The sequence below is a fragment of the Dipteris shenzhenensis genome, chromosome 12 (assembly GCF_047967505.1).
Source record: "Dipteris shenzhenensis isolate YYH24624 ecotype China chromosome 12, Dip_SZ_1.0, whole genome shotgun sequence".
Taxonomy (NCBI): Eukaryota; Viridiplantae; Streptophyta; class Polypodiopsida; order Gleicheniales; family Dipteridaceae; genus Dipteris; species Dipteris shenzhenensis.
Window position 1 is genome coordinate 48,833,566 of NC_141607.1, and position 72,089 is coordinate 48,905,654.

General features: G+C 42.1%; 2 protein-coding genes across 5 annotated transcripts; one reads left to right on the forward strand and one right to left on the reverse strand.

Moving 5' to 3' along the window:
* Positions 1 to 15,877: 15,877 nt before the first annotated feature.
* Positions 15,878 to 34,565, forward strand: LOC147896332 (uncharacterized). Its single transcript, XM_087382871.1, has 5 exons — positions 15,878 to 16,325; positions 16,737 to 16,864; positions 25,400 to 25,512; positions 33,649 to 33,840; positions 34,032 to 34,565. Exons 1-5 carry the CDS (start codon positions 15,991 to 15,993, stop codon positions 34,059 to 34,061), a joined length of 798 nt encoding a protein of 265 aa, XP_087238997.1. The 5' UTR covers positions 15,878 to 15,990; the 3' UTR covers positions 34,062 to 34,565.
* A 30,353-nt stretch (positions 34,566 to 64,918) lies between these two features.
* On the reverse strand, positions 64,919 to 69,570 carry LOC147896333 (uncharacterized). 4 transcript variants are annotated; one of them, XM_087382487.1, is made up of 8 exons: positions 68,871 to 69,570; positions 68,421 to 68,551; positions 67,203 to 68,337; positions 66,939 to 67,040; positions 66,793 to 66,858; positions 66,622 to 66,687; positions 66,134 to 66,490; positions 64,919 to 65,904 (listed from the first exon to the last, which is right to left on the reverse strand). In XM_087382487.1, the coding sequence occupies exons 2-8, from the start codon at positions 68,546 to 68,548 to the stop codon at positions 65,809 to 65,811; spliced, it is 1,950 nt and encodes a 649-aa protein (XP_087238613.1). In that variant the 5' UTR covers positions 68,549 to 68,551; positions 68,871 to 69,570; the 3' UTR covers positions 64,919 to 65,808. The 4 variants fall into 4 exon arrangements, with proteins under 4 accessions (XP_087238613.1, XP_087238612.1, XP_087238611.1 ...); XM_087382486.1 differs by having other exon boundaries at positions 68,421 to 68,766; XM_087382485.1 differs by having other exon boundaries at positions 68,641 to 69,570.
* Positions 69,571 to 72,089: the final 2,519 nt, after the last annotated feature.

Genomic DNA, 72,089 nt, shown 5'->3' on the forward strand with positions numbered 1-72,089 from the left:
CGTTACGGTTAGAATGACTATGTGCAATCAAAAGGTTGGTTAGGATCCAAGAATATTCTATTAGTAGGTGAGTATGATCTAATTAATGCTTTTGGGACATGGTCAAGTGGGTTTATGTCACATCTGGCCTTGGAATGGCCCATGAGCAAATTTTTCATGCTCTTTTCATAATGCACTATTTTAGTTCTTTTAGAGGACTCAAAGTGAAGTCAAACCTAGGGCTCTTGAGGCATAACATTTTGGTAGATTAAATGCCCAACCTTCCCCTTTCGAAAAACCCTATGGATGTGCAAAGTGCAATTGATAAAATAAGATTAGGTGGAGGGTGACTTGGGTAAGAGAGAGACTAAAACTGGAGAGAGAAAGACCACACTTTTTAAGGTCCCCCCACTTTGTGGAGGGACTCAAAAGGTCCCCCCACTTGGTGTAGAGACTCAAAAGGTCCCCCCAGTTTGTGAAAGGACTCATGAGGTTCCCCCACTTTTTGTAGGGACTCATGAGGCTCCCCCACTTTGTGTAGAAATCTAAGAGCCCCTCCCTCCAAAAGTTGAGGGACTATTGTTCAAAAGGTCTCCAACAAAAGAGGTCCCATCCTGGAGGTACCTATGGATTGTGTAGAGACGAACATGTATAGATAGGGTAAAGATCTCAATGGAATGAAGCTCCGACTCTTTGGAGTTTAGCGTTCAAGTTCATTATTGTGTTCATGTGATTGATCTCTTTTGGGTCCATGCTCCCTCAACACTATTGTGTGATAGCATGCTCAAACCTTGCAATCTCTCATCCTCCTCCCTTCTCCTCCTCTTCCTCCCTCCTCCTCCTCCTCCTCCTCTCGACCCTTCTCCTCCTCCCTCCTCCTCTTTCCTCCTCCTTCCTCCCCCTCCTGTAGCCTTCTCCTCCACCCTTCTCCTTCTCTGTCCACCTCCTTTTTCCTCCCTTGATGCTCTTTCTCAATCCTTTACCCCTTGAAGTCGTGAAGGAGACTAGCTCTCCACTCTTGAACTCTGGACTCCTCTTGAACCTTGCAACCCTCGAGTTAGCCCTCTCAACCCTATCCCCCTTCTAAACCCTACAATCCCCTTCTAAACCCTTGAACTCTCGTGGAGGCAAGAGCCTCCACCCATCATTGTGATCCAGCCCTCTTTCTCACCTACGCGAGTATCGGAAGGGATTTCCACCCTTCAACCTACACATCTCACTAGAATACGACTCGAGGACCTATGCTATACTTGTGAACACCTATGCTACAACGAGCAACAACACAACTTTAGGTGACCAATACCCTTGGACTTGGACATGGGAGAGACAGTGACAACATTTTGATGCCGTTGTCAGGGAGGTTAGCGCCTGAAGCAAAAGGGGAGCACATGTTTGCATGTGTGAAAAAGAACCCTCTTTGAAAAACCATTCTAGACACATCCCTCAAGGCAAAGGAGTGAAAAAATGCTTCAGATTAGTGCAAAAGGATGAGATTTACATTCCAAACAATGTTGACATACATAAGCACATTAATGCACTAATCACAAAAAATTAAACCTTAAACCTTGCCACTTCCTATAATAGTACTCCCCCCCCGCTTGTCCGCCCCTCCTCGCTTTGCAAGCCACTTCCATCTCTCCTCGATCTCCAAGTTCCATATTTTGTGTCTACCTCCATTTTCTGTCCTCCACCTTTCGAACACTATCTCCACCATGACCTCCTCCACATTCCTTCCACCCCACCCCTCCTTCACCACCTCCATCTCCACCTCCTATCATCTCTACCCTGCCACCTCCACTTTTCCATCATCCATCTCCTTCACCTCCCACTCAGAATCTCCACCACCACCACCACCACCACCCCTTTTATAATCAAGCTCCCCCCCCTCCATGTCCATCTCCACCACCTTCATCTCTCTTCCCATCATCCTCCTCCCCACCACTTTCACTTTTTTTGCCCATTTTGCCCCTCCACCATTACTTTTTTGTCAAAACTCCCCCACCTCCCATCTCCATCACCTCCATCTCCACCACTCAAAGCAATCCCCCTACCTCTCTCCACCCCCTTCCTCTCCACCTCTACTATCTCTCTACCGCTCTCTATATCTCCTTCCTCTCTCCACCCCACCATCCCCCTATCTCTCTCCATCCCCTTTCTCCCACCATCTCTCTACCTCTCACTACACCCCCTTCCTCTCTCCACCCGACCATCCCCCTATATCTCTCCACCCCACCATCCCCTAATCTCTCTCCACCCCACCATCCCCCTTCATCTCTCTACACCTTCTTTCTCTCTCCACCCTCCATCCCCCTATCTCTTTGAATGTTTTTTTGTGCTTGTGCCTTTGAAATTATTCGTTTTCGAAGGCAATCTTTGAGATATCAGTGCAGACATGGTTGATAGTCAAGGGACTTGGTGTAAATAGGCGCATTCTCAATCCACAATAGTCCGTGATCGTGTTGGCTCCCTCTGATTTGGAAGTCAATCATGAAGACGAAGTCAATAATTTTGCCCAAAATTTGGCATCTTGCTTAAGGAGGCGCTTCATTTCCTGGAGCTTGTGAACATAGTATCTTGCAATTTTCACCGGGTTGCTATGGACAAGTGTGCGTAGAGTGCCCATAGGCATGTGTAGAGTTTGTTCGGTAAATGATGATTCAAGAAAGAAACCAATGGCTTCCAGCTCTTTTTAGCGGCTGAGATAGTTTAAAAAAACATTGGGGGACCTATTGCAAAGAGGTTTTTCTTGAGCTTATGTTTGTAGTTTGAGGAGGTGCGAAGGAACACAAAGTCTCTGAAGCCAATGCGTGAACGCAAAAGCTGCTCGACATTTGTGTCTTGTTCTGTATCCTTTGCATGTATTCTTTGGCCTCGCAGTTTCCCCTTCCGCATGCGAACCCAAGATGATGACAGCACCTGTGCAACTAGTACATTCATTGTTTTGAAGAATAAGTTCTCTATTGACAGTGCAAACTGCCTGTCCTTGTTTGCGAGCTCCCATCGTGCAATGTCCTAGCAAGATATGCAATCGAGCAACTTGTTCTGTCATGGGTAGCCATAGAAAAGCATAGGGAATGCGAGCTCCTCGCAATGTTTGTCCTTGAAAATGCTCATTGGATTGAAGCCCTTAGATGGAGCGATGTTTATTGTCTTGTCCTCAAAGTCCACCACTTGTGTCATGTAAATGTTGTGGACAAGAGTGTCCCTTTGAGTGTCATCTTCTTGCTTTGCGAGAAGACCTTCATCAGGTGGATCTACGCTAACTTAAATGTGGTTGGCCCATTGTTTGTTCAATGTCACATTGTATTCTTTGTATAATGGTGTCTCTAGCAATTCACTAAGTGCTCTAAGAGTGAGGGTGGGCCGTACCATGCCACTCATGTAACTGTGAGCAATTGTGCTTCAATGCAAACATTGCAATTGAACTCTCACTAAGGAAGTCTGGCAAGATGCGTTGCACTCTATCGATGTCAACAAAGACATTGACAATCGCACCATGAAGACCACACTACCCTTCCTAGGTCAACTCGTGTATTTGAGCGAAGGGAATTCTGATTGCAACCAAACGTGCTTCCAAAACATTGAGCATGCTTGTGTATTGTTGGTGTGTGGACAATGACATGTTTTTGGAGGCATACTTCGGCACTTTGCCTTTGCGAATTTGATTATGGCATAGCTTGCATAAAAGGCTCCAAGAGACGATCTCATGTTGAAACATGAATTCATTTGCTACTACAGAAGTGCGGTGCATGTTTGTCTTGAACCCTAGAACGTTGTAACAAACGCAAGGGAGTGAAGGCATGTCTTGAATGCTCTTTAGAAACTTCTTGATGGCTTTAGATTGGGTTCCATTAGTTTCTTCTGCATTAGGGTGGATAGAAGGAATTCCTTATGGCAATGAAGGCATTGCAATGGCTTGTGAACTGGTGCCCCGGGAGAGCATGCCAAGAGTCAAAGCTTTCCTTCTTTTGTAGGTTTTCACTACAACAACTTGTATTGAGTGAGTGCATGCAGGGAAGAAGTCCATGTAGCGCGTGGCAATGTCTTTGGTAGTTGCATCAAAGACAACAATGTGCTCTCATGGTCTTCACCCCATTGAACATAAGGACGTTATAGGTGTGTATCATATTTAGCATTTTTTGCTTTTGAAGCATTGTATTTCATGAGGAGCTTGCCTTCGAAGCCGAACCTATGCGTGATAGCATCAATGATTTGGCTAATGCAAAGTAGAGGCAAAGCATTCCCACCCCCTATGAATTTGCCATGTGTAGTCACTAAGGCTTTATGCTCTACTGCTACGTCTTGTCCCCTGCTAGAATTTACCTCGTTCGCATCCGAAGGTTGCTCCAGTTCATTGCAAGCTATCCTTTTGGCAAATGATGCTTTGCTTGCTACAATACTTCATGCAACATGCTAATTAACGAAGATATTCTTTGAAATATGAAGGGTGCACAATTCGATAGAAAATTTAATTCCTTTTGGAGAGCATTTCTTCCAATTGCAACTGGTTATAATTGTTAATGGTTTGTTGCCTAGAGCTTTTTGCTTGTCTCATAGTTCGAGCATAGTTCAATGTAACTTTTTTAACGTCACAAAATACACATGAAAAGAAAGCAACAATAAAAAATAATACAAAATGCATTTCAAGCATCTACTTTAGCAAAATTTGCAATAAGAAATCGGTCACTTTGCAAAATTTTGTGGCTTTAGAGGCCATAGGCTATTTCTACCATGATTTTAAAAAAATCTAACGCTCATCACAAGTACAGTGTTTATGCCATTTGCCACTACAAAAAATTGGACCAATGTGTTGAGAAACCGTCTCAACATCATGTGCTTGATATTGTGCATAGCACTAACACATAGAGTGCTAAAGGATTAGATGTCCTAACCCTAAAAGGGTTTGTATATATATTCTACATTTTCAACTAAATCTAGTGTACAGTTAGTCATTTGTGGTGTGCTCTCCAATTGTGCCCTCTCTCCTCATCTCCACTCTTCTCCTCTCCACTCTTCATATTTTGTCATAAATGTCAGAGCATGGTTCTGCCTTCCGCTAAGGCGCCATCCTTCTTGAGAGAGTGTGAGAGATTGAGTGTTCCATTCACTTTTGTAGAGTGATAGAAAATTTCCTTCATCGAGAGATCTTTCCATCCATTAGAGAAACAAATTCCATTGTGAAAGAGAGTCCATTGTTTGAAAGATTTTAGATCATTCATCTTTGAGAGGTAATATATATTACGTACAAATTTCTTAACACCTAATATTTCACATCAATCACGGGCATAGGCACAAGGATTATCCTCCCAGCCAACCTCGATGGTAGCAAGCTAATGAGAAGATTACGTTACGTGAAAGCTCCTGCTTGCCAAATCCCAACGAGCCCCAATTCTCTAGATGGGGATCTAGTATGCCACATGTCTTCATTCTAGGGTCCCTCCTAAATTTACCCCTCTCTTGGGATATCATTGAAACCATTTGCCCGTTGGCACATTTCATGCATTTAGGCTCCTTAGCCTTAGATCCACCTAGTCTAGTGCCATGTTACCCTCACCAAGGACCTTGACCTTGATTCCTTTTTGATCATTTACATGAAGCCCAAACAAATATAATACAAACATTGATCCTTGAAAGGAAAATGTCGACTGACCCCTTCAAGGTCATGTTACCTCAACTTGAGCATAATATTCCTTCCCTACGAGAGACTTCTTTCACATTGTATGTGAAAGAAATCCATTGAGGAAGAAAGATCTATTCCATGGGAGAGAGAATTCTTTGGGAGAGATTTCCTCTCTATGAGAGAAAGAAAGATATAGAACTTCTTTCAGATCTATGTGTGACTAAGGTGACCTAAGGACTTTACAACACTTACGACTTTGCAAGCTATCAACTTCATCCAGCACTCAGCCACCTCCTTAAGCTCGACGGCCAGCGACCTCAAAGCTCATCAACCGCCTCTAACAACGTAGGCTCCTTTCCTCCACGGGCAACACAAGGCGTTGGCAAACTCCTATTTACGGCAGCCTGCACCAGAGTCCACTGAGACCACCATCTCTCCCTCTCCGTAGCAGCATCTATGGCTTTTGCAACTACCTTAACCTCTAAGAGCCACCTTCTTGGGAGCAGTCTCAAAGCCCCACCCAAGCGAGTGTCCAGGCAAAATCAACCAATCAGGATTCATGCCTGGGATTGAACCTGGGACCCCTTGGTTGTGCAAGGCTGACAACTGTACCACACAGTAGACTCCTTAATTGTGTAAAAAGAAGAGAATTTATTATTTATCGTAGACTCGTCGGCCCTCTTGTGAAAGAGATGACGGATGGCCTCATTAAAGCAAAGCGGACACACATTTTGGGGGCGTTCGCATTTGAGGGAGGGTGTGAACTCTAAAGCCTCCCATGGTAGGAAGTGGATTTGAAAAAGTGTAAGGAGAGGAGTGGTAGTGCTAACAAGTTGAATTCATTCATGAGGCCTACCGTTTAGGTAAATGTATGTTTGTGTAAATAAGTGAGTGGTCTGACTAGTAGATGAAGTTAGTTCCTGAGAGAGTATGTTGTTCCGGTTTGTTTGTGCATATGTGGTCTATAATTGAACCATGAAGTGTCATATGTATTTTTGTTGTGAATGTATGTAGCTATTTAGTTTTACTATTAAAGTTGTTATAGTTAATGTTGAAGTCTCCTATGATTGTTGTTGGTGTGTTAGGTTGTATGGTTGAAAGAATTTTATGTAGGGAATAGAAAAGTGTAGAAGTGGATGATGAAGGAGAATTGTATACATTTATGAGTGCGAAATTGCCCATGTTTTCGCTTTTGAAGGTAGTTAGCAAGCATTTGCAACCTTTGTTTTGTATGTATAATTCGTTTTGCAATTGCATTTCTTTTTTGTAACATGTAGCAATCCCTACGTCATTTGATTTTTGTAGACATGTGAAGTTAGGTAATGATAGTATGTTGAATTTGCTATGCAATTCTTGAAAACAAATTATTGTGGCACTTAATAGACTTTTGTCATGTAATATATCTTGTGAATGTGAGTTTAGGGCCCTTGTGTTAAGTGATTGTATTGTTTTTTGTTCTTTTTTATGGTTGGAGAAGTGTATTTGGTGTGCAACCCATTGTCCTTCATTTTGCAAGCGTTGAATTTTATTGACAACATTGCTATCTGCTTTGATATGCTTTTCCTCTATTTGATTTAGGAGGAATAGGTTGTTTGGGTTACGTATATGTGAGAGTGCTGTGTACACTAGGCCATGAGCTTTGATGGATGAAGGATCAAATGCAAGGGAATCCATGATCAATCTTGGTGAACGATGGATTGTTTGAGCAGCACAACAGGTTGTATTGGGAATTTGGTATGAGAAATCATGTTCAAGTAGCTTTTCCCTATTTGGAAGTGTGTGTAGAATAGGTGAGGTATATTTTGTCTTGCATTGGTTTTCTGAGGAATTGTTTGTTTATGTATGTTATGTCATCCAAATTATGTTGCCCACTCCTGATTTTGTTTAGCACTTCAATGTACTTAGTATTTGTTTGGCGCATTGGTATGGTCAGCTCGTACAGTAAAACATTTTCTTTCCAATATGATGTCACCATTGATGTGTTAGTCGATTGTTGCATAAAAATCCATGAATCTTTTGTTGGGCTTGCTTGGCATAGATCTCCACATAAGATAACATCAATTCCACCAAATGGCTAGAGGTGGTCATGTTTAATTTCACGAAGGCGCATGTCAGCGGGCACTAATGTGCTGTAGCCTATAAAGAAACCTCGTAAAAAACTAGTTGAACATCCCTATATTGTTGCGATAGGTCTTGCAATGTTTCTACTGATAGGCTTGTAGAGTGAGATGCCATGAGGGGCAAGCGAAGAGTTGCATGGATGGTTGTCTCGCCAATGTTGAATCCTTCTTTACCACCAGTATATGCGAGCATTAGTACTTTCGAAAGGTCTATATCATGGGTTTGTTTGTGCGAATAATGTCTTAACAATGATTGAACAATTGCCATGAGCATGAATGCTTTGCTTGTTCCTACATTTCCTGTTAAGAAGAGATGGATTTTAGTATATAGATTGATTCTTTTTTTCAACATGAAATCTTCAAGGATCAAACATTGTTCGTTGTTTAGTTTTCTTAAGTGAATGTAGTATTCATTGTTTGGTGTCAAGTTAAAAGTCAATAACGATGTATTATATACTTGATTTTGTTTTTTTAGTTTGGGCATGTCAATTCCAATGTCATATTTATCCATGTTATGAAGCTTGGATTGGCTAGTAGAAGCATTAGAAGTGGAATGTGATTTGTAGGTAATTGTGGAAATTTAAGTTTATTGTATTTTTCTTTGTTTTTGTTTATTATTTGTTTCTTTTCTTTGTATTTGTCATGCGATGTAGGAGTGTCTTCATTAAGTGAGGGTTCGATTTCGTGATATGGAAGTACATTGTTCTGTATAGTAGTTTTCAGCATCGTTGGATTCACTATAACTATTAAATCTAATTATTTTAGGTTTTTTCCTTTGTTTTGTTTTACTAGGCGTTATTGTATATTCACTTGCAAAAGTTGCCAAACAACTGCCATGAATGCTCAAACGTTTTAAATATTTGTTAATAATGTTGTCAAAAAATATGTTTGTGTCCTTCGGATGTAGTAGTCGAAGTTGTTCTTGGCGTTTTAAGAGCAATGTTCTTTTGTCTGGAGGGTTTGTGTTAATGTATTGGAAATTCTTGGATGAAGTTGATAGTGGGGTAATGAGAGACACAAGTAAATAGCTTGCTCGGAGCTTATGTGTTGTGTATTTAGAATTGCATCACCAACTCGTCGAATGCATTCATTTGATGCATTATTCGATTCTACACTTTGTGTTAGTGGTGCTTTGACAACCTCAGTGCTCTCTTTATTAATTTTTATCATGTAAGATGTGCAATATGCTGCAGCCCCATGTGGGTCTCGTATGAATTGCATATCGGTATTTTCTTCCCAAAGCGCTGACAATGTTGGATTGAAATTATTTGTGTATATGTCTTTTGGTTCTCTTTTTAGGATTAGTGTCGGTTGTGAAATAGACGCTTGTAGTGTTGAAATGTACTCTTGTTCAGATAATCCAAGTTTTTCTAAGAAAGTATTATAGTCTAATAACAACGTTGTATCTTTCAACAACAGTAAGTTAATTGATTTCATGTTCTTTTTTAGAATTTTGTCAACTATTTATTCTTGCAATGGTAAAATCACTTGGGTCTTTTTCATAGGAAATGGAGGAAATCCAAATCTATATTTTTTTGTTTGCTTGAAGCATGTTTTTCTATGTCTATGAGTTTGCATTTCTTTTTGTGCAAAGGGAAACAAAGAAATGTTTGTGCAAATGTATTTGTCTACAAAAGCTTCGATCTCAGAATTTGTGGATACACAAAAAATGGGTGCTCTATCAATGCAAAGAAGTCCATGATCATGTTGGCTTCCTCTACTTTGGAATTCAATTATGAAGAAGAAGTCATACACTTTTCCCAAAATAGTGTCATCTTTTCAAAATAGTGTCTTGAGGGCTTGAAATTTGTGGACGTAATATTGGGCAATTGTAAGAGGGTCTGCTCGAATCAACAAAAGATATCACGTTCACCTTAAGATGCTTGTTTTCCTTAGGCCTTTTGTTTAGCATTTAAGGATACTTTACCAATGGTTCCCACAATTTCTCAGCAGAAGTCAATGTGATGAAGAATGAAGGTGCCCCTAATTGCCGTAACATTGCAAAAAGGTTTTTCTTGAGGTAGTACTTGTAATCAGCTAATGTCCAAAGATGAGAGAAGTCACGATACCCTATGTTAGATTGCAAGAGTTTTTCAATGTTTGTATCCAAAAGTGCATCCTTTACTTGTAGAGTTCTTCTGTTTGTTTGTGCCTTTCGCATACGAACCCAAGATGATGAAAATACTTGTTGCACTAGGATTTTCATTGTTTTGAAGAAGAGATTTTCTATGCATAGTGAAAATTGTCGATCAATGTTTGTTAACTCCCAAGTAGCAATGACCTGATAGGAAGTACGTTTTAGAATATTGTAAGTTCGAGGACTACCAAAGAACAATTTTGGGAATGCAAGTTCTTCACAGTGTTTGTCTTTGAAGATGCTTAATGGGGAGTATCCTTCGGAAGGAGCAATTGCAATAGTTTGGTTTTCAAAATCAACAACTTGTTGAGTTGTGTATATTCCATGAACTAAAGTATCGGTTTGAAGGTCTTCATCAATTGACTCATTGTAGTCGTCATCTTTGTTTTGATTGCGTAAGTCTTCCTCTTGAAAAGCCTTGACATGTTGCTCCCAAAGGGTATTTATGGACACATTGTATTGCTTATACAAAGGTGTTTGCAATAGTTCTTTTGGAGTGAGCATTGTGAATGTAGGGCAAACAATCCCACTCATGTAGTTGTGTTTAAATGCAAGCTTTCTTTTGATTGCAATTGCAACTATGTCGTTCTCATTGAGGAACTTGGGCAACACTTGTTGTGCTATGTCAACATCCACAAATACATTTATGACACTACCATGTAGACCAAATTAACCCTCGTAGGTCAACTCTCAAATTTGGGCAAATGGTATTCTAATAGAGACTAAGCGTGCTTCAATGTCATTAAGATTTGTTGTGTAAGATGTTTTTGCAAGCATCTTCATGTTTTTAGAACATAGCAATGGTACTTTTTTATTGTTGATGTCTTTATAGCACATGGAACAAAGAGAATTATGTGATGAGTGGGAATTGGATATATTAATACCATTGCTTTGGAGAAATACATTCATTTTATCCTTTACTTTTCGCAATTTGGATTTGAATTTCAATGATCCACAAAAAACACATGGGTGGCTTGGAGTATCTAAGATTTTATGTGCACATTGTTGTTGGTGAGTTATTTGATTTCATTTTCATTTGCGTTGACAAGTTCAAGCAATGGTACTTGGGGTTGGTATTGGTATTTTGGTTGGAATAGTAGTACATGAAAAGACAAATCTTCTCATTTTGTATATTTTGTTGAGAGTTGCTTGTATTGAATATATTTTTTCCAAATCATTGCTATGAAGTAACAATGCTATATCTTTTACACATAGTGTTGGATTTTGTTGAACAAGTTTTTGTAGAAGGTCCTCATCTTTGTTCATCCATACACTGTATCTATGTTTTTTGTTGAGATGACTTAGTGGAACAATTGTGGAAATGTCGTTTGCCTCATCTAAAAGTAAGGCTTTGGTAAGTGCTTGTTTTGCTTTGCCTATTGTAATTTTCTTGCTCAACTTCATCCCATCGTAGCATACCAAAGTGAACGATGTTCCAAAGATTGCATGAAAGCATTGAAGGATATCTACTATGAGTGCACGAGAAGTTGAAGAGTTCTACCAACTTTGAAGACCTTCCAAAATATCCATATTATGCTACTAATAATTGTTGAACACCAAAATAATCCAACAATTGAAGACATAAATGGTGCAAGTGTTGTCATATCATTGAATAATTTTGTAACACAAAAGTGGGGCAAATGTATCATACAAGAAAGTCATACATCATGCATTTGCTTGAAATGCAATAGCAAAGCCAGAACTGTTCACAATAAAGTTTCCACTAGGTTTCAAAGTCTTAAGCTTGCTTCGAGTCATCATGAGATTTTGATCATAAAGTTCTACAAAGGGAACTCCTAGGGAAAGCACAATGTCAACATAGGGCCCATGAATATGCACAGGAACTTGTTCTCCACCACGCTAAACAATTTCTGCTATCATTGAAGAGATTTATGCAATTGTCTGGGCACTCTTACAAGTAAAGCAGTAGAGTCGAAGAAGATCTCGACTGATGCAAACTCCTTCGCACACCTCGCAAATATATTCAAGTAAATCTGTGTTGATGTTGGTGAAGTCAAGACTGCCAAATACCTGTAGTAGAGGAAGACAAGATTAGTAAAATTAAAAAACAAATTAAATGATATTCAAATGTTCTTACATGTGTTCCATAGCCAATACGTGCCACTTGGCTAGCAAATGCTTCCTTAAGGTCATCTTTGGTTGGCCCTTCAGGAACCTCTGCCAAGATGATGAAATCAAAAGACACAAATTGTTCCCTTTACCTTTAAGAATGATACGTTCTTCAAGATGTACATAACCACTCCTTCTTCATTAAACTCTTGCACAAGTTGAGTGAGAGTGGATTTTCTTTCCTTCACAAAAGACAACTGTATTCCAAATTTTAGAATTTCAACTTTGAGTGAGAGTGAAATGCCTTACAAAGAAATTAATAATAAAAGCACCCAAAAACAATTTCAACTTACACCAACTCTGCTGGCTTCATCCCTTGGCCCATCTGCAACTATGATTTGGTCAGCCATTCCCTCATCACTTGCAACTTTGATAATAACTATTGCAAGTGTTCTCATGATGTTAGAGATTGACAATTTCCCAAAGTCGATCATCTTAGCGGCCCAAGGAACATATGTGCGAAGGGAGTGATCAGGCTCTAAGCGAAGATTTCCTTCAAAAGGTTCTCCTCTAATGATACAAGTGGTAGCATCAACAAGTAGAGAGAACTTTGAAGTCCCAGGTCCTCTTGCCACAACAGTTGCACGTTCTATTCTATAAAACTCACCAATTTGCAAGAAGTTGACAAATTGGTGAATGTATGTAGAGGGTATGAGCAATGTCACTGTATGGGAACAAAATGTGTCTATTATGTCCCCTTTCAAGAATGTGGGGTACTTTGGATTCATGACCTTGTATGTGCCATATTTGCAAAGTGGTTTTCCCTCAAATACAAACCTATATGGGGCACAATTAGATAGTTGAGTAATGCCTAGAGACACCAAAGAATTATTACCCCCCACAAAGTTTTCTTTCGATGGCACAATGGCTTTTGCAATACATGGGATGTTATGTGGTAATGCATTGTATGAATTTACTTCATCATTTTCTTCCTTGGATGCAAGTTGCTTGCTTGCTACTGCAAATGCAAGAATAAGACAAAGTAAGTGCTAATATTCTACTTACATTGAAAAGTTATGCAATTCAAAATTTGCCACATTACTTGTATGTGTAAACTAATGCGTTTTGACTTCACACTTCAGCAAGACCAACAATACTTTCTTAATTGCATATTGATGTTAATACAAATGATCTAAAACTAATTTTTTGTATCATCAAGCAACTCTAGGATGCAAATCTAATTTTAAATATTTTTTAAAATAAAAAACTAACTTCAAATGCACAATCTTCTCAACAATACATAATGAGTTAAAAATCATTAAATGAAAGAGAGTTTCTAGTCCATTGATTGTTCAATAAGAATCAATGTTGATAACTTCACATGCTCCTTTTTTTGTTGGGGCATTCTTTTCCACAGAACGGCTCACATGTAAAGGCTTGCTTGCATGTTGTACATGAGAGGTAATAGTTGACTTAAAATTTACTCCGGATTCTCTGGTATAAGCTTTTTCACTGAATATAACAAAACAAAAAGGAAAACTAATTACATATTGCCATTTCCAAGAAAACTATATAAATTAAAATCGGATGCTACCTTGGGCATAAGTCTCTTGGGCCACCTCTTGGAATGAATTCTTCAACGAGCGTCATGGATTCTTCTTAATTGGAGAATTCTTCAAGAGATTTTCTTTAGGGGGTCTACTTGGAGATGCAAGGAGAAATGCATTTGGTTTAGGACTAGGTGGGGATGATGTTTTTTCCACATAGGAGCATGCCAAGATGGCAATTCCGACTGCAAAAGATAATTGTTAATTAAAAAAAAGGTTAATATTTATATTCAGCAAAGTTAGTGAAAGGAGTATTTTTTAATTATTGTCTACTTGGCGTTCCATTGCAAAAAAAGGACACGTTTAAAAGTAATCACATTAAACTGAAAATTGTATTGTCTGATTAACTGTCTGATTAAACTATATTAAAAGTAATCACATAAAACTGAAAATTGTATTGTCTGATTAAACTATATTAAAGTTAATCACATTAAACTAAAAATTGTATTGTCTGATTTCTACTTCCCACTGGTTATATCCACCATACAAATAGAACGCAAGTAATTGAAACCATCTGCAAATTAATTCATTTCATTACACGTTGCAATAGGAGCTACCAGCCCACCAACAATCGCGAATTACAGAAAGACAAATCAGTTCGATGCTTTAAACACCTAGTTAGTCAAATCAACAACAACGTGGGAAGGTGGGATGTGGAAGAATGAAACGTTGGTGGTGAGGCAATGGTGTGCAAGTAGTTGAAGAAAAGGCGAGTGAAGAAACTACTTGTCTCGATTAATACACTACACATCTGGAAGCCCGATAGATAGCATTGGCACCCGTGGTCTCTCTACACGATGCATGCAGCACGACTGCAAGCAGCAAGACAGACGATGTCGGTTGAAGTGGTGGAAGAAATGAAAACGGTGGACAGAAAAGGTGAAGGACAAGAGTCACTATTTTGAGAGGAGTTCATGTAGAAGTAGAGCATAAGACATGCGATGGATGGCGGCAGGGAAGGAGAAGTCTGAGATGAAACACCAATGGTCATTGAAGTGCTGCTAGGAATGAAGGCCTTGGAGGAGAATGGCGAACAGGTAGAAGCGTAGCTACACCTACACAATAGATGGACAGAATAGAAAAAGACAGGACTATGGTGGGAGATTGTTCTCGTCTCAACTAGAAACCACATGTTCACAAGTTGAACAATAAAATTCACACCGCAACTGTTGATTATTGTTGCAGAGCTATAGACAGAGGCAGAAATAACATTTTGAACTTACCTATATCTTCAATTGCCTTCGGCCCCTTTTCTTCGTTGATCGTTCGCTCCAAGGTAACTTTACCAACAATTGGGGTCGCAGGAGAGTCCATTATCTCAGGACAAGCCTTCGCAAGACCTGCATGACTGCGCACGATTAGTGACCTTCAAAGAGCCGTAAAGAAAGAAGGACATTCACAGAGAGGACATCACAAGCAAAACACCTTTGACGAAGGCTCCAGTGTTAGTTTCCATATACTCAACCGACGCATCCATGGAAGATACTAGGAATGATTGAGGCAAGCAAAAGCAAAGTCCAATATTCCTTGGTATGAATGCTCTACTTAAATAGCCAAACCATAGATTAGGGAAGAACGGATACCGAAAAGAGATGTCAACTCTCATCTTCTATGCCAAATATTCACCAATAAATAGCATATCTAGTTCAACAATGAGAGACAAGAATTCTGCCCTTTGGTCCTGACTACCGCTACTCAAGCAATAATTTCATCTTCACTCTTTTTGTTTGGCTAGGTTTGGCTCTGTCGTAGTTTGCGTTTGATGGCACAGCCTTGCAGTTGCACACTCCAATTGACTTGATGGCAACTAGGTGTAACTCTACGCAGGGAATTTGCTCCATCGAATCCTGCAAACGACGCTCGCATAATGCATGTAGAATTAAGACATGCAAAGCCAAAACACGAATCAAATGCAAACTAATAACTGAATGCAACATGGACACACAGCAACGTGGAATGCAACTCACCATCAATCATTTTCATAACAATTCTAATTCAAAATAAATAGAATTTCTGCTTTGAGGCTACCTAAAGGGAGGGCCAAAAAACATGTGTGATTATACATACACAAGTACTCAACCTGTGCTAAAGATGCATGACCATCCTCAACCACTCAAGTGGATCTTTGATTCTTAAATTTTTGCTAAGTCTTAACCCATGGCTCTGAGACCTTCCATCTCCTCCATGCCATTGACCTTCTATCTCCTCCTTGCCCCTAAAGCTGCCTCTTGTCCTCTCCTTTATTTTTTGGTGTGCTTGGTTAATAAGTTAAAGAAAGATAAAGATAAAACATAAAACATCTCGTCGAGGATGTCCACAATAAATTGATAAATGAAGGTTGGTCTCCAAGAGTAAATTGATAAATGAAGGTTGGCTTGGAGCTTTGCACTTATCGGTTGAGTGTGTGTTTGGCAAAGGCGAGAATAGAAAAGAATAGAGAGAGAGAGAGGAAGAGAGATGGTAGTAAACCATGTGTCCTCGATTGCTTTGCCCAGGCCACCTCTTCACTCTTCCATCTCTTCATCTTCCTCTAAAAGCCTCCGTTTTGCCTCTACCACAGCTTCTCGTAACTCTTTCTCTTTGCACAGCCACCGCTTTTTGAGAGTCCGTGCTGGCCCTGACCTTGACCCCCCCTTAGCTCACAAGTCTTCTGGCCTCCACAATCCTCCCTTTCGCCGCCCTGCTTCCGCTCCAGACCCCTCTTTGCAGACTGTCTTCGTCGAAGATGCAGGAGTTTCCGTCGAAGGAGTTGCTAAGGTCCACAGGAACGCCCCGGATGGCCCCGCTTGGGGGTAAATAGTTTTCTTTTCTTCTACATTTAAATTGGTTATGACGGGTACAACGTGAAAATGTTTGCACTGCTGTTAGCATGTCTTCATTTGTAGCCGTACCAAGCTCCTCACAATTCTTTGCTTTGTTCACCGAAACTGGAGATATGGCTATCGTCGTACTATTTGGAACACGGACATTTGCTCAGACTAAGGATTGTTGAGTAAACATTTTTCCGTATTGTCCCTTTTCAGCCTCCACATTAGGCACTTAGGTTGACTTACTGAATTTCATGAAGCAGCATCGCTGATGTAACACTAAGATGGAACGTTGTGATAAAAGTTGGAAACTTTGCTTGTTGATTATTTGGATTATAGTTTTATCGGTCTGTCTTTTTAATGTAAAAATAATGTTTGGCATCGCTGTGGCTCCAGTCGCATTGCTTTGCTAGCAGGCGGGGACATTATAGTTCTACTGGTATTTGCTGCAATTGGACGAATGAGTCACGGAATGGCAGTGCTTGATTGGGATGCGCTCCGTACTGCAGATCCCTTTATAGCAGGTAGGCTACGTTATTACTCGCTAATCTGGACTTGAATGGTTTAGGAAAGCAGGCATCTAGATGAAATACTGATATTCTTCACGTGTCCTTGGCTGTTTTGGTCTCTTTCTTCTCAGATAGCTCTGGGTTATGTAGAAAGTTCTGGCTGCATTTAAGACGTTATCAGAAACATCTTTGTGTAGTGTCGGGTATAATATGTTTGAAATTTAGTGCACGGTGTGTAATGACTTTTTGCTCCTGCACATTCACATGCACACGCTCATGCAATCGTGAGCAATTCTTTCTAAGTGAGGTGAATTCTAAAAATGACTTTTAGGTTGCTTAAGGTAATGACTTTTAGGTTGCTTAAGGTTTGGCAATTGGTGAGGACAGCATGTGCTACATTGTCAAGCTTTGTTCCCTTGTGTACTGTCTTTTACATGCACATGGAGAGAGAGAGAGAGAGAGAGAGAGAGACTGAAGGGTCTATGAGAATGAAGAAAATAATGAGAAAACTAAGAGGTGGAGCCACTAAGGTGGATATCCATACCCAAGATTGATATTTGAGGCCATGAAACAAAGGAGAGTTCGGGTATCGAGATACCCCGGATGTTTCTACGGAAGGATGTGTGCAGCAATTCATATCAGGCCACAAGAGGCCATGGAAGATCACTATTGAGTGGCCAGTTGGTCATTTTCCCACCTATATGTTGGGTCCTTTGTACGTTTTTTGGTGGACCAGGGCTATTGGGCGACGAACTGAAATTGTATTTTGATGTAGAAGTACTCTTTGAATGTGTGTGCGCCACGTGGCCCCTCATGGAAGTAGCCATGATTGATCTGAGCTTTGTTCTGGGGCTCGATTGAGGTCCCACTTGGAACCTTGGTGTCTTACTAGAGATACACACCTATGAGTATGCTGAGCAGTCAAGCATATGGGCGGTTGGCTAGGCTGATCGTTCTGCACTAGATCACATGAGAGAGTAGACACAAAGAACAAGGAGTATGCTTTCTAGACTTCCAAAAGTCCTTTGACTTCGTAATGGATACTCGCATCGGGAGGCTTTGTGATGATGTGGAGTTTGATGAGGATGTGAAGACTCTTGTGTGCAAGTCATGTTTGGGTGAACCCACATTGCCAAGAGGAGATCGAGAAGCGGCCTCATATTTGGCACCTTGAGGTTCAATATTTAGAAGGGACCACCTTGGATCTAGGAAGCATAGTGGACAGTGATCCATCATGCTCAATGATAGAGGAGATTGAGGCATCCATCCTAGGGGCGTAGAGAACGGGCCCATGACAGGCTTTAAGAAATCCTTAGTTGAAACCTTCCCTCAAAAAGGACAGCAGAGACACTCTCATTTCTTTCCCTCTCCCCCTCTCTCAACAGAGACACTAGGACCCAGGACAATAGTCGGGCTGGACCCCCCCGAAGGATTTAATTACTTGAGAGAAGATGAAGTACATAGTTCAGCGTAGAGTTGTTCATACATGAAAATCCAAAATGTGAATGAATGAATCATTACATGAGCTCTCAGGCTCCCTTTCTTGGCAACAAGCCACTTGTCAATTTCTACATTACTTTCCTAATTACATGCCTACTAAGGGCAACTCTGGAGTCTTCGAAGCACTTGGTCACGCGAACCGCCTCCCAGACTCTGATTAGGCTCCCGTAGCGCTTAGGAAAATAACTCTTCCTAGTACCTGCAACAATTAATTAAAGCGCACCACCATGGCACCCATTAATTGTTAGCACTTTGCATGCAAATAACACACTGTGGACTAATTCTAGTCACGGTGGGCGTCCCCACTGAACACATGTGCACACATAACAAATATAAAAATATATATTTATATTTATTCTTTGGTTGACCGGAGTCAACACTCTTGATTATAATTAAGAGGCTTTGACCAAGGGTGGAGGCGCCTCAATTATAGTCAAGTCTCTCTAACCAAAGTTGGCACAACTCTCCAATCGAAGTTGGCACATCTTGGTTAACCGTAGTTAACCCTCTTGGCAATAAACCAAGTCTTGTTGACCGAAGTCAACACTCTCTGACCGTAGTCAGCTCTGTGGTTCTCTGGTTAACCGTAGTTAACCCTCTTGGTAATATACCAAGTCTTCCCGACCGAAGTCAGGTTTACTTGACTAGAGTCAAGTATCTTTGACTGTAGTCAATTCTCTGACCATTGAAAGAACTCTTTGACCATAATTAACATATATGAAAACTCTTTAATTATGATCAAATAAATGGTCAACTAGGATATTTACATGATGGTGACATACCCTCGGCTTCTATTCAGTTGACCTCAACTGAAAAGCTTCCTTGTAAACATCCAAAAGCTGTGGATGATTGGACAACATGTCTTCATCCATCCACTTGGCATCTAATGCCGTATAATTCTTGAATTTTACAAGATACCTGTAAAACTCCTTGCCCTGAGGAGCTTTGCGTGCAGTATGGTACACAATCTGTTCTGGCTGAAGGACCTCCTCCAGCTCATCCACTTCTGGTGGATCCTCTGATACGGGCTCTATAGGCTCTGGCCCCTGGAATTTCTTTAGAAGACTCACATGGAATGCATTGTGAATCCTCCAATGCTCTGGCAATGTTACCCTGTATGCAGCCTCATTTATTCTTTCTGTAACCCTGAAAGGGCCCTAGTACCTGGGAGATAACTTTGCATACACTTTCTGTTTGCCTTTAAACTTACGGAGCCTAGCTTTCTCAAACTTTAAAAGTACCCAATCCCCTTTCTTAAGATCTAACTGTCTCCTATGCTTATTTGCAGCTCTTTTATGCTTCTCTTGAGGCCTTTCAATTGCTGTTCGGACTTGGCTATAAGCTGTCTGGAGGTCTCTTACAAACTGATCAGCTACAAATATTTCATCCTTGGTCCTCAGGATAGGTGGCAGAATCACCTTCTCGTAAATGATAAAGGGGGCTTTCCCTGTAGAGCTGTGTACTGTATTATTATAAGCAAACTCTACCAATGGTAGGTACTTTTCCCAGTCTGAACCTTGGTCACCCACGTAGCATTTCAACATATCCAATGCTGTAGAATTTGTTACTTCACTTTGACCATCGGTCTGGGGATGGAAAGAAGAAGAAAAATTCAAATTCGTCCTCATGTTATCAAATAAAGCTCTCCAGAATAGACTGGTCATTCTGGGATCTCGATCACTGACAATGGACTTAGGCATACCATGGTGCTTAAAGATCTGTGCCATGAAAAGCTTAGCCATATGATCTGCCTTTATGGTTTTGCAAACCGGAATGAAATGAGCTTGCTTGCTGAATCTATCAATGATATCCCATCATTCCTTGACTTTGATCTTGGCAAATCCATTGTAATACTTTCCCACGGTGCCTGAGGCACGGGAAGAGGCATAAGTAGGCCAGGTGCCTTCCGTCTATCATACTTCACTTTCTGACATGAAGGCATTCTGTAACAAACTGATGTATATCTTTCCGCATCCCTGGCCAAAAGAAATACCTCTCTAGTGCTAGAGTTGTTGCTGTAATTCCTCTATGTCCAGCATAGGGAGGTGCATGGCATTCCTCCAAAATCTTTTTCCTCATCTCCTGGGTGATGCATAGGCAATCATCTTTCATTAGATACCCATCTTTCAGGGAATAGTGACTGGTGGATTGCCCCTCTTGCATTTGCTGTAAAATCTCACCAAAATCTGCATCATTAGGATATTGCTCCCTCATGCCTTCCAGGTCCTGATGATAAGCAATAGTCACATTATTGACCTGGGGTCTTCGGGACAAGGCATCTGCCACTCTGTTCCGAACTCCTGGGGTATGGACAATATGAAAATGATACATTGACAGCATGTTTGCCCATTTCATATGCTTCTCGGAAAGCTTGGTTTGAGTCAAAAAGTATCTCAGACTTTGGTGATCTGTTTTAACAGTAAAATCTGCACCCAAAAGATAGTGCTTCCATTTATGGATGGCATGAATTACAGCCAATAACTCTTTCTCATAGATTCCTAGATATCTCTCTGCATCTGGGAGTCTCCTGCTCTCATAAGCCACTACATGACCATTCTGATGCAATGCAGCCCCAACACATTCCCCATAAGCATCACAATCCACATCAAATGGTCGATACAAATTTGGAACGATTAAGATTGGCTCTGTAGTTAGCCTCTCCTTGAGTGTGGTGAAAGCTGTCTTTTGAGGAATTCCCCATCTGAAAGCTGCATTTTTCTTAGTAAGATCGTGGAGTGGAGCGGCTATATCCGCAAAATGCCTGATAAACCTTCTGTAGTAAGAACACATGCCTAGGAAACTTCGAACTTCATGCACAGTTTTCAGCTCTGGCCATTCCTGAATGGCATGGATCTTTGCTGGATCCATTTGTATCCCATTCTTGGATATTATATGCCCTAGATAATGGATTTCTTCCAAGAAGAATTCACTGTTCTTGCTGTTTGCATAGAGCTGATGATTTCTCAGCTCTTGAAACACTATAGCAAGATGTTCCTTGTGCTCTTCTTCAGACTTCGAAAAAACAATTATGTCATCGAAGAAGGTACCAGTGAACTATCTGTAGGGTCGGAAGATACGATCCATCATCCTATTGAAGGTAGCTGGGGCATTTGTTAATCCAAAAGGCATCACCAGATATTCATACAACCCAAAAGTAGTGCGGAACGTTGCCTTGTGCACATCCTGAGGCTGTATCCTCACTTGGTGATAGCCACTCTTTAAGTCTATCCTGCTGAAAACTGAAGCTCCATTTAACTGATCCAGCACATCATCAATGCGCGGAATTGGGAATGTGTTTTTGATGGTCATTTTGTTCAGTGCGCGGTAATCAACGCACATACGGAATGAACCGTCTTTCTTTTGTACTAGCAGTACAGGGGAACAAAAAGGAGAAGAAGTGGGTTGAATCAACCCTTTGGACAACTAGTCCTGCACATGAGTCATAATCTCTTCTCGCTGAGTTGCACTAACTCTGTATGGGGGCCTATTGGGTGGCTCGCTTCCAAGAATAAGTTATATGCCATGATCCTCAGGTCTCTCAGGGGGTAGCTCCCTTGGCAAAGCGTCAGAAAAAAATCTTTAAAATTTTCAATAAACTCAAATTTATTCTGATCTGCCTCACTTGTTTCAGCATACATTTCCACATCTCTCTCTTTTACCAAAATCATGTAAGCTGAAACTGCAGACTGTATTGTTTTTCCAACAGAACTATTTGATACAATGGGAATAGTTTCCCCTCTATTCCTAGCAACCACACGATATTCTTTGCCCCTATGTACAAACTCCAACACTCTTTCAGGAAGAGTCAACTTCATTGCCTTGCGATGAAACCAAGGCATACCCAAGACTACATCATGATGTTTCAGTGGAGAAATGAAGAAGTCTTCCTGATCCACATAACTCTGTATATGAAGACGGAGCTTCCCTATCAAGGGAGTGATTGGCATAGGGTTTCCACAGAACATCTGATTGGCATACAAAGCCCTGCCCAACTCCTCTGTCTTTATTCCCAGCCTCAGGGCCAGGTCCTCTGATATGAAATTATCAGTAGCCCCTGGATTAAATAAAATTAGCGCTTGCTGGTCTCTAACTTTGCCCCATGATAGCAGCAATTCTCGTTCTTCTGGGTTTGAAACATGACCCAGTATGTCAGGAATTCCTGCTCCCATTGGCTTTTGCGGTTCCTGTGGCTTCTCTGCCTCTTTTCCCTTCGAAGTTGAAGACTTTTCCGGGCATTGGGCAGCCACATGCCCCTCTTTCCCACACTTAAAGCATTTCCCATCTTTGCGAAACTCAGCTATCTGTTCAGGAGTGAATGGGGATTTGCCTTTATAAGTCTTTGAAAACTGAGTACCCCTCGGCTTCTGAGGTTGAAACCCTTTCTTTTCAACCTTGGGGTACTCTTTCTTTTCTGATTTTGAAAAATCAGTTTTCTTTCTTTCAGCACGTCTTGCATGCAAGGATAGTATTGTAGATGGATCTTGTAACGGCACAAGACTAGCTACTGAAGCTGAATGCATAAGGTCTTGAATGTTCTTTGCCCCCAAAGCATTGACTATTGCCTGGATTCTTGGACTGAGACCTGCTCTGTACTTTCTCATTTGGGTTCCTTTGGAGATCTTTTTGAAAGGTGCAACCTGTAAATAAGCATCCCAAAACTTTTGGTTGTACACATCCACTGTATCTCCTGCATCCATATGCAAACTGTCCCAATCTTGAAGAACATGATCTCTAAACTGTTTATGCATAAATTGCTGGTAGAAGGCTTTCTTGAAGTCCTTCCACTTGTTTGGGGCTGACCCATCTGTGGTCTGTGCACTCCACAATGCACTAGCTGTCGCTGTCAAGTGTAAACTGACCATTTCTGTACCAAATGCAGCATCAAACTGCGTGATGAACTGCAATGCTTTGTCTGTATGACCATATTGTCCATTGTAGGTCATAAACTTGACAGATTTACCTCCCTCTTTGAATTCCCTGGTCTCTCTTGAAGACTTACTCTTCCTAGACTTCTTGTGTTTCCTTCTTTTCCTTGATGGTTTATCTGATAAAGAAGAAGATACAGAAGTCGAGCTCAAGGTAGACGGTGATGGACTGGGAGATCGGTGATGATGCCTCGATCTCTTCCTGCTATGAGACCGTCCCCTATGAGATCTCTCTTTCTCTGGCTGTACACGAGAGTGTGCCTCTGGCATTGGCACATCATATGCTGCATTAGGCATAGCTTCTGCTTGAAACAAATGCTGAGCTCTTGGATCCCTTCTGAGATTTTCCATCTCCTGCATACGAGTGTGTACCATCTGTTCAAATTCTTGCTGAGTTTGTTGCACACTTCTTTGTCTTTGATGTGCATCCCTATCTTGTGAATCCCTCTGGATAGGTGATTGGGTCATTTTCTTACAACTCGTCTGAGAGATCTGCAAGTTTCTCACACACACTGTGCATGCAACTGATGCACGCAACCTTTGCTTTTCAAAGAGAAAAGTTACCTCAACAAGAGGTGTCTTGCATTCACAATCTATGCCAGTATTGGGCTGTCAACTCAAGGCATATACCCACAAAGTTGCCAAGGCATCAATAACTATATTGCCCCTTTTCTGGCTGTTGCAAAAAGCACTCAGAATGCATCTGACTCAGAAGCTGTCAGCAACGTTATCTTCTATCGGGTAAAAGGCGCACAGTTCCAGGTAAGCTTAGTCCTTCTAGTGTCCACCCTATAAATAGGGGAGGGTTTTGGTGTTAGAAAACCGGAATGTAGGGTTCTTGCTTAGAGCCAACAGAACTCACGCAGTGGAAGATGAGCCCTGGAGATCACAAGAGAGAGAATAGAACACAACTCATTGCTTGTGCATGTAGAGAGAACACTCAAGATATGGAGAGAGTACACACAGATGTACAGCCAAACAAAATCTCATAGATTGAGTAATATCCAAGTACAAAATAACCAGAAACTTGTGACAGCAAACAAACGCTGAGGTAAGCCGCCAAGAATAGGTACTGTTTGCTGATGCTTCTGCTGTAGAGCTCTCCTAGATTACCACATGTCCACTATGGACTTCACTGGCTGCTCTAGATAGATCCGCTCTGCTCTTCCTTTGCCCCATGATCCGGCTCTTCTTTTCTGGGTAGATCTGCCCCTTCGTGTGCTGCTTGGAACATCCAAGACTTGAGAACTCCTTGTGCTGCAATCAGCCTCTTCTCTGCATGCACCAGATGGCTGTAAAGTGTTGTGAATCCGCATCACTATGCAATTTGAATTTCACATCCTTAGTATGTATTAAAAAATAAAAATGAAATTAAAACCTGAAGCCCGTACAGGAAGTAGAGAAATCAAAGCAAGTAGAATGAGTAGGGATGTGAGGTTCATGTTGCATGTAGATAGATTAGCTCTTAGAATGGTCCCCTAGATGGGAACCTTGGTGGAGGATAACACCCCCTTCTATGGACCAACGTATATACCAACCCAATAACAGTGACAAGACATTGTTTCCATCATATGCAATAGCTTTCAGGTAGGAACCTAGTTGCTTGGATAGTTGTTTAGTAATATGGATGCTGTGTTTCAAAAGTGTGCATTCCTTTGGGATTATGTGAGCTGGTTTTCATTTTGCCTGCCAAATATCTCTGCAGACACAGAGATTTTCTGCTTAAGATACTTTTGTCTCTCCCATACATCATGTAGGGTAGATCTCCCTCTTGCAAAATGCCATATTCACCCTTGGAGATGGCATTTCCTTTAACATCATAGCCCGAAGTAGCATGCCGTGTGTGTGTGTATGTGAGAGAGAGAGAGAGAGAGAGAGAGAGAGAGAGAGAGAGAGAGAGAGAGAGAGAGAATCTCCTTCACAAAATCGAGACCTTTTAACTTGAGTGGCATTCTTTTGATTCATGTGCCTCTTGCACTAGGCTTTCATTACAGGGTGGCTGAGAGAGAGAGAGAGAGAGAGAGAGAGAGAGAGAGAGAGAGAATCTCCTTACAAAATTGAGACCTTTTAACTTGACTGGCATTCTTTTGATTCATGTGCCTCTTGCACTTGGCTTTAATTACAGGGTGGCTTTTAGGAGCATATTTGTTGGGTGGTTATGGGCCAGACGGACAAGGCGTGAATGGTTTGTCAAGTGCTGTACTTGCTGCTGTGAGAGCTTGGGCTGTGGGCATCCCTGTGAGTATTTTACCTTTTGATAATAAGGTGCTCAGACTTTTTAAATTGCTTGAATGCCTGTTTTGCATATGGGGCTGGTTGATGAATGCCGAGTTAAGTTCTTAATTGTGTATTCCATTTTTGATTGTTTTATGAAATAGGAACCATCTGGTCCAAAAATTCAAAACTTGGAAATTGATCCTATAAAGTGGTCTCATTGTTGAGCTTTCTGCCAAAATTCAGTCAAAAATCCCAGTGGTCTTTGGAAAAACTGGTTAGAATATAGTCCTATTTGTGTCAGCTGGTGTATCCCCGTTTTCTGTCTACCCTCTCCTTTTTGCCTAGTCAGGCTTCTCTTTTAAAATTTTTTTGGGATATTTAAAACAAGATCTGCGTTGACGAGATTTTACTTGTTCATTATTGGACCATTATGAAAACTTGCACATTGTTTTCCAGTTGCAGGTAAAAGTGGCAGAAGGCCCATAAATCTTTGTTTTTTTGTAACTTGTTTTAAAGGAACTGATGCACATAGGTGAAGATTTTAGGATCGATTATGATACCATCCTCATTTGTTACAAAATTTAATCCTGTTCAAAGTTTTACGCAAGCATAATTGCATACTGATCACATTCCGTACGTATGGCACCCCCTAGACCTGATGGAAAGTACAGTGTGTCGTACAGCACTTCAGATCCAAAAACCTGCAGAGAGCCCCACAAAAAAGGAAGTGCCGTGCCACAAGCTGCCTTCTCTTCCACACACCAGGCAGCTTGTGCTTACACACCGCTCCATCTTCGGTCTGCCTGTTCCATCCTTTGGAGCCTCATGTCCAAGTGCTTCTTCCAAGCTGTCCTGTTACCTCAACTCTCTTCCACCCAGCCATGCTGCCCCCTCTTCTATAGTTGAGATCCACTATAGGGACACTTCACACGGGAGGTGCAATGTGGTGATGATGTAAGACCTCCTTTTAGTAATGAGATGAATTCTATTTTGCCTATGTGTTGGTTTACGTCTTTTGGGTCTATACATTTCACCCTTTTTATGAATTCAGGTTGCAACTTCTGATATTTGTAAAAAGTATGGCTAAGCTGGGATCACATCCTTGCATTTAAGAAGAATATTTGGAATATGATGCCAAAGTGCTGAAATCAGGAATCATAAAAGAAATGGGCTATTTTGGAGCACAATACTAAGCTGCTGCCAGCAATAGATCGAGGCCAGAAATAGGGTGATTGAGTTGCAGGTTCAGTGGCAAGTTGCTGTAAGAAAAGTCCTAAGGTTCCTTGCCGAAAGCAGGCACAGATGTAACTGGCATTGGCTGTGGTCTGTGAGTTAGATGTGGGAAATTGTTTAATTATTATGGACTGCTTTCCAGCATGCTAATTTCTTATCTGAACATTTGTTAGCACTGCCTTCCAGGCAGCAAAAGTGTCCCACACACTTTCTTGCCAAGTGTCCCCCTTCCATTTTGGTTTAATCTCTCTCTCTCTCTCTCTCACACACACACACACACACACACCCACACACCCCCACCCACACACCCACACATAGTTTGCAAATATTCGGACTTTCCTATGCATGGGCTTCCATCACAGGTGATGCAAATTAATCATCCAATCATCTTGACAATTGTTTTTCTTTGATAGAACCAATTTGAAGGCAGTGCTCACGAGTACTGATACTCACTTTTTATTACTCTTGTATGGATTCTGCAGTATTGGTCATAGACAGTGTATAAACATCAAAGGCATGTCGGAGAAGAGCTGTGTATAAACCTTGACGACTTTTTTCATATGAAAAAGACTTCTATTAAGTATGAACAAAACCGCAAGAGCAAGCTCAAGGTGGAAATACATCATGCAAGGCATGAGAATAAATAGCCTAAAGAGACAAATAAAAAGCTCCTCAAAGCGAATTGGAAAAATCCACGTTTGAGGCTGAAAGTGCTGCTTCACCCTGCTGTGATCTCTGAGAAAAAGGGGGAGCCACTCCATTCTGTTAGCGTAATAGCCCTCTTGGCCGAAGCTGCCCGGGAGAAGCCTTGCATACTCATCCAAATGGCTATCATATGTACCATATCTGTCCAAATATCGGCCAAAGTGTGAGAAGGGTGGACCTGGGTTACATCCAAGGCCTCTATGCAACTTGCTTTCCAATGTGCCACACTGAAATAGTTGTCAATGTTTCCCAAGAAGACTCCATAGAGACATGCACGAGCTTAAAGGGGGAAAATGGAAACCCATCGAGAGAGCAAGACTCTAAGTGTCGAAGGAATCCAAGAAAAGTCATGTATCTCATAAAAGACCGGAGTTCCGAAAGAGAGCCAGGCCACTGTGTTGGGGTAAAGGCACATTGCCACCCTTTAAAATGTTATGACACCTATGACTGTCTTAAGACAGTCATAGGGTGAATCCCTAATCCTAATAAAACTCTTGAGTTTGTGGTGTGGCTCAACACATTTTCACACCCACACTTCTTGTGTCTCCCTCTCTCTGTCTCCATTGTTCCACTCACTCTCCCTTTCCCTCACAAGTGGTATCAGAGCCTCTACCTCTCCCTCTCATTTCCGGTCTACCCCTCCCTCTACCCCTTTCTCTCCCCTCGGGCCTCGTGCCCTCTGGCAGCGGTGTGCGAGCGGGGGCGCGCGCAGCGAGCGGGAGCAGCCGCGCGCGGGCAGCTATAGCTGCAGCAGCAGCTAGCGGCTGCTAGCTGCTACCCGCCTAACGGTGGCCGCAGCCTATCAAGTGGGCGCAGCCAGCGCGCGCAGCGCGTAGCACCGGCCGCGTGCAGCCCGTCGACCGGCTGCAAGGCAACAGTCGCGACAGGTACGGCCATCCGTACCGGCTGTACGGATGCCGTACAGGCAGCTGTGCCGTACCAACTGTACGGACGTGGCTGTACGGACGTTGCGACAGGCAGGTACAGGTTGAAATTTTTTTTGGGGATTCGTGCCCTCGCAGGTACAGGGTACAGCAGGTACCCTGCGCAGGTACAGCAGGCACATTTTTTTTTTGGGGGAAGAAGGAAAAGAGAGAGCACTCTGCTCTGCATGCCTAGAATTTTTCAGTTCTAAAACTGTGTGTTTGAGGTACAGCAAGTACACTCGTGTCCCTCGTGCTTGAGGTGACTAGTGCCACTGTGTGTGGTGGTTGCACAGTTATTTTGTTTTGGGCAGGTCAGATGCCTTAATTTGCAAGGGGCTTTTATGCTTTTGCTGAGTGCAAATCTCAGTTTTCGGGTGACAATTTCAAAGGGCTTTTGCCTGGAAGTGTATGCAGTGTATGCCTTGAGGCAGTGTGGAGCCAGGGTGCCCACATTGGTCTTGTTTTCCGCAGTGTATCAGTGATATTTCTTTGCAGGTCACATTTTGTGTACAGCACTTAGAAAATCTCAGTTGAGCCACGCTTGGCCAGGGCGCATCGAGTTTACTCGGTCCCTAACTGTCCATCGTTGACAGTGCTCAAAAGATTTTCTCTTCAGTGTTTGTACGTTGGGATCTGTGTTGTTACTGTGTACACAGGGCCGTTTATGCATTACTTTGTCAGGTGAAAGTGCCAGGAGAGCGCTGTATTTTGTATGCTACCTCAGTGTTGAGGTGTTTTTCACTTGGTACAGGTGTCAAATCAAGAGGCTTTTGCCCAGATTTTGCTTGTGAGCACTTGAGTTACTGTTTGAGAACTTCAGATGCCTTTTATCCCCTTGGCAGAAGGGTGATTGTTTGGGATTTGTCCCATACTTTGCTGCAGGTTTGTGACAGGCTGAGGTGTTTGGAGCCTTTTTCAGTGGACAAAACAGTGTATGACAAGTGGTTTATGCATATAAAATCAGTGCAATACCTCATCTGAGGTGGGAGAAGTGTCCAGGACAGCAGTGTTTTGTGCTTCGTCAGATGATGATGCATTGATAAAGCACTTGTGGAACAGCTGCAGCATTCTGAAGTTACTGTTTTATGCCTCTTTGAGCACGGTATAGTGTGTCAGAAGGTACAGTGACTGGAGGGAAAATTTTCTGTTTTGCTGCAGATTTTTTGACATTAAAAAACAGCACTATTGTGAGTGCTCCTGGCTCTTGATAGAGCAGGTTTTCTGAGAAATCAGAATTTTATTTAGTCATTTTTTGACTTACAGGGAGTCAGGCACTTTCCTTATCTGATATGACATCAGGGGGAAGTGAATCTTCAATACCGAACATAAAGAAATTGGAAGGGGCACACAATTATGCATTATGGGCAGAACAGTGTTTGAATGTGCTTCTGCTAAAGAAGATTTCTAAGCCCATAAGGGTGAAGGGTGTCAAGCCATCTGGGATGGCAGATGATGAGTGGGAGGAGCTTGATTTGTCCGCAAGGGCTGCTATCATGCTTACTTTCACTGATTCTCTTGTGTTCAATGTTCAGGCTGAAAAGACCTCTTATGGCCTATGGCAGAGGCTAGAAGAGTTGTATGCCCAAAAGAGCTCAGCTAGTAAGGTTTATTGGTTGAAGAAGCTTGTCGACTTTCGCATGAAGGAAGGTACAGCTATGACCTCACACTTGAGTGAGTTCAATGCCATCTTTACACAGCTTATTGCACAGGGATTGAATCTTGATGAGGAGTTCAAGGCTACTTTCTTGTTGTGTACCCTCCCTGAGAGTTGGGACACTTTCAAGACCACTTTGTCAAATTCAAATGTCACTCTTATGTATGCTGATGTGGAGAGCTCTCTCCTTATGGAGGACATGAGCAGGAAGAATAATATGGGCAGCAAGTCTTCCAATGCTTTGCAGGTACAGGAAAGAGGTAGGACTCAGCAGAAGGGGAGATCTGCTGGCAAGTCCAAATCCCGCAGTCAGTCCCGTGGCAAAAAGGATATTGAATGCTTTTACTGTGGCAAGAAGGGACATGTGAAAGTGCTTCAAGTTTATACGGGATGAGAAAGCCAAGAAGGCTGAGACAAAGGATGCAGGCAGTGGGTAAAGGCACATTGCCACCCTTTAAAATGTTATGACACCTATGACTGTCTTAAGACAATCATAGGGTGAATCCCTAATCCTAATAAAACTCTTGAGTTTGTGGTGTGGCTCAACACATTTTTACACACCCACACTTCTTGTGTCTCCCTCTCTCTGTCTCCATTGTTCCACTCACTCTCCCTTTCCCTCACACACTGAGCCCCAAGTCGTAAGGAAGGGGAAGGTAACAAAGTTGCTCAAAATCCTAGCCAAGATCTCACAATGTTCCAAATCCTACTCAATGTGTTCACACACGCATAAATTAATCCTGGCACAGATCTGATTATGTAGATACAGAGCCTTGCAACCAAAGCATGTATAAATACGTTTAAGAATACCAAAAGCTGAGTACAAAAGGGACCTTACAACCTACACCACATGGACAGTAGGGTGCTTCTCCACTGGTGCCAGATCTAAGTCCTTGGGATGCTGCCCTATCTGCTACTCATTCCTTCAGCTGTGTGCCTCTTTGATGAGGTCTTCGGTGGCTTTGGGAGGAGCCAAACATATGGTTCAACACTCTCACTGCTGCTGTTTTATGCGCTCTACTGGAATGACTTCACACTCCCCCCCCATCTTTGGTAAAGGGGGCCTTTATATATACATATATATATATCTCTCTTTCTCTCTCTAGAGAGAGAGAGAGAGAGAGAGAGAGAGAGAGAGAGAGAGTACGTCCTCGGGAGGCCTCACGGGCCTATGAGACAAAGTACAATCAAAGAGTAACACAGACAAGACACTGTGGCTGAGGCAAAGGGCTCACTCAGGCCCTTGCTGAGTACCTATACTAATAAGAGAGTAAGAGAGAGAGAGAGAGAGAGAGAGTCCTCTCCCCCTTGATAAGGTGGCTGGCTGGCCCCTGGCTTTGACAGGCTAACTGTATTTTGTGGGGGACTCTACCAGATGGATGACCCTTCATCTGTTCTGGCTGACCAGCCCCCCTGGCGAACTCGGGACTGGTTGGGCTTATAAATGTCCCCCATTCCCAGCTTCATTTGCTGATTCTCAGCTCTGCCAAGTTTGAGCCCCTATTTGCAAGGCCCATGAGCAGCCCCATTGAAGGGGAAGCACCATGGCAGTCCTCAAAGGTGCTAGGTCTTCCCTTCTTGATGCCCACATGTGTCACTCCCTATCGCACCCCTCATTTTATGGATTTCATGTGGGGAGTTGACTCTACTATTCCAACACCCCCTCTCAACCAGACAATGTGAGCCACAACCCACCCGTTGAAGAATGTGCTCCATGTGCTCCCTGGGAAGGGTGCTCAGGAACATGTCAAAGCTGTCCTCAAGTCCTGTCCCGTACACCCATATCTTTGTCTTAAGTACTCTTTGATGATGTGGTTCATGACCTCAATGTGGCTCAACTAATTATTGAACACTTTGCCCTCTGGAATCTGATCTGCATTGTCGAGGTTCCACGTGAGCCAACCGGGTAACTGGTTGAGGCCGTCGCCGTCCAAGTGGTAACAACTATGTGTCAAGAATCTTTGTATGCCTTGATGTTGAACCTGGGGTAGAGAGATCTGAGTGGCTGCTCCATGACGATCCGCCCCGCAAATTGATGGAGGAGGATTGTCAATGTTGGTTTTATGCTCCTTGTGAGAAATTCTCTCGTTTGAACTATGAGTCTTCCAAGGTAAGTGTCGTACTTCCCTCTACTTGTGAGTCTTTAGTCTCTGACACAACGTTTGTGATTGAGCCTGTGGTGCAAATCTCTAGTATACTGCAACTGCATCTCCCCGCTGGAGTAGCGTCTTTGACAGTCAACCATGTTAAAAGCATCGTAGTCTCCATAATACCAACTCTTATAATCATCATGCAGCAGGATCGAATGCCTCTCTATTGAAGCTTCTCCCTCTGGCTGCTTGGCAGGTCTTAACCCTCCATTCTCCAGGTTGAGAACTCTAGGACATTCAAAGAATCCAAAGCAACCCTGGGGAGTGATGTTGCCATTGTAACAAGCCGAGCATCTCTTATCCTGATCTGCACATCTTTGTACCTCTAGAACATTGCAATAGTATTCTGCGTAAGTGCCCCTGAATTCTTCATTCTGAATGTACATTTTCATTCTCATCCCCTCAGTGTAGACAGCCTTGCCCTTAGTTCACAAGTCTTATTGCATGCAACTGCGAAAAGAAGAAGGCTGATCAAAAGGACCAGCTGAAAAAAAGAATCAGAGTCAAATAGGGCACAGCAGAGCTATTCTTGGCGGTTGCTTTAAGCATCCCCAAGACCAATATCTGAATAGGGAGGTGATTGTGCTGATGTATGTGTATGTATGTATGTATGTATATGTATATGTATATGTATGTAAGACTAGAATATGTCCAATCATACAAATTTAGAATATGTATGTATGTATGTATGTATGTATGTATGTGTGTGTGTGTGTGTGTGTGTGTGTGTGTGTGTGTGTATACATGTAGGTGTATGTGTATGTGTATGTGTATGTTTTACCAAAAAAAAAAAAAAGTGTATGTGTGTATTTATGTATATGTATATGTATAATACATGTGTTATACATATACATATACATGTATATGTATATGTATTATATACATATACATAAATACATACATGTATATGTATATGTATATATACATACATGTATATGTATATGTATAATACATATATATATGTATATATACATACATGCATATACACATACACATACACATACACATACATGTATATATATACATATACATACACACACACACACACACACACATACACACACATACATACATACATACATACATATTCTAAATTTGTATGATTGGACATATTCTAGTCTTACAAAGGTATATATATATATATATATGTTACAGTACACATTTCTAAGTATGCCCATGATCAATGTTCTCTGTATTTTGGCTGCTCATACCTATGGCAGAAAAAAAACGGCCTTTTTTTGGCTCCCTGTACCCAAGTGCTTTCCTATGATGGAAGCTATTTCCAGACAATAATTGTACAATTGTGACTTTTGGAGGAAGCTGAGCCTCCAGCGTTTTTGTCAAAAGGTTGTGTGCGGCTAGCTTACAATGTTGCTTGTAGAGCGGTGTTCACACAGCTAATGTGGTTTCTATGCGTGATGAGATAGCATTCTTTGGGTCTTTTCATGTAGAATAAACTGTGTTGCTTAACTAATCATTGGTATTGCAGCTGAGCCTGGTTATTCGTGGGATGACAACTGGTCATGTTCCTGCTCAAGCTTTTATAATAGTCTCTATGGCAAGTACCCTTGTTTTGTTAGTTGGCTGGCGGGCGACTGTAACGTCCGTACTCCCCAATGATAAGCAAAGCCGTGGAAAGAGGGCTGGAGATAGAAAAGGCAGTGTTTTTGAGCTCATTCAGGTATATTCCCCCCCCCCCTCCCCTCCAAAAAAAAAAACTCTTTTCTTCAGAAAAGCTTTATTTCTTTTGGGAATATGGTACACTTTTCATTGAGATTTTTTATCTATCTCCAGAGTCTACTTTGCATAAGTGGTGGTATTAAACTGTCTAGTTTATTTTCTAATCAATATTGACACCTGAAATTTTTGCAGCTTCTTACTTCTCTTGTGAGGAGATGGTAATAACAAAACTTTCGTTGTGGTAAGTTCGTACGAACAAAACCAGCTCTGTTTCATTGTAAATGTTAGAAGCTTTAAGGAGATACCCAGTTTGGAAAATTTGTACATCGAGCCATGCTTTAACGGGTTGAATGTATAGAATCAAAGTGTGAGATAACAGCTCTCAATGACATCAAAGTTGCAGGTTTAAGTCAAGCCATTGTCAATTTGTACGTGAGGACTTGTATTTCAGCTTGATGACTTCTACTGCATATGCATGCTCTTGGGCTTTGTAATAAGATCCTATTGACTGGTTAACTTCTTTCTAAGGTAACCTCAATGTAAGCCAAGGTTAAAATGCCTGTCATCATAGCAGAATCCTGATATTCTTTTGCATATGAAGGAGATCTGCAAGGACGGTAATTGGTGTGCTGCTTTCATTAAGTGCAGTGGGCCCTAAACAGGTTGTTTTTGGCATCGTACAAGTAATTATTATTTTGTAAAACCGGAGTTACTTGAGTTTTGTTATTTCTTGTTTTCACACACAACTTTCCCGTTTGCACCTTGACAATCTGTCATGAGCTGCAGCAAAGGCTTAGGGAGGCTTTTATTAGTAATTTCAAATTAGTTCAATAGTTTTGTGGTTTCACATAGAGCTTTATAATTTCTAGGGTTCTAAGATGTGGCAAGCTTAGGACTCGGATTATTATTAAATAGCATTCCCAATTGCCAGCCTCTATTCGGGATGCCTTTTGTCAAGTGCAATCTTTGGTGGAGTGGACCACATGGAAGATGACAAGCCAAGAGTAGGCATTGAGTCATTCGGGAGTTGGAGATGTTGGTTGTTTTTGTGAGCAACAATTGGCATGGCATTTCAACACCCTTCGAACTCTAGGGGCTATGTCAACCGCACAAAGATCAGTTTATTCAGTCATCTTTTTTGTTGAAGGTGTGGGGTGTTATTGTGAGCCTAGTTACAGAACAATTAGCCATCATAATTCCCTTCGAGGGAGTAGTCAATTTCTACTAGTTTTTAGGGGCTACATCATGAGTGCAAGCTCCACAATGATCAGTCCCTAAATGGTGAGGATTGAGTTACATATCTAGCCTCAATGCCACTATTGTATTGAAGTAGTTTTATCATTATCCTATATATCTTCCCTTTGACACCCGTCTCTAGTTTCCTCAGCCCTTACTAATTAAAAACATTAGACATTGGGCATTACCCACCAAGCAAGCTACAAGACAACAAGGGGCTCTCTCGCGACATAATTTTGTTTCCTTGTGTAATAAAGCTTTTATTGGATCAAGTCTTCATATTTATTATGGTCTTGAATTGCCTTACTTTTTCAGCTAGAACTATTTGTGGCATTGATAGAATCTCTCTTAGAGATGGAAGCCTTTCGATTGAATTGCTTAGCAAATGGTAACCATCAGCATGAAAAGCGCAGGAACAAGATTTTGAATTATTTTTAGGGTCGTTTGACTAACGTATCATTTTAGAGTTTGTTCGAGTTGGAGATTTGTTGTTTGTTCGCCACAACGGTATAACTTGGAGAAATTCTCATGTGGGTAGGTCACTTAGCTCATTTGGAGGCTAGAGTACAAGATTGGACAACATTTGGAGCTGTTTGCAGAGTGCAAATCAAAAGGCTCTATAAATTACTATTTGTTCCCTACAAATTGTCGTTACAGTCCACACAGTCTATGGCAATTTACGGTTAGCTATTGTGGATTTGTATGGTCGTATTCAATTGGGGGAGCATTTTACATGCTATATGGTGACTTTGGATAATGCTCAAGGTGGAATTTTTGTCTTTGGTCCTGCAAGGGTCTTAAGGGATGACTTGGTTAGTGAGTTGTTAACGAGGGCCATAGTTTTGAAGTTAGTTCATTTGGTCAATTCGACCTTGCAAATTATGGTTAGTATGAGGTTTTGTATAAGTTTAAGGGCTTCTGATGTGTTTAGGATTTAAGGTTTTTGTTTGCTTGTGGAGGTCCTAAATGCTTGTCTTTTATCCTAAAGCTTTTGTCTTTTGTTACGTATTTCTCTCTAAAGATGGAGGCTCTCTTTGTCTTTTGTACAACACTACATTTATATTACTCTGTCAAAAATAGGCATGTCTTCACTTTTATTTAATGGCCCATCCACCACACACACACACATACATCTTTTCACCTCTTTTTGTCTCCTCTCTTTCACTCATCTACCTTTCCCGATATCCCTTCACCTTCACTTGCTTTTTCTCTTCTCCTTTCCTTCCAATTTACACCTATCGCTTCCTTTCACAAGTTATTTGAAATATTTATCGAGCTACCTACAATTGGACTTATAATGCCACTCAAAAGGTAGGGCCATAGTGGGATCCCCACCTTGGTTTTTTCTTGCTAATCACTCCATTCCATCCCACTTCTTTCACTTCATTTGGTCACATTGTCCATCCCTCTTCTTTCGGTTCATTCGCTCGCTTTGACCAGTTTACGTTTTGGTTTAGTGGTTGTTTAAGGCTTTTTGTTAGGGTTGAGTTTTTGTCCTTTGGGGAGTCTTGTCTTTTGTTGGGTATTTCTCTCTCGAAGTGGTGGCTCTCTTTGTCTCACTCTTGCCAAAAATAGCTACGTCCTCACTTTTATTTTACCCCTCTTTTTTATCCTCTCTTTTACTTATCTACCTAGATAACAAGATGAATTACATTCATGAGGCTTGCTTGTTTATCACATGTAAAATGAAAAAGGATGCCTGGCAAGGGGTGTGCATATGGAGCACTATGCTAGAGTGGCAGCTGGGTGCACATGACCATGCAAAGTGTGCTTAAGGAGGGGTGACTATGCCTAGCAAGGGCTGTGTGCCATGTGGCACTGATGACATGGTAGGGTGATGTGGCCTATTGACATGATAGTGTTGATATGGATGGTGATGTGGCATTGATGAGGGGTTGCTAACATGGCAGTTGATGTGGCATGATGATGTGGTAGTTGGGGTGACATGGTATACCTATTTGATGATGTGACAAAAATGTCGGTGTTGACGACATGGTAGATAAGGGCTGATGTGGCATTAGACCAATCCATGTGGTAGTTTTGTGTGGCCTAGAATCTATGAGGTTTTGATGAAATCTTCAAGATTCTATCGTCGTCTTGGGCAATCCCATCGGGGTACCAGTGCTAGAGTCGTTTGTGTTGCTATGCGTGGAGCCTGTGGCTGTCTCTAGAGCTGACCATTCACTTTGAGTGCACTCATTGTGGCACAAAGGTTTGCCATGGAGCTGCTCATGCTTGTTTGGTTTGTCATGACTCCATTGCATTGAGGACGCTTATTAGGAGGTGCTTTTAGCTACTAGCATTGGTCGATGGCATTTGGCTGGAGCGTTGTCATAGTTGGCTGTGTAGTAGTTGCTATTGAGTGCATTTAGTATTTTCTTGCGGGAAGATCCTTGGCAGCACTGTGGTCAAACCATTGTGGAGATGTCCTACATGTGGCACTTTCCATTTTGTAGAGTTGCAAAGTGTGGGCAATCCTTGCTGGCGCTTGAGTCTGTGTGTTGCATTTGTCTGTCAGCTTTGCAGCTTGGAGCATTGCGATCTTCAATTCATTGTAGGCTAGTTGCCTTGAGGTGTATCAAGCCATTTAAGTACCCTAAGTTGGTGGAACTATTGTTGCATGGCTTCTGCGAGAGCATGTGTTTGTAGTGGTAGTTGCAGAATTTGCTCTATTTGTAGTCTACAATGCTTCTCCCTTGTTGAACCTCTTGCTGGTGATGTCTACCGGCTGTGTTATGCTTGTTTGCTGCCACTGTGGAGCCAGTTCATTGTAGTCTGGCTGAGTGTTAGTTACCTAGTGTCATTGAGGGCATTGTAGGATTGCCTGGTAGATGTAGCTTATTGCCGAGTCCTTGAAAGTAGAAGTTTGAGGTGAAGCTTGAGCCATGTGCTTGTAGATGTTGTAGGCTCCTTTGTTGGTTGTTGTTGCTACTATATGCCTTAGTGCCTTAGTTGCAAGTAGCTAGTTGCAAGAAGAAAAACTACATAGAGAAGAAAACCTTCTCTATCTCCCTTCCTCAAAGAAACTTCCCTCACTAAGGATCCAAAACACATAGATTTTCTTGCTCAAATCTAAAGGAAATGAACAGGATAGAGTAAATCGGAATTCCTATCCTCTCTCTCCCTATGGAGCAAACAACTCTCTAGAAATATCTCACTATGGAAATCTTTTAATTGAATGAATGGAACTTTCACTATCTCTCACAACACAAGAACAACTCACTCTCTCATAGAAGAATGAATGCTAAACAATGGATGGAAACCCTCTCACAATGGAATGAAAGAAGAAAACACTCAGGAATCTCAATCTCTCTCACAATCTCACACAAGAAGGGTGGTGCCTCAGTGGAAGGTACAACCATGCTATGATATCAAGAACACATATGGAGAGGGAGAGGAGAAGAGTGGAGATGAGAAAAGAGTGCACAACTAGAGAGAACACCACAAATCCCTAACTATACACTAGATTTAGTTGAAAATAATGAATATATACAACTCCCTTTAGCATTTGGGTTAGGATTTCCAACCCTTGTTCCTTTTAGCACTCTTTATGTTAGTGCTATGCACAATATCAAGAAATGATGTTAAGATGAATCCTCCACAGTTCCAAGGGCCTATTTTTATACATTTTTGGTAATTTAGCATGCTAGGTTAAATGCCAATTCAGCATGCTAAAAGAGTAAACTAGAGGCGTTGAATTAACCTACAACCCTACGGGCATTGAAATACATGTAAATTGGTGGGTGCTGAAATGTATGTAATCCCCATATTGTTGAATTAGGCCCTAACTTAGCATGTACTAAAATAGCCTTGAACTCAACATGCACTAAAAAAGGCCTCAATTCAATGTGGTCTTTAGAACTGGGTGTTGATGATCCCCAGTGCCTATGTGGATATTATGGGCCTTTTATGAAGCGGTTTTGTGCTTCTAAGATATGAAACTTTCCCTCCATGACCTAATTTTGATGAACTCTTTCCATTTCTTGATGACTCAGTAGACTGATCTAGTGTGATGCGTGGGCCTGTGTTTTGGCCTATGGCTGAATATGAAAATTGAGGATTCCCTAGTATATACAAAGTGTGAGGACTGATTTTGAGCACCCTATGCCCTAACTTTTCCCTAATCACCTAATCTGTGGAAAGGTGCAATGTGGGTGTGACATGCATCATGACTAAAAAGGGACAATATTGAGGGACTAATGTGTTTACTCAATGAGGGTATGCCTAACTTTTTGGCTCACCTAGACTTACAAAATTCTTTAGGTCAAACTCCTGCCAAACTATAGCAAATAGTCATGATTGGATGTGTACCTTGTTGACATCCATGAAGAATATAAGTAAATGTGTCAGTTAGGCGGGTTATCCAATAAATGCTCTTGGATTTCTAGAAAGAGATGATGTTGAGTCATTGATGATGAACTTTGTTGGTGTAGCATTCCTCTCTAATAGTAGAAGTGTTGGCTCAAGATCTATTGATTTGTCCAACTTAGTAGGTTCAAGATCTATTGATTTGTCCAACTTAGTAGGTTCTTATGATACTACATTTTTAGGAGCAAGTTCTTGTGTAACTACTATTGTGGATGTGGACGGGGTGTCAAGTTTAAAATCTCTCTTTGAGATTTGCGGTATGGTAATCTGTTCCAAGATTGAGCATGTGGAAGCTTTTGGGATTGATGATGCCAAGGCTAGGGCAAACCTTGCAACAAGTTCTTGTGGCACTACCCCTTTGTAGAAGTAGGTTATTGTGTAGCTATTATAGATGCCTTTGGTGTGGCAGTTATTATTCCCTCTACACTCTTGGGTCTCCATCCTTGCTATTGCTATTGGAGAGGTACCTAAACATTGTTAGGGTAGGTGGTGTGCATTGTGTGGGCACAACCTGGGTAGCCATAGTTGTGAGCTGCCCTCATAGTATCCTTGGGCTTATTGTAAGGCTTTTGACAACCAGCAAAGTGGCTATCTTTGTCTGGTTCACACTTTCCTTGTCAAAGGAGTCCCTCTAGAAAGAGAGTACAGGTCGGGCTACATTAGATCTATGTCAATCCTATAGCCTATCTTTCATCTCGATCGTTGCTATCTAGGTTGGGCTTGCATTGAGGAGGGGGTGGTAGAGTTCAAGCGAAGAGTGGATATTGATGTGTGGGAATATCTTTAGCTATTGGTGTTTGTAGGGCACTCTTACCCTCTACGTACAAAGACACTACTGATGTGTGGTTTCCACTTATCAAGATGGTGGTCCCATCTCACCAATCAATCTCGCAATTTGATGCTCCAACACCTTGCCCTAACCAAGATGACAACCTATTCCTTTGTTTGTGCCGGTGGGCATGATGAAGAATTTATTGTCAACAACCACATGGTTATTCACTATTATTTTGATAGTTATGTATTCCATAACTTGCATGGTTTGGATGTTAATAGCCCTTATCTCATTGTAGGTGTAGGTATAAGGGGCACCTATGAAAAATGATCCCTCACCTCTCGCACAAGGAAGTTGTCACTAGCATGTGGGTCCACCAATGTGTGTGACTCGATCCATGTTTTACCCCTACAGCTGCACAGACAACTTAGCATGATCTATGGCTAGCTCTTCATGGGTGTCGTCATCTTTGAGTGTTGCTTTATAGACGGTCATGGGCATTTTCTATCAAAGCTTGGCATTTCTTGCCTTAGCTTCCTCTTAAGCTTGTTTCTTTGAGAATTCAAGATCCTTCTTTTGCTCTTTATGATGATGAATTGCTTGAAGGGTTTGAAGAGTGAGAGGGACCATAGTATCGTTTATGCTTGCTACCATTGTGTAGCCATCCATCCCAGCCCCATCTAGGGTTGCAATACATACTGCCCCTTGTGAACTAATCTCCAAGGACCCATGCCTCAATATTTGAACTTACATTTAGTGTTTCCTACGATATACAATAACGCTGCAAAGTTTCCTTCGATGAGGTCATTACTTTTTAACTTTTGGTCAAACCATTGCTTGTGCCATAGTTTTTCCACCTTCATGCCATAGGCTGACCTTACCCTAGTTTCATCAATCTTTTCAATCTTAACCTCTATCAATCTCTCTTTTATTTCGATTCTTAGTCTTGGCACTAGAAATTCCATCTACCTCAAAGACAAGGCTGAATGGGATGCAATTTGTTGCAACTTTGTATGCTGTGTGATATGCCCATAGTGCTGCAGTGAGTACATAGTGCTACATGGAGTTTTATTTGACTCTATGAAACTAGGGTGTGGATTTCTCATGGATTTTTTTGTCGTGTCATTAATGGAGTGAGTTCTTCGATCACTAAAAAATTCCAAGGGAAACCCAAAGCATGATATAACATCCTTATACAACCATTTAGTTGTGCTACAAGACTGGCTGAAGCTCTAAGAGAATCTACTTGTGCAAATATGAACGTGTCATGAGGGTGATCTACAAATGTGGAAGGCTCATCCTATGTCGAGAAAGTTGTTTGCAATGCTATCAAGTACCACTCAATGGGGTTGACATTAGTTTACATGCTCCAAGATTGTAATGAGAAAACCAGCAAGGATCGGGGTGAAAACTGATATGCTCCACTACTAGAACCCAAGTTCTCTCAAAATTGGACGCATATTCCTACAACCATAGATGTGCTTGAGAACAAAGGAACACAGTTTGTGACGTCCAATCCACAAAGGATCCAAGATTGGTAGTACCACTCAATATGATTAGAATCTAGCATTAGCTTTTCGTGTTGCTTTAGCTGTGGCCCATTTTCTAAAGTAGTCAGTTGCATAATGCTGTGCTTATGTAACTTTGGTTGTTGGACTTGTAGCACTGATAAAATCAATACTCCATTTCTCAAAAGGTTGATTGGTAAGTACACTAGTGAGGGGCATAGAGTCCTTCTTCTATGATATAGCTATTCTTTGGTAGGGCTCACAACATTCAAAAAATTTAGCCACATCTGCAAAAAGAGTGGACCACCATAGGTCACCTTGTAATACCTTGTGGGTGGTAATTTAAAATACAAAATGACCACCTACTCTCCTTAAATGTGCTTCGTCCAACACCTCTAGAACTCATCCTCTTGGATATAGTGGTACATGATACCATACTTTCCCATTTGATATAGCTCTTTGGCAATCAATTGGTATGGTGCTACACCTTTCATGATTTTTTGTGCTTTTGGCTTTATCCTGTGAGAATCCATTGGCTAGGAAATGACCAATTGCCTCTTCCCACTTTGGGATTAAATCAATGAGAGGAATAATGGGGCATCTAACAAATCATCATCAATGGTGATTGGTGGCTCTCTGTTGGGAATTCAAGACATATGTTCTACCAAGAAGTAGGTCTTGCCCTTGCAAATAGTAATTGGTGAAATCAAATAACAAGCACTTTGTATCATGGTGACATCAAATAACATCCACTTTGTATCATGCTTGGATTGTTCACAAGATACAAAAGTGCCTGGTGGTTTTCAAAAACTACAAACTTGCTATAGCAACAAGTAGTGGTGAAACTTCTTGATAGCATAAACCATTGCTAGACCTTCTTGCTCTGTAGCCATATAATTCATTTTAGAATCATTAGGTTGGTGACTTGCAAAATAGACAATGTTATCCAAATTATACTTGCCTGGTTGTGACGATACACACCCTATTTCAAAGTTCAAGGCACCAATATTGACATGAATTATCAAGTCCCTCCCCATTTGCTGCCCTTAAGATTGGTGTTGATGCCAAATTGAGTTTAGGGTTTCAAAAGAAATTTGCCACTTGTTTGTCTAGATGAACTCCACTAAAATCTTGTACAAGGAGTGAGAAATATTTGCATAGAAAAAGATAAACCTTCAATGGTAGCTAATGTTTCCTATAAAGCATATTTTACCCTTTGGGCTAATGGGGGTTGGTAGCTTCAAAATGAGCTTGATCTTATTGTAATTCATGGAGATTCCATTCTTGAACACATGTCATAAAATTACTCGAGCTTTGGTTGAATACTTGGTGCTAAGGTGGATGGTGTCTACTCCCTTACTTTCATTGAGCTATTGTTTGAATTTATCTTGGCACTCGCATACCAATTACTATGCCTCAGCAAGGCCTTGCTTCTCCATGAGGGGATTGAATACTCACCATGTCCCTTCAGTGTTGTGTCTTGATTTGACATATGGTTCTTCTTGTCTATTCTAGCTTCACATGTGGGTGATTGGTCATAATGTTATTTGAGGACATAGCGCCAAAGGAGGTAGATGTTGACAAAATAGTTGTGTCTTCATTAGAACCATTGTAGATGATCACCTTGTCAAGACATTTTCCAACTTTCATATCACTTCTTTTTGTGGCATCCCTAGGCTATGATGTGCTAGCCTTATATCTTTTCAAGTGCTTATGGAGCTCCTTACCAAATTCTTTGGCTTTACCAAGGCCCTTGGCCTCTTTCAATGCTTAGAAAATTGAAACTGGCCTTAGGATTAGTGGCAGGTACAACTGGTATTAGTATTAGTGGCAAGTACAATTGGTCTTAGGATTAGTGGCAGTTTTACTTGTCTTGGTCCCTCATGATGGCATTCAACTGATTCACAATATTAATATATTGGGAATATTCACTCACACTAAGGGTAGCATCACATTCTCTCCAATCACTAGGTAGTTACTCTACCAAAACTTGGTTTATAGGCCATGGTGGGGGTGGTTGAGGTCCCAATATTGGTAGGGCAACGAAAGATTCTGAGCCCTAAAATGCCCTTGATTGGCAGGTGTCGCACCTTTTATTGCTAATTGTCTCTAGTTGGTTAGATTAGGTGGTGCAAGCAAAGTCAGTTGTGGCCTTTGTTGGTACATGGACTAGGGAATTACCTTGGGATAATGACATTTTAAAGTATCATGATTTCCTAAGTGTCTACAATAGGCATAATGGTATGTTGGCTTGACGGGGGCACTCATGAGTGGGATGGTTTCTTGTGTAGATTCCACACCACACATTATCACACCTTGGAACGAGATGGGGATTATTTGAGCTTTCTTAGTTGCTCATCCTTTGCACTATTGGCATAGCTAGTTTAACATGTTGGTAGCCAACTCTTCCATGTCCATTCAATTGGAGGCCATAGTTGCCTCCTTAGCTTCACCCAAACTTGTGGCCTTCAAGGTGAGATATTTCAACAACGGAAGCGGAATGGAAGAAGGTGAGAGAGAGGGAGAGCTAGAAGAGAGAGTCACACAAGTTTTTTGGTAAACGCCCTAATCTTCTATGGCATCCATATATATATGTGTTTGAGTATTGTACATAACTGGGGTTAAGGTACAATGGCCTTTAACCCCCACAACCTCCCACTTAAAGGACAATGTGCCTTTAAGGGAGAACAACCAATGAGCATACTATCCAATGCCCATCAATATACGACAATACTCAAACCGTTGACTAGGTAGACTCTTCGTCAGCATATCTGCAAGGTTATCATCTGTATGAATCTTGACAAGCTCTATGCGCTTGTCCTCAAGTACCTCCCTGATAAAATGGTACCTGACCTCAATGTGTTTGGTCTTTGCATGAAAAACACGATTCCGTGCTAGCTAAATAGCACTCACAGTGGTTGCGACATACTCGGTCTCTGTGGTAGACAAAGCAATGCACTTCTATGTGTGAGACATCCATGACATTGCACCATCTGCAAAGGTGAACACATAACCAGAAGTGGATCTCCTACTATCCACATGCCTTGGATAGTCTGAATCTATGTACCCAAATACACGCATCTCTCCTCTGCCAAAGCATAGACACACCTCCTTGGTACCCTTCATGTACCTCATGATGCACTTAAGTGCCTCCCAATGCCTCTTTCTTGGATTAGCCATATACCAGTGGCTAACAACTCCCACTGCAAATGCAATGTCTAGTCTAGTAGCTATTATAGCATACATAAGACTCCCAACTGCTGATGCATAAGGAACCTTGGCCATCATGGCCCTCTCCTCATCTGATTTGGGACTATCTGCCTAACTCAGTTTCACATATGGAGGAAATGGAGTGCTTATTGCCTTCCCCCCCTCCATATTGAAATGCTGCAACACTTTTATAACCTACTCCTTCTGTGAAACCAAAGGAGTTTCCTACTCTAGTCACGCGTGATGCGCATACCAAGAATATGACCTCCAGGTCCCAAATCCTTCATGTCAAAGGCCTCATGCAACTTGGCCTTCAATGTATCAAGATCATAATTGTTCTTGCTAGCCAATAGCATATCATCCACATAAAGTGCCAAGAGTATCAGGCTATTATCCTTAGCCCTTTTAGTGTAGAGGCAGTGATTAATATCACTTCTTTTGAAACCCTGGGACCGAATGAATGCATCAAACTTATGATACCATTCTCTAGGCACTTGCTTAAGGCCATAGAGACTCTTTTATAGCTTACAAACCAAATGCTCTTTTCCTTTTTCTTCAAAGCCTTCTAGCTATACCATGTAAAGTTCCTCATGCAAATCCCCATGAAAGAAAGCTATCTTGACATCCATCTGCATAAGCTCCAGATCCTCCGCTGCCACCACAAGTCCAATTACACATCTAAGTGTGGTCATCTTCATAACCGGAGAGAAGATCTCATCAAAGTCCACACCCTTCTCTTGCTTGAATCTTTTAGCAACCAAACGAGCCTTGTACTTAGGCACATCATCACCTATGACCTTCATCTTGTAGACCCATTTACATGGCAATGCTTTCTTTCCATGTGGCAAAGAAACCAATTCCCAAGTCTTAATTTTCATGAGTGAATTCATCTTTGACTACATAGCATACTCCCACTTGCACTGATTCCCGTGCATCATAGCCTCCCTATAGCAAGAAGGCTCTGCACAATCAGAAAGCATCACATAATTTGCCCCTGGAGCAAATCTCTTAGGCGGTCTAGACACTCTAGTTGATCTTCTCAAGGGCATTTCAGCTTGCTATCCCACTTGCTTATTAGCCACATTTGGCTCATCATTTCCACCAATAGATGATCCATCATCTACCCTTGATTGTGTACCTATGGGAGTATTTGGTGGCACCATTTCGGTGCATGGACAGCTTGCTGTCAATCAACATATGTGGGTGGATTCACATCCTGGAAAGTGATTCTTCTCATTTCCAGATCCCTCATGGGTGTCTTATGCATCTTCTTCTCATTGAAGACCACATCATGGCTTCGTATGATTTTCTTTGCTTCTGGATCCCAGAGACGATAGCCCATCTCTCCACTTTCACCATAACCCAAAAAGATGCATTTCTTAGACTTAGGATCTAGCTTCTTTCGAAGCTCTTTTGGCATATGTGCATATGCCTCACACCCAAATATACGTAAATGAGAGTAAGAGTGATTCTTGCCACTCCATGCCTCTTCAGGAATACCACCATCCCAACTCTTACTAGGTGATCTATTGATCACATGCACTGCTGTCTTCATTGCCTCAGCCCAAAAACCACCAGAAAGGCTTGCATTGGATAGCATACATTGCAACCTTTCCTGAATGGTGCGGTTCATCTGTTCTGCAACTGGATTTTGCTTTAGAGTATGAGGAGACAGGAGCTCCCTCTTGATCCCACGTGTATCATAAAAATGCTGAAAGTCATGAGAGATATTCTCTCCACCATTATCAGTCCATAGGCATTTAAGCATTCTACCTAACTCATTTTCAGCCAAAGAAATCCATTTTTGAAATACCTGGAACACGTCACTCTTTCGAGCTATAGCATAAGCCCACACTTTCCTAGTTGCATCATCAATAAATGTCACATAGTATTCAGCCCCACCTAATGACTGTGTAGGCATGGGACCACATACATCTAAATGCACCAAATCAAGGCTTTCAAGCTCTTTCTTTCCCCTTCTTTTAGGGGCTGATTTGGTTTGCTTCCCATAGAGACAATGCTCACAAAATTCAAAGTCAACAAAACTCAAATGCAGTACATAACCCAAACGGCATAAGAGTTTCATTCCATTTTGGCTCATGTGTCCCAACCTACAACGCTACAGAGAAGTACTTGGCTGCTCGATTATTGCAACAACATGATTAGACACCCCTGATACATGTAAGGGATACAAAGTCTCACAATTGGCACCTCTGGCCAAAACCATGGAGCCCTTCTAAAATTTCCAACTCTGAAAGACAAAAGTGGTATGAAAACTAACATCATGCTGACCCACTGAAATGAGACTCTTGGTCAGCTTAGGTACATGTCTCACATTTTTCAAAACAAATGCAAACCCATTTGCAAAAGAAAACTTTATGTCACCTGCTCCCACTATGTCACATGGATAGTTATTTCCAAGATGCACACAACCTATCTTTCCACTATCATAAATGGAGAACCATTCCCTATGGGAAGTAAGTGTTGAGATATCAAGCTCCACTCGTGATATGCCAGGGTGACCGTTGTGCATTTATGTCACCGACTTGTTAACTGCAGATGCGGTTGGTACACCGCCCATAAATAATAGCTGGATGATAGCTATCTTTATGTACTCTAGTTAGTGGCTCAATTAGTATGCCACCTAGGTTAGTTGAGTTTGGTTTGAGACCCACATATAGGGTTCATCTATTCCTTTTGTACTAAGAGAGAGTTCTTTTGGCTTTCACAACTAAGAAAAAAACTATTTTCAGCCTCCACCTTTGTGTGTATTCCCCCATTGTGTATGTGAGAAAGCTGCAAGTGAGACTCCTTACTTCTCTCCCACTCTCTTCACATGGTATCAGAGCTCGGTTCGTGGTAAGGAGCTCAAGAAAGCAAACCAAGTTCACAATGTCTTGGTAAGAGGATCAGTGTTGCTTTCTGTTTTCGAGTTTGGGAGCAAATCTCTGCAGGTAGCACAGCCGCAAAGTGCAAGAGTGCACTGTCTCAGATTAGGACACCCTTTGCGGTGTGGCAAGAGGGTAGTATATGCCCTCAGTGACATTATTTTTTTGATTCAAGGCCATTTCAGGGCCCATTTAGGTGGCAGAAGTTTTCCGCAGGCACTCAGAAAGGTGCCTTATTTTTACTGTGTGACCACTGTTCTGCACGTTGATGAAAAGTTACCACAGAAATTGCATCATATGCCTGTGCACAGAGATATTGGGAGTGACAGAATCATTCTTATTGCCTATTGATGCAAAATCGTGCGGATCTGAATTTGTCCTAGAGAGCCATGGAAAACCCCAGACCAAGAGAACTGAAGAATGTCCGCCAAGTGACGAAAGTCATCCAATCGAGCTGCATCGTGAAATCCAGCATGCAAAACAAAACTATCCCACTCCACTCTCTCCATGTCAGAAAGGCCACCCTCTATCTGGCGTGACTTGTCTTCAGAGAATTCAACCATGTTGAAATCTCCTCTAACAATCCAGGTGTTGGCCTGAGGAAGGGACTCTCTGAGCTGTCTCCAAAAAGCACGTCTGTGGGCTGGATCCATGGGGGCATACACATTGAGAACACCAACTGCTGTGCTCAAATAACATAACATGCCCTACTTTCCACCAGTGCACCCTCTTGGGTGATCTTTGAGGCCCACCTGGCTGAAACTGAAATGCAAACTCCTCCCCTCGTGCCATCCGCTGGGCTCCAAAATGTTCGGCTCTGTCCTCTGAGTAAGGATCTGCATCTATCAATCCTGTCCTAGGAGAGCTTATGATTCTATATAAGCACTGGGAGAGCTTATGATTCTATATAAGCACAATATCTGGAGGGGACCCTGAGGAAATAAACCGAAGGGAGAAGTGACTGTGTGGTCAAATACCACTTTCATCAGTTTTTCCCTTGTGAGGCAGAAGTTGTGTTTTTTGCAGTGACATAATATTCTTGCAGTGTTCTGTAATGGCTACAGCAGTCTACATAATAAATAGGACTCCCACTCCAGCAATACATGGCATGATGCCAGAGGAGAGGTATATTGGTAGGAAACCAGATATTTCTCATTTGAAAGTTTTTGGTTGCATTGCCTATGTTCATGTGCTAGATGAGTTGAGATCCAAGTTGGATCCAAAAATTGAGAAGTGCATCTTTATTGGTTATTCTCTGCAGCAGAAAGGGCATAGATGCTATAACCCTTCTACTCGTAAGTTTACAGTGAGCAGAGATGTTGTTTTTGATGAGATGAGCGGTTGGTATAAACCAGTGAATGTGATTGATGATGTAGATGCACAAAATGGTAATGCTGCACAAAATTCACAGCAGCAATCACAAAATATTAGTGGACCTGTGGTGTCCTCTAGTAGTGGTTCACATACTTCGCCATGGACACGCAAATTAAGATTAGGAGAATCTCCTCAAAGCAATGCAGATAGTGCTATGCAAGCATCACGAAAGGGAAAAGAGAAAGTAGATCAGCCCATGGTTGATGTGAATGCAGGTCACTCTTATGTGGATGGTGAATCCAGTGGCTCAGAACAGAGCCTTGATGATGAGGTGGGTATTCCTTCTGTTGTTACACCTGGAGTAAGGAAGACAAGGGATGTTTTGAGAGCATCTAGTAGTGAGCCTATTTTGTGTAGGTCTACCGGAGTTAAGTATCCTGTGGATAGGCTGAAATATGATGGATTTATAGCCATTCACTATGCCTATATGGTCAAAGTGATACATGAACTAGAACCCACTTCTTTTGAGCAAGCCATGGGAAAAGAGAAATGGGAGAAAGCCATGGATGAAGAAATGGATGCCTTGGAAGCACATGGGAATTGGTGCCTTTGCCTAAAGACAAGAATGCAATTGGCTGCAAGTGGGCCTATAAGGAGATGGTTCTGTGAGTAGATACAAGGCAAGATTAGTTGTCAAGGGGTATGCACAGACATATGGCATTGATTATGAAGAAACATTCAGTCCGGTTGCAAGGATGGCAACCGTAAGAGCAGTCAAAGGGATGGTATTTACATTAGATGGCAACCGTTGCTATGGCGGCATCAAAGGGATGGTATTTACATTAGATGGATGTAAAGAATGCCTTCTTGCATGGTGATTTGCAAGAAGAGGTCTATATGGAGCAGCCACCAGGTTATGTGCATGCTGTTCATTCTGAGTTTGTTTGCAGGTTGAAGAAAGCCTTGTATGGCTTGAAGCAAGCACCTAGAGCATGGTCTGGCAAGATAGGACAGTATCTTGTCACTATTGGCTTTCAGATTTCCATGGCAGATTTCTCACTTTATGTGAGAAAAAGAGAGAAAGGTATTATGCTACTTATCATTTATGTTGATGATTTGATCATCACAGGTGATAGTGATGAAGATATCCTTCATGTGAAAATGCTATTGAAGCAGAAGTTTAAGATGAAGGATTTGGGAGAGCTGCGTTACTTCTTGGGCATTGAGGTGATTAGATCCACAAGTGGGATATGGCTCTTACAGAGGCAGTATGGATTAGACATGCTGTCCAAATATGGGATGATAGGCTGTAAGCCTATTTCAGTTCCTTTGGAGCAGAATGTGAAGCTGAGCGCAGATGCAGGTGAGCTTCTAGAAGACCCTACTATGTACAGAAGCATAGTAGGAAGTTTGATTTATATGACTATTACTAGGCCAAAATTGAGCTATGCTGTTGGGTTGGTAAGTCAGTTTATGTAGGCTCCAAGGAAACCACATTTGGATGCGGCTAGACGCATACTGAGGTATGTGAAGTCCACATTGTAGTATGGACTATTTTATGAGACTGGGGTTCAGATACAATTGCATGGATACACTGATGTTGATTGGGCTGGTAGTATTTCTGATAGACGATCTACCAGTGGATATGTGTTCTCTTTTAGGAGTGCTGCAGTCACTTGGAGTAGCAAGAAATAGCCTACAGTTGCCTTGTCGAGCACAGAGGCTGAGTATAGGGGTGTAGCAATGGCTGCATGTGAGGCAGCTTGGTTGCATAAGCTACTTTATGATATGCATCAGTCTACAGATGGGCTAGTTGTCATTTATTGTGACAACATGAGCAGTATACACTTGGCAAATAACCCAGTCTATCATGCTAGAACAAAGCACATTGAGGTGCATTATCACTATGTGTGGGAGAAGGTTCTAGTAGGTCTTATTGATCTGGTTTATGTCAACATAGAGGATCAGGTAGCTGACATATTCACGAAGGCATTGGGTGCAAAGAAGCTGCGCAAGTTCAAAGACCTGCTTGGTCCTGCAGGAATTAGGATTGAGCTTGAGGGGGAGTGTTGAGATATCGAGCTCCACTCGTGATATGCCAGGGTGACCGTTGTGCATTTATGTCATTGACTTGTTAGCTGTAGATGCGGTTGGTACACCGCCCATGAATAATAGCTGGATGACAGCTATCTTTATGTACTCTAGTTAGTGGCTCAGTTAGTATGCCACCTAGGCTAGTTGAGTTTGGTTTGAGACCCACATATAGGGTTCATCTATTCCTTTTGTACTAAGAGAGAGTTCTTTTGGCTTTCACAATTAAGAAGAGGAAAACTGTTTTGAGCCTCCACCTTTGTGTGTATTCCCCCATTGTGTATGTGAGAAAGCTGCAAGTGAGACTCCTTACTTCTCTCCCACTCTCTTCACAGTAACATGGAATGAAGCACCAGAATCCAAAATCCAATCTTAAGAATATGCATCATCTAAAGTGGTAAGCAAGTCTGCAGGTAGACTAGACATGAAGAGAATGTCATTGTCTTTATCATCAGTGACTGCATTAATATCCTCGATCTCCATCTTTCCTTTGTCCTCCCTTGGACTCTCTTCCTTCTTATTTGCACCCCAATTAGCATTCTTTTTCTTATCCTTTTGCTCTCTTTTCAGCTTATAGCAATCCTTTTTGATGTGGCCCTTCTTGCCCCAGTGGTAACACTCAATGTTTCGTGCCCTGGATTTGCTACGAGACTTCCCTCCTTCTTGGGACTTTCCCCTGGATTGTGATCTGCCCCTTTGCACATTTAAGGCTACATCTTGCTTGTTGCCATCCATAGACTTCCGTCTAATCTCCTCGGCCAACAACTACCCACAACATCATCAAACTTCAGTACTCCACCAGGTGCAGAGTTACTGATAGCTATACGGGAGGTATCCCAGGAGGATGGCAATGAACGTAAGTGGAATATTGCCTTAGTCTCCGCATCAAAATTCATTTTTTGAGCCTGAAGCTGGCTGAAAACAATATTGAATTCATTCAAGTGAGAAGCAATGGAGACCCCTTCCTTCATCTAGAGCTCAAACAACCTCTTCATGAGGTAAACTTTATTAGAGGTAGTTTCCTTCTCATAAGTGGCACATAATTTCTTCCACAAATCTTCCATAGTCTACTCATTTACTACTATGAAATAAATTGACTCTGCAAGATGAAGTCTTATAATAGACTTTGCTAATGCATCCAACTCATTCCAATCATCCTCAGACATATCTGCAGGCTTAGCTTCAATCCCTATCAAGGGTTTAATCAGCTTCTTTTGAATAAGCACTTCCCTTATCTATTCTTTCCACAAAGAAAAGTTTGTTCCATAAAACTTTTTAATGTTGAAAAACTCATTTTCAGACATGGAAGAGGATGCCATGATGCAAATGAAACAAGATCCCAAATGCTAGTACCTGCAAGAGAGAAATCACACCAAATACCAAGTGCATCCAAATGTGTATGCCAAAATGGAAGGTAATACCACCAAACCTCAAAGGCTCAAAGCATCATATTGCATCTAACTCATGTGCATATACTATGCATCCATATGAGTAAATCTGGCCCAAAAGAAAATGTCAACCCACAATGACAAAACAATGGCAAACCCAATGCCAATAAGAGCCAAATGCCTCAAGCATAAACACCGTCCATGGGCATAAGCATCAATAATGTCTCATCCAAGAGGCATACCACTATGAGTGCATCAATTGCAATGTGTCGAAGCTTTCCCTCAGCATAACATAGCATCTGTGTGCTAAATGTCCATCAATAAAGCATCCCACAAGGCAATCTGAGCCTATCAGTGCATCCAACAAGGATCACAATGTATCCAAATGGCCTATAAAGCATCCATGGCAATCCAATGCAAACCACAAATGAGCGCACGTGGCTCAGATTGCAACCAAAGTGATTTGCATAAGGTATATCCAAGAAATCACGGCCCTTTAGCAATGACCACTAGTGAAAATAGAACCTGGGATGTCTCAAAATGTAGACGTCATCGCATAATCAAACTTAGCAAGACAATCTAAAAATATCTCTCTTCTACCCCAACTCCAAAATCTCATCTAAGAATGGAGCAAGAGCCAGTCAACCCTTGCATTTACATGCAAAAATGAACCTTAGGAAACTTAACCTTAGCCAAAATGCCACATGGCTATTAATGAGAAGGTCTTGGAAACTTTGAGAAATTTCCTTCAAAGAGACAACGGAAAAACACAGAGAATCACAACTCCCTCAATTCTTCACGAAATGGCAAGCACCTTTGTAGATAGATGTTTCAGGCAGTCCCAGATCCAACGGGACAGGCAACTCTGCAAATGGAGGCCTAGATGTTGAGTTTCCACTCACAGGAAATGACGGAATGAAGACATTGGAGTAGATAGAGCTTCACCATAGCTTCAGAACTTCACGGAATCTGAAGTAGCTTTACATGTAGAAGTTTTGGACTGCTTTGAATCCATTGGGAGTGTCTTAATTGCAAATGGTGGCCTGGATATGGAGATCCAACACACGAAATCCACACAGAAACTTGAATTTTGTCACTTTTTGTAGGAGTGGTAACTTTGCACTGCAAACTCGGATGACAGAGATGTTAGAATAAAAAATGAAGTACTCAAAGTCTTCTACAGCTTTTCTTTTAATCTCAGGGCAAGATTCATCTTTTAGAGAAAGATATCTTCATCACAAGACTCTTAGGTCTAAAATAAATTGTCTTTTGCCTCCAAAACCACATGCTGGCTTGCAAAAAACCACTCAGAGAACTTTCCAAAGGTTTCTACAAGGTCTCTACACATCAGGATGCAGGTAAAGTCACCCAACAGAGCTTCTCCTTCCTTCCACAGAGCTATAGCAGTAGACTCCGAGCTCCAGGCTCACACTCGAGCTCAGCTAGAACACCTGTGCTTTGATACCAGTTGAGATATCTCAACAACAGAAGCAGAGTGGAAAAGGATGAGAGAGAGGGAGAGCTAGAAGAGAGAGTCACACAAGTTTTTTGGTGGGTGCAAAACACCCTAATCTTCTATGTCATCCATATATATATGTGTGTGTGTGTTTGAGTATTGTACATAAACGGGGTTAAGGTGCAATGGCCTTTAACCCCCACACATGGTTTGTGGCACATCAAAAGAGGTGGATGAATACTTTTCCCATCAGAACTTGCTTAGCAACGTGTCCTTGTTAGATCAAACTCACCATCCCCTCTCTCTCTCTGACCACAAACCTATCACACTCAAATGTGACTTTGGAGTGGGGAGGCTGTCTGTCTTCGAGTTAAGGCTGATCCTAAACGCTTTATCCTTAAGAGTATCCATGATAAAATTAGTCGTATATGGGAGGTTTGTTTTGCTAAGAATAGACCATCCAAAGATTCTTGGCTAGAGGCAATGAAAATAACTCAAAAAGTTCTAACTCAAGAAAGAAAGGATAGAGCCAAAACTAGAGCACAAAGGATGGATAAGATCAAAGAGACTATTAACACATTGGAGAGGTCAGCTAGACTAGGGGACTTAAGAACTCAAGAAGAGCTACTGCAAGCTAAACAGGACCTAAGAATGCAAGAATTAAAAAAACTCAATGAGTCTAAAGTCTATCTTAGGGAGTGGTGCGTAGCCAAAATTGATTGCGACGAACCAAAGAAACATTCAAGTTGGTTGGAAGAAAGCAGAACTGAACCTAACCTACTTTCATCTTGGAACTCGACTTGCTTCACTCATCGCACATGAAGAGATCCCTTGTTTGAAGAAGAGTGACAATTCTTCAGTAGGAGAGCAGACACAACGAAGAACATTCAGCTAATTCACTAGCATTTTCAGAATCTACTCTCTAACTCTATCCCTCCTAACAATTCAATTATTCAAGCTAGATTGATATGCAAGGAGGCTAGGAAGAATACTTTCAGAAACTTTGAGAATGTTTACCTTGAAAAACCTCTCACCCTTAAAGAGCTCAAGTAGGCAATGGATGCTATGGTTGATGGTAAAACTCCAGGTGAAGATCGGCTCCCTATGGAATTTATAAGCCCTTTTGGGAAAGTGTAGGAAGCTTATTCCAAAGGAGGGCCCTAGGGATGAACTAAAAAATTAAAAGCTTCTCACCATGCTTAATTGTAGTTACAAATTTTTTGCAAAGGCCCATTTCCTCAGAATCCAAAATAGAATGGACTCATGGATCCTCAAAGAACAAAAACGGTTTATTAAGGGTAGACACCTTGAAGAAATTATTAACATTTGGGAAGGCTGTGAATTTGTAAATGAATCTAAGAAGGACATTTCTTCCTTAAGGTTGACTTTGACAAGGCTTATGACCGCTTAGACTAGAATTTCATTATCCAAGCTTTGCAAGACATGGGAATCTCTTTTGTGAGGCTTCTTCTATCCAATGCGTCAGAGCTAAATTGTGTGTCAATGGGGAGATAATTCATCCTTTCCCCTCAAAATATCTACCAAAAATGGTTGTCCTATTGTTCCCCTCCTCTTTGCATTTGCTACCGATTCTTTGGGTTGGCTTATTCATAATGAGTTGGAGAAGGGTACTTCCCTCAGGCAAGCAGCTTATCTACCAACAGTTTGGTGACGACTCCAAAAAATAGTCTTGACAGGATATTCAAATTGTTCTTAAATGCCTTGATGTTTTCTATGAGGCCTCTGGATCCTAAATCAATCACTTAAAAGCAAGATATGCAACTCTAAGTGGCATGGAATAGGAAGATGTGAGAGATCTTGGATGTTTAAGGATATCACATGGCTCTATTTGCCTCTTAGGAATACCAATGGGTTTTCATAATGGAACAAAGATGGGACTAGTTTCTCTACAAATTTAAGAAAAAACTTGACAAATGGAGAGGGTTTCAAGCTAATTTGGCTGGGATAAATCTCATCCTAAGCCATTGCCTTTACTTGGTGGCCATCTTTTACCTTTCCTATTGGTCACCATCAAGAGCTAGGCTTGAAATTTTTATCATTGAGCAAGCTTTCCACAAACTCTCAACCTCCTAGATTGTCAAGGCTATTCTTAACCCCCTAAAAGATTGGGCTGTCATTACTCAAAAATACTGTGCATATTTGTCCCATCAAGGCTCCTAAATGGAAAATATATCCTCTACTTTTCCCCCTTTATTGCCTTGAACCTTGTAACACCAAAGAGAGTCCACTGTGCAAGTCTCTCTAGTCCTCTTCTAAAGAGATTAAGAGCTATATAGTCTTCTTTGATAAAGGGTCTTTTATGCCTTTTGATTCTATCTGCATCTCTATGATTCTAACAGACAAGCCTTTAAATGATGAAGAACTAATCAAAGCCAACCTTCTATTCAAAAAGGGTCTTCAAAGCTGGGGGCATTATGGGACAAAGGGACCAGAAATCAAAAGGGATTTCTCCCTTACTAATAATTAGCATGATTTGGTCATGAACAGAGTAGCTCTTTGGCAGGGGGATACACAATGGAAGGGAGGGACTCAACTGGTATACAAGAAAGAGTTTAGCTAGGTAGGCAGCTCTTTATTTTTCCCGTTCCCATTCCAATTTCCACCATTGAGAAGGTTTATAAAGAATTTAACAGATGTTGGAAACTTGGAGATAATGTACAAACTTGGAAGATAATATTTGAGAGAATTTGGTCCGAAGACATCCTTTAAAAAATTTCTACTCTTCTGTGGATGATGCTATACATGGCACAAATGCTAAGAGTTTAAAAATTGGGAAAGGGGATAGTCAATGTAAAAGATGTCCAAGCGTTAAAGAAGACATCTTCCACCTTTTTGTGGCATGCCCTCATGCTCAAAAAGTTGGGAAATTGGTCAACATGCTTACGAGTGAACCTTTGAGCTAGCAGGCCATACTTTTAGGGGAGGCTGCCAAAGTAAAAAAGGATATGTAGCTTCACACTAGAGCATAGGAAATTTGGTATATCTGGATTACCAGAAGCAATTTTCAATTTAATAATACTGTGTTGTTTGCTAATAATTTGTTTGGTGAATGGCGGGATAGGAAAATCGTCTCCACAAGTTATTGAGTTGGCACATACCCAGTTGAATATAGAGATTGAGCTAAATTCTCTTAACTGCCTGCAAGATTCCCATATTGTTGTTATTAAAGTACCAATTGAATATGACCAGCATGTTACATCCAAGGAGATACCCTTGAAGATTGAAGGACTCCCCCCTTTGTTGCTCCTTTTTTTAGAGCTCCCTCATTATGAAGACAACTACCAAGATCCCCGACTCTCACTACTAGAGGACCTAATTGCCTTGAACCCGATGCTAATCGACATCCTATTGATGTTGTAATGGATAGCATTGTTCAACATAATGCTGATATCTCTAAAGCCCCAACTAATTCTTCCCCTTGTGACTTTACCTCAGAAAAAAGAGCAAGTACACATGATCCTAGAGTTGACAAGAAGAAGACCACAACTTCCCAAAAGGTCAAAGCTTCAAAATCACTCCAAGTCACTCAAACACACTTCCAAATATCTCTTTTCATTCAGACACCTCCCATACTCCAAAACCAACAACTATTCACTAAGCTACTAATTGATGGACAATGGATACATAACGAGAAGAAAATGCACACAAAAGTGTACCTCAAAACTCCTCAACAATGGTGCCAAAAATGTGTGGTCCTCGGTGGTGACTCATGTGTCATAGGGGTCTTAAAAGAATGCCATTGGAGTGTCCACTCCAAGCTACCCTCTAAAAGAAGCAATGCGTGTAAAAGCAGTCCACAAATCTCACCTTTGAGGCTCCTGGGTTGTTGCGATTGTGACTCCATGAGAAGGAAATGGGATGGTGAGAGGGGAATAATGTTAAGGGGTAGAATAGTGTTAACAAAATACAAAACTCCGTTCTTTTGGGGTTGGGAGAATATATGAACTAAATCAGCATTATTCACTTCTCTCTCTCATTTCTCACAAAATAAGGAGGAAATAGATACAACATTGCACTCGAAAAAACAATAATGGAAACATAATGCACAGGATATACATTCAGTCTGAACTTGTATTTGTGATTTAAGATACTACAATTAAGAACTCACATTCTATATTACTCTCTTAGTCTATCTATTACAATTGCGGTTTTTAATACAGCTTCTAATGGCTAGGACTCTTCCTATATCATCTCGGGAGCACAATGGTGGCATTAATTTGAGATTGGACATGACTAAGAGAACTAGGGATTGGATATCAAAATCTTAGGCTATGGATCCATGTTTATTTCTTGGCTCTAACATACTCTCCCATGCCTTTTGATTTTAGTAGTCCAGATGGCTTAAGAGATCCAGCATGGAGGTGAAGTGCACGTGGTTTATCTTAGCTTGACGACTACAGCCACATCAAACAAGATCCCCTAAGAGGAAGCATTGCTTTAGGAGAGCACTAGGATATTTTTCTCACAAAGGACCACCATATTGAGTTGATTCCTAGACCATCAACCCAAGCAAGAATCCTTACCACCATAGGCAAAAGATGAAGGAGGAGCTTGAGACATACCTAGAGGAGTTGTTGTGTAATATCTCATGTGCCCCAATAATTCTCCTTACACAGCCCGACCCTATTTGTCAATAAGGCGCCCAGAATAAGCTGACAGTCAAGAGCCTGTTTTCCATGCCAAGGATTGACTACATTTGGTGCACCTAAATGGGGCCAAGATGTTCTTAAAGATTGATTTGAAGAGTGGATACCATGATATTTGGATTCACATATGGATATCTTGAAGTTGGCCTTTTTGCATAGAGAAGGCCTAGTTTGAGTTCATGCTGATGCTCTTTGGTTTCATGGGGGCACCTACGACATTCAATTGCACGATGCTATTAAATTTCAAGCCTCTAACTGGTAAAAATGTCTTTTTTATTTTAGACGAGATTCTCATTTTTAAATAAGGATCCTATGCAGCATGTGATGCATGTTCAACAAGTTCTTTAGCACTTGAAGGACAACCAACTATATATCAATGCCAAGAAGAGCAGCTTTTTTTGAAAGAGTTACATTATTTGGTGTACATCATCACTTGGACATGTGTTTGCTTGGATCCAGCAAAGGTGAAAGACATGGTGGAGTAGAAGGTACCTACAATAGCTTAGGAGGTACGCATGTTCATGGGCATTTGCTAGGTGTACCAAAAGCACACCAAGGACTTGACAAAAATTGTGAATATTGAACCATCTCCTTTTTTAGTTCGGATGGCAGATCAGTGCCAATGATCCTCCAAGGGATGTCTTATGTTGTGCTTACAATAGGAGAGATCCATTATAAATTGAGTTTAATAGTCCTAGAAATGGAAGAGAATGCATACCCTCTACTATTGGCAAGGCCTTAGCTAAATACTAGTAAAGGGCTACATGGTTGGGCTTTAGAAATGATGATCACCATCAACACCAAGGACACTGGTGTCAAAATACCGGTGAACCGTAGCCAAGCACCAAGAGATTTCAGACTCTAGGATTTGGAGATGGTTGATTAGTTCCCACAAGTTGTAGAGATCAATTTGATGGAAATGGATATCTTATTGATGGGAGAGATAGCAGCTTCCAAGTGGCAACTGAGATCAAGCAGAAATAAAAGAATTAGAAGCTCATCAAATAAAATGATACATATCGAGAGGGGTTCCTAGAAGATGGAGGGGGAAGATAGTAGCTTGTAGAGCCCCAAACAATACGAGAACTCAGCTCAAAGAATATAATTCCTAATCCCACAGAGGTCCTTGGACTTCAGAATGGAAGAGGCATGTTGAGTAGTCAAGGTAAACCAGATGGTGACTTCCTCCTAGCTTGAAGAGATAAGGGCCTTGTTCATAGAGTTTTGAGATGTATTTGCATCGAACTACACCAACAAAAGAGGTGCTCCTCCTACAATATGACCAATGAAAGAGGTGTGCCTCCTACAATCTCACCAATGCAAGATAATTTTGGTTCCTAATGCCAAATTGATACGATAGCAAAGGTAATGGATGAACCCAAAGTATGCCACGAGAGTGAAAGCCAAGCTTCATCAACTCAGCTCAGCACGGTTCATATATGCAACTGATAGAAGTGATTGGTTCTTCCCAAACATGGTGATTCCAAAAAATAATAAGAAGCTCCAAGTATGTGTCAACTATCATAAGTTGAATGCACAAACTATATCAAACAAATTATAAGTTATATTCACAAGTAGGATCCTAGACCAAGTAACGGCCCATTAGCTTTATTGATTCATGGATGATTATACTGGATACAACCAAATATTGATTAAGGTAGATAACCAACAAAAGACATCCTTGATCACCAAGTGAGGAGCCTATGCTAGAAAATTAATGCCATTCAGCTTGAAGAAGATGCCTTCAACATTCCAATGATCTTTAAGGAGTATTATGGAGTGTATAAGACGACCAATGTAACTTACAATGTGTGTAATATGAAGTGGCATGAATAATATACAATAAGAGGGCTAGGAACACCATGGTTAAGGTGGAAATACTACTATTTTTTCAACCCCCTTCATGTCGAGGCCCCATGTGTGCCTTGAACAAGGTGGTTGTGCATAGTCCAAGTATCAAGTATATTACAAGGGGAAAGTAGGATGAGGTGGCAAGCATCTTTGTGGCAATGGTCCACTTGTCCTCCTAGACTTTTTTTGTGAATATGAAGATGGGGGAAGGGTCCAAAGAGTTGAGTAATAGAATCTCAACTTAGGTGACATAATCTTGACTTATGTGGACAATAGCGCTAAGGCCTGTCACACCCCATTGAGAGATATTAGGAAAGTATGTCCATATGGAAGGTAACCCCTCTGAAGAATTGACTGTAAAATTGGTGGGCTCTTACTTGATTGTGATGCTCTCACATCTATACTCTCCCACATGGGCTCCTTCTATTAAGCCTCTCTATACATATTGGCCTTAAGGCAATAAGCCTTCTTCCTCTTTTTCACATGGATTCACTCCTTCTATACCCCCTAACTTCTCTTTGCAGATTGTCCCTTGCTTCTCTTCCATTGTTGAATATAACTCTTCTCCTTTCGCCCTTTCTCGTTGTAAACATATCTCCTTTCTGCATGTATCCTCACCGTTCTTTGTTAACATTGTATCCGTATCCACACTTGCCGTGTTCATAACAAGCCACCACTATAGATATCGACAGGCTCAAGTGGCACTACCACTATCTCCAAAGATCCCTCACAAATTTAGTATGTCTATCCGAATACGAATCACTGAGGTGACAATGGATTTGAGTAATAATTTCCCTGCTTCTTTGCTATCCATCCACTTGTATGGAGTGACCACCTTTCTTCCCATGTGAGAATTGGAAAACGGAGAAGAATAGTGTTGTTTTTGAATTTTGTTTAACAAAATGGACTAAGCCATATGTTTATCTTAATTTAGTGTGCTCCCTATCCCTCATTCATATTTCTTGCCCTCTCTCATCTTCTCTTTTCACCTTCTTTTTTCTCATACACATTCTCCTCTTCATCACCCCCTTTACCTTGCACTCTTTACAACCCCCCCACCCCCACCCCCTCAGCACGTCCCCTCCCCCTCTCCCTCTCTCTCTCTCTTCATATTCTTTTCCCACATACCCCTCCCTTTCTTGCCTCTCTCCCTGCCCCCATGGTGATTCCCTTACACGGCCCCACACTCCTACTCTCTCCCCACATCCCCTCAACCTTTTCTATTACCCACTAGCTACATAGAGAACCCCAAACCCCTCCTCTCACTCTCTCTCACATTCACCCACCCCCAATCAACTCTCACCTCTCCCTTCTCATTCATTAACCCAACCCCTCACTTTACTTAGGCAACCTCCCCTTGACCACTTGGCAACACCATCCCCCGCACACCTCTCTCCAAACCACCTCAACTCCCTCGCCACACGCCTCTCAACCACTGCTACTATGCTTAGCCATCAGGGACCTCACCCTTTTGCCTTCACCACTCAACTTCTACTCATGACAATCTCTCAAACTTGGGCCAACTCTCAACATTCCTTAGATGCCCCCCACCACTCAGTCCATTCTTGATTCCCCTCACTATGTGCCAACCCTCTCCCCTCGTCACTCAGGCTCTCATGCGATCTCCCTCAATTCAATTTCATCCCACTCCATTTACTCCCCTCTCTCTTCGCCTATCTACCTCTCACCACTCATGATCAGGTGGTGCACCCTTGATGACAACACCCCGTCCTATGAGTAATGATGCAAAAAAACAAAGAAAATAAAATAAAATATTTTAAAACCTTGCCTTGCAAGGTTTGGAGGAGAGAGACACATGGAAAAGCCAATAGTGCCATGTGGTAGCCCATATTGAAGCCACATGGTAGGACTTGATGTAGACATGCAGAAAAAGTAGATGTTGACATTGGTGGTCCCTTGGGTCATACCACAATTGACATGTGGCATTTTTTTGGCTCCCCCTTCCACAAATTCAAAGCTCAATAAAATGTTGTTCAATAGGCCATAATGTTTGATCTAGTCTGATCACCTATTTAGCAAAAAGGCTAATTGATCAATTTTTCACAATTTTCAACGTTCTATAGCTAGAATTCATATTGTGGCATCCATAAATTTGGGAGTGCTTCAATGGCACTTTATGACGACGTCCCTAAACCTTACACATCCATAACATTTCATAGGAGCATTGGATGACCGTGATGTGAAAAGGAGACATGATCAATTTCTCAAGATCTTTGATCTCTAGAGGCAAATCTATCATTTGATCCAAATCTAATGTGTTGAAAGTTGTCGTCTAGACGAGACTCACTGTATAAAATTTATTTTTTAATACACAATAAGTGCATGATCCTTTTGATTCTCAATGTAATTCTCCAACTCCATAGAACATATCTCCATAGAACATACTAGAGAAAGCTTTGTGCAACATGATATCATTAAGTAAGGATAGGTGCAAATGTGGCAACCAGCCAATTGTTTCTGGTAACACAATATTAGACGTTGGACCTATTACTTGAAACAATCTTGCCATTGGAGCAACTTGATGCCTTCATTTGAAACTCTCTATATTATATAAACTACAATCTCATTCTTAGATTAGACTGTGATATGCAGCCACTAGGTGGTTTTTTAAATTTTGACACTCAAGAAAAGCCAGGAATTTGGGACCACTGCAGCAGTTCTTTTCCGCAAAAAGCGAACTAGAGATTTGGGTGAACTATGGAAATGTTAAGAAACATTTGGAGCAGCACAACCTAGGAGGGTTAGGTCAAACTCACGTTAGCCCTTTAAAACCAGCGGCTTCAGCTACAGCCACCCATATTATATGTTGATACCTACATCACTTGTATTTGCTGTACATTAGGATCTTGACCTCAATAGGAGGATAGGGATGACCTCAAGCACTTTGGGCTGTACCGTCAATTAGCTCACTTGTGCTCTGATTTATTGTGGTCTTCACATCATTTTAATATCCAAGCAGGTTATGATTGACCCTGGCTCAATCATTCTTCCCTTCACCTACAAGATGTAACAAGCTCCTCCTAGTAATATTATGTGAGCAGTCACTATACCTCCCAATAGACATTATGACCAATCTTGACCCTTAAAGCAGCAATGCAGAGCATGGAGATGGAGCTAAAGGCTGCTAAGGCCTTCTATTATTATATTGCTATTCCACTGGCAAGCTGCTTCAAGGTGGACACTACACAACACTTGCATTCCTTTGATGGAAGCATGGATGCTAAAAGGATTGAACAATGGGTGAAAAATCTGAAGCTTACTTTAGATCTCAACCTTTGTCTGAGGACCAGCTCTACATTTCCTCCTCCAAGATTAGCGACACTCCCAGGAGAATGAACAATCTAGGGTAGAGAAAACTTGAGAGCTCCCATCCCACTTCATAACAAATGGTACGAGGAGACCAACTTTATTCCTCTTGATTGCAAGCATAAAGCGGTCCACTGATGGAAATTCGAGCCAATCAAAGGTCCAACCAACGACTTCAATACCAAGGCGTTCTACTCACTTAAGCTGGATGATCTGAAGGATAGATTGTACGTTGGAGGTCCATTATATCAGAGGTGAATATTTCATCCAAGAAATTTGGACTAAGCCTTTCCTCATTGCAGATAAGGTGGCTGCAACATTCAACAGAGGTAGAGATGGCAAAAGTTTTGGTTGCAATTCCAATGAAGACCATGGCAGTTTCAAGAAATCCTTCAATAATAAGCACTACTTCCAAAAAATCACAGAAGCAACCAAATTATTGTTTTCCCATGTATGGCACTACTTTGGTCTACGCCTGATTCAACTCTTGAGCAATCCACTGCTTGGCACCCACAAACTGACGGGCAAACTGGGGTTGTTAATAGAAGATTGGTTCAGATTTTGAGGACATATTACGCCCTCCACAACCCGTGGCGTCAGCTACAACCACCCATACTGTCTGTTGAAAAATTCTAGATAGAAGCTTGATGATGTTGGCCACCTACATTGCTTGTATTTGCTATATATTTGCTATAAATCCTCATGCTTGACTTAATTATTAAAATCACAAAAACTAATGACCGAGTTTGCAAGAGCTTCAGCAAAGTTCATACCCACATCAACACGACTCTTATTGATCGCATGAACACGAATATTTTGTAGCACAGTACCTCAATGGATACACAGATACAGGTAAGAGGTGACCTGACAAGTGATCAAATGACAGCTAAGATAACCTAGAGATTATTTGGAACTTGAACTGTCTTCCACCACAAATGAGAACAGAGTAAGGCAACAACACACATATTGCTACTTCAACAACATAATCCAAAAAATCACTGCATTCGCACACTTAATATGACGTTAAAATGACAGGATTAAAGAGTGTAAACAGAGTCGTCAAATTTAAATTCAAAGCTCTTCCACACATAACTACAGAGAAGACCATGGAACAGAGCATGTCATCCATGATAGAAGCTCCCACCACCAAGAGCTCCAACCACCAAAAAGAAAAAGAGAGAGAGAGAGAGAGAGAGAGAGAGAGAGGTGAATCAAGCAGACTTGGCTGTCTTGCTGGTGAACTCCCTCCAGACAGGACGAAAACGCTGCATTATTGTCCGCCAATCACTTCGTTACAGATTCCCAACGCTCGTCTCAAAATGGAATCATTCTAAGGCCGGGCCAACAATAAATTCACAGCCACGAAGCTGAGCAAACAAATCATCTCCCCCATCCCCTGTGGCAATTCACCATCGTGCTTTTACCAACCAGTGACAGGACAGCAATCTCTCCATAGTAGGGCAACGGATGACCATTAAATTATACACATGACTGATGGAGTAAAAAATAGGATACACGAGGAAACACCCCCGTAGAAGAAAACATAGAAGCATATACACGGCTGCCTCGTTGCTTCTTTAGCAGACCTTGGACAGACTTGTAATTTGTGGCTTAAGGTAGACAACAATAACCCGTCTTAAAATTGTACACTCTGTCGGCTTCAGCGACCAGAAATATCTCCAGATTAAAAATACAAAAGAGAGAAAAAGGCCATGTGCATATTCCCTGAATGAGACAACCCACATTTTCAGAATCCCTCTCTCTCTCTCTCTCTCACACACACACACACACACACACACAGAGAGAGGCATGAACACCTAAGAATCTGGAAGCTCAAGCTACAACCAAAAAGCCTCCTTGCGTAAGAAATACTGAGTGATGGCAAACCTCATATTAAATTGCTTTACTACTAGGATTCTGCTGAGTATGTTGCTGTTGCTGCAATGCCCTGTACACATCCACATTTGACTGCATGTTCGGATGCATGGGCTGCAAAACAATGAACGTTGATCATCCAACCAGGTTAAATATCTACAAAAGCATAACCAGCCTGTTGAATCAACGACATAATTATGCTTTAACACAGAAGAAGATGAACATGCACATGAGGAATCATCCACCCACCACCACACACCGCTTCCCTCTCAAGTACTATTCAGCTCTCGTTTCGTTTCTACGAATGGGTGCCTTAAAAAGGGAATTTGTAGGTGGATCATACCTGCAGTTGTTGCTGAATAGGAAGCAGATTGTAAGGCTCATGAACATGAGAAGTTTGAAAACGACCTTGTGCTTCATGGGTGACTGGTGAACTGCCAGGCTGAAACCCAGCTGCATGGTATGGAAGTCCAGGAAAGGATTGTCCAGGAAGAGCAAGTGGAATAACAGCACGCCCAGCACTAGCAGCAGGCCCAGCCGTACTGACATCCATCATGGCCATACCCATTCCCATACCCATCCCAAGTCCCATGCCCATCCCCATGGTTGGAAGGGCTGACATTTGCTGCATTGGAACATATTGCATCCCACGGGGAATCATCATGGAAGGAACAATCATCCCTGTTCTCATAGACATCAACTGTTGAATAAACAGGAAATAAGTCAAATCCAACAGAACATTCATGGGTACATATAAAAAATAATTTTAATTTTCCACAGGCTCTGCAGCGGCCAACAAGAACACCGCTTTACTTATAGTGCTTTTCAAACCTGTAGCTGTGCTTGAAGCAACTTTACATACTCAATGGCCTCATCCAACATTGATGCCTTATCGCTCTGCACACACAACATACGGGAGCTGTCTCAAATCCTCCACTGAATGGACGGAGAGGTCGGCCATAATGAAAACCACACCGATTTGTTTCTAGAAACTTGACCCACCTTGTTTGCATTAGGAATCAGCTCCTGTAAAGCCTTCATTCTATCCTTTATCTTGTCACGACGCCTCTGCAATTTCAAGCAATAGTATGGCATCATATGTGGAAGGGAATAACCAAAACACCTGCCACAACTATCACTTTACTCACTCTTTCTGACTGATTATGTATCTCTGCAGCTCTAGCCCTTTTGCTCGCACTTGGACGACCAGACGGTGGCTTCTTTGCATGGGCTACTACTTCCTCGACATCCTGCAAAAGGACGAGTCTTGAGGAGGGAGACGACAGTGTTGATATTGGGGTACAAAACGAAGGCACTGCCCATTAACCATGAAGAAGCACTGCAATGACATCATTACATATCAAGCGCTCTTTCAGTTGGAACAATGCTCCTCCTTGCAGATGTCAACTCACCTCACTAGGATATCCAGATTCCTCAGCAGAACGAGTTCTCCTCTTGTCCCGAGGTTCCTCTGTGATCTTCTCAAAACTATTGCCTGACCCTCCAGAAGGAGATGTAGTGATCACATCATTTGTCTCAAAAGTTCCGGTCCCTCTCTCTGCGCCTGTAACAGCACTGCAAGATAAGCTCCTCAGGAGGCGACTGCTCTGCTCCACCTTGTCTTTGCCCACATCAAGCTCCTGCCTGAAAGGGAGCGTAGGAGGGAGGCTGTTGTCTGACCCTGTTTTCCTGCCTTCTTCGGACTGGCGAGAAGAACTGATGCCTGTGACAATAGTGGGATTGGACTCAGAGGTGGAAGGCTCGCAGGGATCAGAAACCTCATTCCCAGCTGCAGCAAAGGGCTGTCTGGCTCTCTCGATGTTGGTCGGACCACTGGAGGCACCAACGAACTGCAAATGGGTCTTGGTCTTAGCCACAGGGCGAGAGAAATGGTGGAAATTCAAGGGGAACGCAGCTGAAGCTGCGTCCTGGGTTGTTGTTGCCCTGGAGAGAGAAGGTTGCACAGAGGTGCGCACACCCTTGAAGGCCTCAGCTCCTGCCTGACTAGAGAGAACTCCTGTAGCACGCCCAGCTCCCATCGCCATAGCAGCATCTGCATTCACTGCCCTGTTGTTATCCATGGCGCATTCAGCACTTGCCAGAGAGCTAGCACCACAAGCTGAGGATGCCGCAGATTCTTGGGGATTCTCGCCCTCTCTCAGCGCTTGATGAAGGAAGGAATCCTTGAGCAGGTGGACGTGCGGATTGAGCGGCTCGCCGAAGATCTCTGAGCAGTAGTTCCGGTCGAAGGTGTCCTCCAATGGGTATTGCAACCACGAGAGTAGTTCGTCCTCCTGCAGGGAGGAATTGCTGAGAGGAACGTCCACTGCTGGCACGGATTCGCGTCCAGTTCCGTCCAGAATTCCATCCCTGTCGCCCGAAGCTTGCTTGGCACAAGCTGCTGCTCCTCCTCCTCCTCCTCCTCGCTCGTTCGCAGGCTGGGCAGTCCACGCACAAAGCTGGCGCTTGCTTCCTCCCCTCTCTTCCTCTCCTTGCATCGTCGACTGCCTCTCCATCCGGTTCAACGCGTCAGAACCATGCTCAGGCCTGCACATCGGATCGCGACGGAGTGACTTCACTTGCTAGCTTCTACCGAAAGATACACTTCCACAAAACCCTATGACTCTTACACGTAGGTGGCTGGCTTCCTGTTCTGAGCTTGATCGGAACGCCCTTTGGCGGGGGAGAAGAAGCCCGGGGGATGGAGGGCAATCAATTCCACGCCGTGCTCATCCCAATCCGGAACGCAGTGAGTCATACTCTGCCAGGCCAGCAAGCTCGATCAGAGAAGAATTGGGAGACGAAGACACTGCGAGACCTCTCAAGCAATCTCCCACCGATGAGGCTTAACTCCTTCTGAGAGGAGCAATACGCGATTCTTTCTCTACAGCAATGGAGCCTCTTCTACGCAAAGACAATCCCACCCGCGGAGCAACGGATTTCCTCCGACGAACAGGGTCAAAGAATCGTAGCTATCTGCACAGATGCTCGAGCTATGGAGCTGAATAATGCTTCCTGCCGATCTGGGGAACGATTTCGAAGCAGAAATGCACTTCTGCGGCTGATGCATTGGAGCTCACCTGATCAGGGAAGGCAGGATGAAGACAGAGACAGAGAGCGCGATACTGTTATTCCTCGTGCATCTTCATCTTCAGTCCTCGCCGAGAATCCATTTCTCGTTTTCTCCCTCGCGAAGAATCAATGCTTGGATCAAAGGCAGTCTGGCGATATCACGCAACTTTCCTGCGCGCTCTCTGAGCTCGCAATCCTGATCGTGCAATCAGCCTAGTTCTCCTGCGCCTCTTCCTCCTTCCCCTGTTTGCACACTGCTCGCCCTGGATTGTCATTCACTGCCAAGCCCCACAACCTGCTGCTGTCTCGTCAATGCTATTGCTACAGTGCCGAAGCCACCCGCTCGTCCTTGCCGCACTGCAAAACCTGAGCTTTCCTGTCGTCTTCTATTCGGCTACTTCTTCGTCTTTCGTCATCCTCGGTCCGGCTCTTCAGCGGAAGCTGCTCTCAGTTCTGCGGCTCCTTGTCGTCCTCAACCAAATCTGCGCTCGCTGCTGCTGCTGCTGCCAAGTCCTCTTCCAGCAGAAGCAGCCGTGGCGTTCCCCATGAGAAGGGCTCGCAGCCCCACTGAGGAGGTGGTGCACGAACGCAGGGGAGGCGGCACTAGCAGCACGAAACGAATCCAAAACCGTGGAGTGGATGGAGAAACCGTTGAGGTGGAGGTTGGATATTGTCCTGGATCCCGAGGGAGGCACAAAATCTGTGGAGATGGAGGCAAAGCCCAATTTCCTTTACCATGCCCATTTTAGCTCTCTCCCAATCATCATACATCCATGATCCATCATCCCCTTGCCTCTCCCCTCTAGCAATCACCCCTCCTCTTTCTCTCCCCGGCCACTACTTCCCACCTATTAGCGTCGGTCTCCCCCCACGTCGGACCGCATGATCTCTGCCATCCGACCGAAGCCGGTCTCCCCCCATGGCCGACCGAATCATCTCTGCCATTTGACTGAAAGACCATGCCACGTGTTCAGCACTTGTTTTGGCCTAGAGCCGGTCTTCCCCCCCCATGGAGAACCGAATGATCCGATCCCTATCTCTAGCAATCATTGATATGGCAAACGATAATTCGAATGGCAGATCTTCGCGACAGAACTACCATGGCATGTGTTCATCACTTGTTTCGACCAAGAGCCGGTCTACCCCCCTTGGAGAACCGAATGATCCGATCCCCAGCTCTGGCAATCACATATAGGATCCCTAAATCGCTCCTCTAGCAATGAGTAGAACAGGTTCAAACACAGCCCACACCGCTCGTTTAACAATGAATAGAGCTCTAGTAGTGAGTAAAGCGGGTTCACACACGTCTCACAAGGGCAATCATTGATATGGCAAATGTCTAGCGGAAAGAGGGCTCATCACTCAATAACCTCTAAACCAATTACACACTCTAGCACCGGCCAATAACCTTCTAGAGGGGCTTGCTGTTGCTGTCAGATGTCCACCGAGTCTGAACATCATACCACGGCAAGGGCAATCCTCCAAAAAGAGGTTTGGCTACCACCCTTGTCACAAAGGCGTTGATTGATATGGCAAATGGGACATGTCCAAGGAAAGGAGAGTTCATCCAACCCCCCCTCCTTCCTCGCGGCCCAAGCATTAATAAAAATACTTCGAACCAATTACAAAGCATCGGCCAACAACTTCTGGAGGGACCCTTTTTTGTTGTCAAATGTCCACCCCCTCTAAATGTCACACAAGAGTGTGGCAGCCACCCATTTGAACCTAGTCATAGACTCTAGCAATCATAGATCATCTCAAGCTCTAGCCACACGCTCAAGCCTGTGCACATTGCAGTGAGGACAATAGCCACCAAAACCACCCACTGCTTCGAATGGGCTTCTGTTTTGGCCTGCTATGGGTCTATGGAAAGTTGGGGATTTCTTTCACTAATCTGGACCGATGGTTGTTAGCATTGCCTTGTAAGATATGCGAGAATTTGGATTCTCCTTATGTTTATGAAATCTTAATTGAATTGGATGTTTCAATCTTCCTTTTATGGAAATCATCCTACAAAGCCTTAGCCTTCAAGCTAAAACCACCTTTTTAAAGCCCAACCTACTAAAAAAATTGTTTACATTCTCCTTTGCATCCAACAGTGCCTGCTATACTAGGAGGCAGTGCCCACGCACTCTTGTCTTCCTTTATTTTGTAGTCAAGCTCATCATGTTAGAAAGTAGGTTTCTGTTTCATTTTATGTTAGTTATTAATGGGCATTAACTTTCTTAGTATGCTCTTCCTTTCATTAAAGCAAGGCCAAAGTGGTTTTGCTACCTTGTTTTGGTTTGCAAGAAATAGACTTGGGTTCTCTCACTGTGAAGGAGTGCCTCAAGCCACCCCATAGAACCTATAAAACGAGTTAAGATCTCCGTGGAGCTAGCTGATGGGCCTAGTTCATGGGGACCTCCAAATTGGCTGGTAATTTTCAAGCTAATGTGGAAGTCTAGTCCATTCTTATGTATCCCCCATTTCTCATCTCTTGCTTAGAGTGCATAATCCTCCATTGCTAGAGGAGGGAAACACTCTTCCCAACCTCCATTTTCCATTCTTAGCATCACTTATATCTTTCATTGCCCTCAAAGTAGCTCCCTATTCTTCCCAATTAGTTTATCTATGTTGGGAATGCGTTTATAAACGATTGTGCACAAAGTGGAGATAGCTCCCTAAGGGGGCATTCCCACACATTGCTACATGAGCAAAAATGTAAAGAGACTTGCCATTCTTATGCATGTTGCGGAGCGTTTGGATGAAAAGCACCAACATTTACATGCAATCATGTGCAAAGCGGAGATGGCTCCCTAAGGGGCCATTCCCACGCATTGCTACATGAGCAAAAGTGTAAAGAGACTTGTCATTGTTAAGTACCTTGCGGAGCATTTGGCTGAAAAGCACCATCATTTGCATCTTGCGACAAACACCTGGCCCGATAATTCAAGGTTCAATCTTCTTCACCCTGATTTCTATCAATTTTAGTATATGTTTTGCTATCTATTTTTCAAATTTCCATGCTTAGTGTCAGTAGGCTCGGAGGTTGAGCTTATGGGAACTTGTGCTAGCTATAGCACCCAAAAGCAACCCTTAGTAGTGTAGGAACTTGTTGGAATCCCTTTAAAGCACAATTTGGAGGATTTTAAATTTTGCAGTGCATGGCCATCGAGTGCTCCCCTTGCACGTACATTTATTAGGTCCTTTGGGAAGGTAGTTCTCAAGACAATCCCTCTGGAAGA

What these genes read in the sequence shown, in the direction of transcription:
- LOC147896332 (XM_087382871.1), top strand. Translation starts at nt 15,991, where the DNA reads ATGGTAGTAAACCATGTGTCCTCGATTGCTTTGCCCAGGCCACCTCTT. An exon ending in CTTGGGCTGTGGGCATCCCT is followed by an intron (nt 25,513 to 33,648) that starts GTGAGTATTTTA and finishes TTGGTATTGCAG; the next exon opens with CTGAGCCTGGTTATTCGTGG. An exon ending in GTGTTTTTGAGCTCATTCAG is followed by an intron (nt 33,841 to 34,031) that starts GTATATTCCCCC and finishes AAATTTTTGCAG; the next exon opens with CTTCTTACTTCTCTTGTGAG.
- LOC147896333 (XM_087382487.1), bottom strand. Translation starts at nt 68,548, where the DNA reads ATGACTCACTGCGTTCCGGATTGGGATGAGCACGGCGTGGAATTGATT. An exon ending in AGGAAGCCAGCCACCTACGT is followed by an intron (nt 68,338 to 68,420) that starts GTAAGAGTCATA and finishes TCCGATGTGCAG; the next exon opens with GCCTGAGCATGGTTCTGACG. An exon ending in TGATTCCTAATGCAAACAAG is followed by an intron (nt 66,688 to 66,792) that starts GTGGGTCAAGTT and finishes TTGTGTGTGCAG; the next exon opens with AGCGATAAGGCATCAATGTT.